Raw genomic sequence first — 72,089 nt, 5'->3', positions numbered from 1 at the left:
TACAGTTGTATAAACTATTATTTTGTCTTTCCTTGCCTAAGCATTGTTAATCTTTCTCTTCAGCTCCAGTTAAACACTCAGGTGCAGTCTCTGTTCTTCCCTAGAAACCCAAGACTCAAGCCCAACCTTGTGAGTGGTACTGCTTATTTAGAAATTAATCTCCCTTCTTTTATAACTAGGCTTTGTCTCAACTACTTCACATAATATTCTTGGAGGAATCCATGGTGGTTCTATATTGTTCCTCAATTTAAAAAGTTAAACATACAACTTGTGCTCTAATTCCTTCTGGTTATTTAGAGATTTGTGATAGCACTGCCCTCTAGTCTTTCCATTTATACAGGTCTTCTCAAATAGGTTATAAGTTCTCTGAGGGTAAGAACCATGTCTTCTGCCTTCTGTATCTACAGTGCCAGGAATAATAAAGCAAACGGTAAGTGACTAATAAGCACTTGTCAAATTTAGTTGACAATTTGGAAGTTTTCTATTGACATTCCTTTGTATATACATTCTTGGAAAAAGTTCAGAGAGAGGGAAAATAAAGCTTTTTTATTTGACTTTTTATAGTTTGAAGTAGCTAATTAAAAAGAAAATTCCCTACTTAAGAAACTGGCAAACTAGGGAGAATGTGTTTGTCAAGAAAAGAAAAAAATGTTTTAACCTTGTAAAAGGCCATTTTCCTTTCTCCGCCTATAGTTCTCAACCACTTGCTTGATCCTCTCTTTTCTCCCCCATTCCTTCATCTAACCAAACCCTTCAGTGGGGTTCCTTCCCATCTTCCAAGCTCATGCCTGCCATTCTCCCTTTTCTTACAACCAAGCTATGTTGCCTGCTTTCTATTCCTTAAACACACCTGGTTCTTTCCAGAAACTTTAGGACTTCTGCATTTATAGTTCTGTTGGCTTAGAATGCTCTTCTTCTGACTCTTCTATCTACTTCTCCCTCACATTCTTCTAGTAAAACTCAAGGGTACCTTTTCAGGAGTCACCTCTGTGACCACCACGTTCAAGAGAAGGTGTTATTCTTTTCCCACCATCCTCTGTCATATGACCCTGTTTATTTCCACTCCAGCCCTGGCCACAACTTGGGCTGATCATGTCTACTTTCTCCTTGCTGCTGTCTTCTTACACTGGTGTGTATGCTCCACAGTGGGTGGGACCTTAGTCTCCATGTTTATTACAATGTTTCTTGTACTTTATAAGAGCACCTGATATACAGTGGGCACTCACATGATAATTTAATGAACAATAAACTTATAATAATATGTTTAAGCTGCAAAAATACATATATTATCTATTGAGGTATAAAATAAATATTCTTAAAAGGGCTGTAGTGAGGCATGGGGATACAAAACACTGAATGCTTACATATTTGCCCACAGAGAGGAAAGGGGTCTGGAGTGAAGCTAGTATCATGTAATAAGCCAATTAATTTGATAAAGCAAGGTTTCATTTCTCCCCAGCTGTGAAAGGACTAATGGATCTTGGGTATATGTGTTTTTCTCCCATGTGTTTCCTGTCTATTGTGTAACAGATGAAATGAAGAGAATTATTTTAATAGCTGCTAATGTTTCCAAGCAAAAGTAAAACATGTCTTGCCCTCAGAGCTTGCCAGGGTTTCTGACTAACTCTGCCAGTTAGTGTAGAGAGGAAATAAAATTTACCTCTGCAATTTCTGCACACTCTCATAGATGTGGAAACAAAACAATGTCTTAGCTTACGGTGTAAGAATTTACGGCATGACATTTAATATATAAATTATGTACTCTTACTAATCTAGGGAGACTTATATACTTACTTTTTTGCCCTCCTAGCTATCCTTGTTTATCTCCTGCTGTCAGCTCTCCGTTTCTCCCAATATACAGTTCTCAATCTCCAATAGAAGTCTGTTGTTTATTCTTTCCTCCAAGTCTTGGCTGACATCACTTCCCTGGCCTACATTCACCAACTTTATTTCAAGGTCCAGTCCAAGTCCTCTGTCTTCTCTGAATTGTTCTTTTCTAATCTTATCTTTTGAATTTTTTTGCTTGTGCCCTAAATCATTTGATGTTAATGTTTCCCACTTAAAAAAAAGAAAGTCTTTATGTATTCCTTCTCTAATAAAGATTTAAAGATTCTCTAGGGAAGAAACTATTCCATATATATCTTTTTCAACCCCTATAACTCCTAGCACTGTCTACATTCATCACATGTTGGTGCTCATTAAATATATGCAGAATTGAATTGGCTTGTAAGACACCATGGAGATGATGAAAAATAGAAGTCCGCATTGTATAATTGAGCTCAGTTAGGCCTGTGTTTTAAATCTTCTTGCCTACTAAATATTTGCAGAGAGTTTCAATGAAGTTATAAAACTTTTTTTTCTTCTTATAAAATCAAAGTGTCAATAAAAATGACCAGGGGCTTCCCTGGTGGCTCAGTAGTAAAGAATCTGCCTGCCAATGCAGGAGACATGGATTTGATCCATGATCTGGGAAGATACCACATGCTGTATAGCAGCTAAGTCTGTGGAGCACAAATGTTGAGCCAGCACTCCAGAGCCTGGGAGCCACAACTGCTGAGGCCCAGGTGCCCTAGAGCCCATGCTCAGCAACAAGAGAAGCCACCACAGTGTGAAGCCTCTGCTCTGCAGCTAGAGAGTAGCACCCGCTTGCTGCAACTAGAGAAAAGTAGCCAAAAATAAATTTATACAGAGTGAAGTAAGCCAGAAAGAAAAACACCAATACAGTATACTAACACATATATATGGAATTTAGAAAGATGGCAATGACGACCCTGTATGCAAGACAGCAAAAAAGACACAGATGTGTATAACGGACTTTTGGACTCAGAGGGAGAGGGAGAGGGTGGGATGATTTGGGAGAATGGCACTGTAACATGTATACTATCATGTAAGAATCGAATCGCCAGTCTATGTCTGACACAGGATACAGCATGCTTGGGGCTGGTGCACGGTGATGACCCAGAGAGATGTTATGGGGAGGGAGGTGGGAGGGGGGTTCATGTTTGGGAATGCATGTACACCCATGGTGGATTCATGTCAATGTATGGCAAAACCAATACAGTACTGTAAAGTAAAATAAAGTTAAAAAAAAAATCTAGCTGGAATCTTTAGCTTAAAAAACAAACAAACAAAAAACAATGACCAAAGGACAACAGTCTGTAATTGAAGAAGGGAAAATTTTAGCTATTAGATCAGTGAGATTGTTCTTATTAGTTTGAATCTCTACTTGTCTTAAAATTTGCTTTCTGTAGAGAAATATATACACAGTTTAGGAGGCCCAGAAGTAGCTAAAGAGAGATTTATTTCGCAGTAGCTCATATTAAAGAAATGTGGTCATACGGATTAAAGCAAAGACCATATGGTGTCTGTTTTAGTTGTTATATATTTTCAAAAGACCCACACTGTTATGTTTCTCTCTGCCCCATTCAAAGGAAAAACCTTGTGTTTATCCAGAGAATGAATTACTCCACTACTGGTTTCTTTCAGCTCTCCTGTATAGGAAAGTATAGTCTTTGGTCAGATGAGCATTCTAAATTTTGATGATGAGAATTCTACTTTTCTTTCCTTTCTCTTGGTAAATAGGAAGGGTCAGACTGCCATAGCACTCTTCATGAGCATAGATTTTATGGCATAATATTTTTATTTCTCCACTTCTCTTATGCCCAAGTCAGTATTTCTGGTGAGTTTTTTAAAACATAGTTTTAATTTCATTATTTCTCTAATTTTAAATTTCACAAAAGTAGGTGGAGCAAACAGTTTTTGAAGATCCTGACTTATCATTACAAGCGAATTACAAGTGGAGCAAACAGTTTTTGAAGATCCTGACTTACCATTACCATTACTATCCTAAATAAAAGTGCAATGGAAGGTTCTTCTTCTTTTTTTTTCTCTTCAAACTGACATATTTTCCCTATGGCAAAAGGAGAAGGGGGTGGCAGAGTATGAGATGCTTAGATGGCAATACTGAGTCAATGGATATGAATTTGAGCAAACTCCAGGAGATAGTGGAGAACAGAGGAGCCTGGTGTGTTATAGTCCATAAGGTCGCAAAGAGTCAGATAATTTAGTGTGTCTGAAAACATCACTTCTCCCAACTTGCTTGCTCTAGGCTGCACTAAATGTTGCTGTCCCTGAAAATATGTCTTCACATAGGAGTCTCTTACTCTGGCCTTCAGCAGGAGATGTAGGATGTAACCTCTTATTTCTGTGTAGCACCATAAAAACAAACTTCATCAAGTTAGTGATTCCAGCTAATGGCGAACAAAAAATATTAATACAGTGTCAATAAGGGAGATGCATTTTTCTTTCAGAGATGAGATATTATTTATGAACTATCTGAATCCAGAGACACCACTGGGCAGGAGAGCAGGATACCTATTTTAGTTCTCTTGACATGCAACTTTGAAGAAGGGGCTCAGAGAAGAGAAGACAGGGGAAGACTGGTAAAATCCTCTCTATTTGTGAGTATTTATAACCCACATTCTGCAGTGTTGAATTAATCCAAGAGAAACATAAACTTCACCTCTGGAACAGAAACATTAGAATATCTTCATCTAACACTATGTTTGCACCATTCAGAATTCCTTTTGCCTGATCCAAAGCGGCCAAATATAGATGAATCTATTTCAGAAGAAGAAATATCATATTGTCTCTTTAGAGATGGAAAAATCTATGTTGGAATAAACATTATAATAAGTGTTATTATGTTGATATAGCAGTAATTTATATGCTCTAATGGAATACAATGATTTCAGGCCAGTAAATTTTCTTGATAACCCAAATTATTCTTATTTATTGTGGCTTTATATTTTAATCATTTGGGGTGGAAGTTATGATTTGCTTCTCTAAACAGAGCATAATGATCATTATATGCTCATTTTAGTAATGATCAAGAGTCATCTGAATGAAGAATAATTATTATTTGGTGCTATAGCATAGAAATATTATTTACAATCTGAAGTGAGCAGAACCTTCTCAGTGGCTCAGTGATAGAGTACAGTGAGAACCTCGGTATTCTCATAGCATGAAGAAAGAGAATACCATTCCATAAGGAAGAAGTTGAAAGGTTAAATGATTAAAGTCTGGAGTTAATATTGAGGTACAAACAACTTATAGAAATACTGGCCTCATGACACCAAAACTCAATATTACTTCATTGATTCAAAGATAGATTGAGGTATCTTGAGGTAGCTTATTCTCACACTTCCTCTTAAAATGAAAGTGAATGGTTTGAAATGGGCATAACTGCTACACAAACCGCATTACTCTCCCCCGCCCCCCACCAAGAAAAAAGATGGCTCTAGTTTTCTTATTGTTTTCCACTTTGATTATGTCTAAATGCATCTTTCAGTGAAAATATTCTACCCTTCTTAGAGTTGTAGTTATTTTTCAGTTATTCCTGAAAGGTCCCTGTATTGCTTATGAGGATCATTAAAGTTGTTTTGGTTAAATGTTAGTTGTGGGAATACTCTCTATTGTTATTAGCTCCAGTGTAGTTTGGGTGATAAACAGACAGTTTCATATTGGGTCATAAACAAATGTCTCCTTTGAAGGAAAGGACATTGCTTTGCTGTACTAATCCCCCTTCTCCCAGTAGAACTGAAAAATTTAAATAGTGGTATACACTAATGAAACTTGTTATGATGCTTTCCCAAGAGATTTGCTGCAGAATCCAAGCTATATCTAATTTTAATTTTTCAGAAAGCTTTTCTGACCCAGTCTATTTACCCAGTGGTTAATAACATAGCATTCAGATCTCACACGCCCTTTCACTGAAGGAAAAACTTTACATCTTTTCCAGACTGTAGTCCTCTTTCCTGCTTTATACCTCTGATCTGATTAACAATGTTAAGACATTTCAGGAGAGCAAAACTGCTCTTTCTTTGTACTTAATGGCAGATAATCTTAGGGAAACAAACAAGTAACAATTTGATCAGAGACAACTATAATCCCTGAAATAACAGCTCCTAGCTCTTTATCACACTCCAACTTGGTTTTTGCTAAATAGCTGGAATCTGTACATTTCTTTCTAAAAAAGGCTTACCTTTCTAATGGCATTGAAAAGTGGCCTTGTGGAGGAATGTTCTGTAGCACTAACTAGTAATAGCTTTTTCTCTGAACTCCAAGCCCTCTCAACTGAGAGACAGACAAAACCCTATCATCTACTTCATTTTCTCTAATTCTTTTTTCCCCCTTGCCTCTAGGGGAAAAAAAAAAAAAAAAGGAAAATAGTTGGCAGCACATTAAGGACACAAAACAGAGAAAAATGTAGGTTCCTGAAATGTTTGGGAACTGCCTCATGGAATTTAGCTGTGGATTAGTTATCCAAATTACCTCTTGCTTTTATCACACAGACAATATACAGCTGAATTGTTAAATGATGTGCACTTTTTTTTTTTTTTCCTGAGAGCAAGATTGGGTACTTAATCAGGTCAATAATTATTCACACATTAGCACAGTCTTCTTCTTAAAGTGTAATGGTGACTCATTGGGTATATAGTCATTATTACTGATTAGAAGGAAATTATTTTTGTGGATCAGTGGTTCATGTGAAAACAGCTAAATTTATTATGCTGAGCTATTTAACAGTTGGACCATGTGAAAATTCTGGTGTTACTATTGTGATTAAGTCTTTATGTATATATCAGGAGATGACTATGAAAAAGACCATACTGCATTTACTGTTAAATTTGAATTTGGCTACTAATAGACCCAAATTTCTGAAGTTTGGTACTAAACTTGGACATCCATAATGCACTTCCACAATGAAATTTCTTTATAGGTAAATTTATTTCACAAAGAAATAGGGAGCAAGAAGGTAAATAATATAGAAAAAAGAAGATGAAATATGAATATAGAGAATAAGTATAAAAAAGAGAGAAAAGAAGTGAATAAGGAAGAGTAAAGAATGAAAGAAATACAATTTCACTTGGTTTGAATTGTTAGTTGGATTTCATATTTGATGAAATATCTGCAATTCTACTTGGTTTGTGCAATTAATTTTTAATATTATAAGTGAAGGACAAATCCTACATTTCATTTCAATTATTTTACATAGAAAATATTCCAAGAATATTATAAATGTATTCCAAGAATATGCTGTAAATATAGCAGCATATATTGCTAAAAGGTAAGGATTCCCTTTTAAACATACCTACAGTATTATCTTATCTTAAAAATGCATTAGAAATAACCCATTAATATTATCTGATAACATGTCCATGTTCAAATTTTGCTAGTTATATGATAGTTTATTTACAATGAGTTTGTTTACATCAGTATTCAAATAAAGTCAAAACATTGTATTTATTTTTATGTATCTCTTTAGTATCTTTAAATCTTATATTACTTTTCCTATTAATTTTTATTCTTGCAATGTATCTGTTTAAAACTAGATTATTTGTATGGCTTGATCTGATTGAAGCTTGTTACTTTTGGCAAAAACAATTTATATGTGTTGTTGTATCTTTTATCAGCTGGCACATAATATATGGTTGTCTGTTTTGAGGCTGTCAAGTATTTTGTTAAACATTTGTTTTATATGGGAGAAACATGTTAGATACTTGATTATTTCCCTTTATTTACCACTTTCTAAATAGTGAGTTAGTTAAATATTATCTTCTAAAATGATTGGTATATTTTCAATATAGTTTGAATTTGTAGATTTTAACATATTTGCTTGTCATCAATCCTGTACAGTTATTTTTTTATACACAAATCTATAATGCTAAAATAAATAGCATTTCCCTTTATTGAATTGTTTCCTCATGATAAATTGTCATGATTGGAATTACTGAGTCAAAAGATATAAAAATCTCCATAGTTTTTGCTATACTGTGACTTACAGGTTTTCAAATAATGCAACTTTAATGCTACTAGAAGTAAGTACTGAATTCTTTGTAGCTATGGATTTTTAATTTACAGATTAAGTGTGCCTTATGTAAAAATAAATCTTGGAAATGATATAAAAATAAAAATGTAATATATAAAATGTAAACTGTAGTCTCCTGTCCATCCTTTCCAGCAACAGTTCTGTACTCCCTGGTGGATGCCAATTTTAAATTTTTAGTCATTTTTTTTTCATTTGGCTAGGTTCTAAAATAACTCATTTTGAATATCTCCCAAATTTCAGATATTGTGTATTGCCTTCCTACTATAGAAACTGAAATTATAGCTCTGTTAAACTGCTGTCACGTCCTGATGTTCCTCTTACAGATATGTGTATCTCCTCTTCCTAGCTAACGAACCCAGGTTTTAGCATTCAAGTTGAATCTTTCTTCAGAGTTTCTAGTTATTATGGTTATGTGTATATTGTTTAATTCAGAGCCAAACTGAGCGCGCACACACACACAGTATCAAAACTTTTTTCTTGCACAACTTGTATTCATCTGTGGAATTAATTTCTCATTATTATTATATTGTTATTTAGTGTTTCTTACAATCTGTGACTAACTTTTCCATATTGTTTAACACTTCTCAGTTCCATTTTCCACTAAGTCAAAATTGTCAAATAATCTCTTTTTTGAAATAATTTTAATTTAATTTTGGGAAATCTCTCCCAGAACTTTAATTCTTAAGTCTTCCATTCCAGTCTGTCTGGTTGTTCTCTAAGTTCAGTGAATAACCATCATCCTCATATTCCATGTTGTTCTCTAGGAAAATTCCTTTCACCTCTCTCTAGTGCTAGGGCCACTATTTTATGGATATTATAGAAAAAGGTAAAAATACAACAAAACAAACACTTGTCTGTTTTGTATGCCCAGCATCTGAAGCCTGTTATGTAATTAGGAAAGTTCTCTCTCTGATGGACATTGTAGGAAAGTAAAGAATGTCTTACTGTATAGTAGCTGAAAATGCTGGGCTTCCCAGGTGGCTCAGTGGTAAAGAATCCACCTACTGAGCAGGAGACATTCTATCCTTGGGTTGGGAATATTCCCTGGGTTGGGAATTTCCCTGGCATAGGAAATGGTAACCCATTCCAATATTCTTGCCTGGAGAATCCCATGGAGAGAGGAGTTTTGTGGGCTACAGTCCACGGGGTCACGAAGGAGTTGGACATGACTTAGTGATGAAGTACCAACAGAGCTGAAAGTGTTAGATTCTCATTTCTCTAATACCCTTTCACTCGGGATGCAGATGTATGAGCTAGGATGTCTCAGTCAAATGTGTCCATGGCCAACTTTAACTTGGCTTAGGATGGATAAAGGAAGGGGCAGGGAGTGCTCTTCTCCATTGGTTTCAGAAATAACACTGTAAGAAACAGTTCTTTTTATAGGTAGGGGCAACTCAAGGCCCCCAATCAATTCTTGAAAGGAATTCTAGTAGTTAACTGCCCTCTCTGATTCCTGTTCTCACTGCTTCTTTCGAGCTGCTACAGAACTTTGACCATCTGGATTGTAATCATGTGATACACCGAAATCATTGTTTTTTTTTTCCTTACCTCTCCTACCAAGTGGCTGGAGCCAGTATGTATGTAGGTTGTCATCTCCAAGGTGTCCACTGATCTCCAGTGATTTTGTTTACAAAATAAAACAAGAAGCTTCAGTGATTTTTTCTTTTTATTTTGTTTCATTTTCTTTATTACTTACATTCAAACTCATTAATAACAAGGCAGGATATTGGGTTAGTATTTGGAGCTGCATCTGTCTGGTTGGACTTTGGCACACTGGAACGTCTGGTCCCACAAGGGTTTGGTGTGGCCATGTGCCGGGGTCCAGCCCCGGTGGATCCAGGGAATTCGAAGGGTGGACGGCGTTGGCGTGGAAAAACTCGTTTATTTATTAATATAAGATTAGATTAAGAAACTATAGTGTAGTAGGAAGATTAAGTGGAGGAAGAAGGCTGAATAGCTTGGTTTACGCGGAAGACCAATAAAATTCCAGACAAGGAATTTGCACCATCTACGTTGGGCCACCGGTGCCCGCTTGAATATCTAAGGGTGCCTCGCCTTAAGCTCCCTTTCGCGCGGATCTTAATAACCAGGGCAAATAAGTAGACCTGGAGAGCCTCCGCGCCCCAGATGGAAATTCAGCCTGAAATTAAAGTAAAGAGCAGAGGGAAGAAAAGGGAGAGAAAATGAGAGAGAGAGACACGGGGGGAGCCAGATTCCCCAGAAACCAGGCCGAGAGACTAGTTCAAGAAACTGGTCCGAGAAGCTGGTCCGAGAAACTGGTCCCCCCCTTTATTGTTCACAAGGCCTTTTATACTTTTGATAAAACATGGAGATCAATGGGTAACACAAAATTATGTAGCGTTCGCAGCCCAGACTCTTTCTATACATCATTTTGTAAACAAAAGGTCTCAGGTGATTTACATTATCTTCTGGCCAAGAGGCTTGTTAACACTTTTTGGCTCTCTTCCTTAATGAATGTTAATTTTGTTTCTCCTGAAGTGTTTTTCTTTAATCTGCATCTCCTTAAAAGCGCTAAAGTTACATCTCTATAGAACAAAGGCACAGTGGGTTATAACAAAGAAGGTACTTAACTCAAAGATCTAATGTTGCTAATACCAGGTCTACTACTTGTTTTTTTATATACCAACTATATCTAAAAACAAAGGATATGAAAATTTGGCAGCAAGCATTGACTCAACAAATGAAACTTTTAATCAGTCCTATTCTAAAGATTTTGACTCTTCGGAAGCCCCTACATTCCTAGGATGTTCTAAGCTTCCTGTGCCTCCTGCGGTCAGGAGGCCTCAAACAATCACATGCGCAGCTGTACGAGTCCTGCGGCAGGTTAGAAAGCCATCAGAGGGGTATTTTGGATTGAAACACTCTTTCAAATGCAGAAGACTAAAGCCCTGAATTGACCTTTTCCAGAAAATGTCAGAAGAGTGGAAAAGCAGAGCACAAAATCCAGCAGATTTTTGTTGGGGTACATGCTTAGGAATTTCCAGAGGGGTCCCTGAAGTCTGAGCACGCCTTGCGTATGTCAGCTTCCTTCCTCATGACCTTGTCACGGGCGGGATTCCTCACACTGGCTCCCGGCAGCCATGCTGTTCCCCGGGCCTTGAGGAAATGCCTGTATACCTCCCTGCTTTCGTGAGGGCCGGAGAGCAGGATGGTGCTGCAGCCCTTGGGGGAGTCCAGGGCCAGCTGGCTGAAGGTGAGGATCTTACCCCTGGCCTTTAGGATGTGGTTCCACACATATCCGCTCATGCACAGCCCACAAATTCAGTTTGGGCATTTCCTGGATATGCACGTTGTTCTCCACTATAGTCCCGGCAGCCACAGCTGTTTTGTCTTCTGGGGCCAGGATGCTTCATCTTCTGGATCATCAGGGAAAGGGACATAGCACCACCAGTTGGTGTGACTCTTGAAAAGTCTCTTCATTACCACTTGATTGAAGGCAGAATTGAGCCTCTGACCAAAACTCTGTACAATTTAACGAACAGACTTTGTTAGATGTACATGATCTTGGGTTCTTTGAACTGAACCTTTCATTCTACCACTCTCACCCCACTCCTATCTCCACCACTCCTTGAGAGATGAAAAATGTCACATTTCTTTGGGGTCAGTGCAGTGGTATGGCTTGTTTTTCTAGCACATCCAATGAGTCTACAATGACCCATATCTTTCAGATAATATTATTCATCTAGGTAATCATCTAGAATTCTCTTTGGTTTTTTGAAACTAGGAACTCTAATAGAAAGTTGGAAGATATATCATACTTTCCTTTCTTATTTGTTCAGTCACTAAGCTGTTTCTGACTCCTTTGTCTCCTTTGTGACCCCATGGACTGCAGCCCACCAGGCTCCTTTATCCATGGGATTCTTCAGGCAAGAATACTGGAGTGGGTTGCCATTTCCTCCTCCAGGGAATCGTCTGAACCCAGGAATAGAACCTAGGTCTCCTGCTTTAGCAGGGGAAATTCTTTACCACTGAGCCACCAGGGAAGCCCTCCTCTCTTGTTTCTTCCCTTGTTTTGCTTTAGAACATTCTCGAGCAGCTGCTGGTGATTATATAGAGGGAGAAATTATTTGAGAGCATGTATATTGAAAAATACTTTTCTATTCTCACTGATCAGTTCAGTTCAGTTCAGTCACTCAGTCGTGTCTGACTCTTTGCGACCCCATGAATCGCAGCACACCAGGCCTCCCTGTCCATCACCAAATCCTGGAGTTCCCTCAGACTCTTGTCCATCGAGTCAGTGATGCCATCCAGCCATCTCATCCTCTGTCATCCCCTTCTCGTCCTGCCCCCAATCCCTCCCAGCATCAGAGTCTTTTCCAATGAGTCAACTCTTCACATTAGGTGGCCAAAGTACTGGAGTTTCAGCTTCAGCATCATTCCCTCCAAAGTAATCCCAGGGCTGATCTCCTTCAAAATGGACTGGTTAGATCTCCTTGTAGTTCAAGGGACTCTCAAGAGTCTTCTCCAACACCACAGTTCAAAAGCATCAATTCTTCAGCACCCAGCTTTCTTCACAGTCCAACTCTCACATCCGTACATGACCACAGGAAAAACCATAGCCTTGACTAGATGGACCTTAGTTGGCAAAGTAATGTCTCTGCTTTTGAATATGCTATCTAGGTTGGTCATAACTTCCCTTCCAAGGAGTAAGAGTCTTTTAATTTCATGGCTGCAATGACCATCTGCAGTGATTTTGGAGCCCCCAAAATAAAGTCTGACACTGTTTCCACTATTTCCCCATCTATTTGCCATGAAGTGTTGGGACCGGATGCCATGATCTTCATTTTCTGAATGTTGAGCTTTAAGCCAACTTTTTCACTCTCCTCTTTCACTTTCATCAAGAGGCTTTTTAGCTCCTCTTCACTTTGAGCCATAAGGGTGGTGTCATCTGCATATCTGAGGTGATTGACATTTCTCCCGGCAATCTTGACTCCAGCTTGTGCTTCTTCCAGCCCAGCGTTTCTCATGATGTACTCTGCATATAAGTTAAATTAGCAGGGTGACAATATACAGCCTTGACGTACTCCTTTTTCTATTTGGAATCAGTCTGTTGGTCCTAGTTTAGACCTAAATTTTTAAGTAGCAAATCATGCTTGGAAATTTAAAAGCATGTTTACCTTGTTGTTAATCTTCCTTCTTCTCACACAGAAGAATCTCCCTGTCAGCTCTCCTAAATCTCTAACAACTGCCCATTTGGCTTCCAGTATTCTAAAATTTAGTTAACATCACTACATTGTTCTAATTTTCTTTGGTTTTGTGGGTCTATCCTTTTTTTATAAGACTGATTCACTGCCTACTCTGCTAAGGAGGCAGATGAGTCTGTTCCTTTTTAATTGCTTGCATGCATGTGTGTGTGTGTGTGTGTGTGTGTGTGTGTTAGACAGAATAGAAATAAATGCATGTATTAAATTCACAATGCCTAACAGAAAATTTTAAGTATATTTCTTTCATAAGCAAATATCAGGTGCTAAAGAATCCTTCCATGGACAGATTGAATAATAATGGGAACTCTGAATTCTATTAACTCTTCCTGGGCTTTCTCATATATCTGCTCTTCATTGATTGGCACAGATTGGAATTGGTTTATTCTAGAATTGTATATTTTCTACTTTCCCTCTTTTACTGTGTTCAGTATTAAAAATGTGTTGATATTATTTTGTCTTATATGCCTCATCTTTGTCTCTCTTTCTTTCCATGGATAAGATCAATATTATCAAAAGGTTATAAATTTTGTTCCTTACATCCCAAATTCTAGTCCTGTATTCTGTAACTTGACTGAGTCCACTTATTGAATCTGTGCTCCTGAAGCTACTCTACCACAATAACTATGTTCAAAAATACCTCTTTGTCTTTGCTCTTTGGAATTTCATTTCCTGTCTGCGTGCATGTGCGCTAAGTCTCTTCAGACGTGTTTGACTCTTGGTGACCCTGTGGACTGTATAGCCTGCCAGGCTCCTCTGTCCATGGGATTCTCCAGGCAACAATACTGGAGAGGGTTGTCCTGTCCTCCTCCAGGGGATCTTCCCCGCCCAAGGACTGAACGTGCATCTTTTGCCTCCAGGCAGGTTCTTTATCACTAGCACCACCTGGGAAGCTCCTTATTTCCTTTCTAATATAACTTATTTTAAGATTATAAACATGCATTAAATAATATTTATGTAACTATTATGTTTTATTAATTATACATATAAAGCATTCCATCCTCTTATTTTTCTTTCTATCTAAAAATATTGTAAGTACCTAGCAACTGTTAGGCTTCTCTGGTAGCTCAGCTGGTAAACAATGTGCCTGCGTTGCAGGAAACCCTGATTCGATTCCTGGGTAGGGCAGTTCCCCTGGAGAAGGGATAGGCCACCCACTCAGTATTCTTGGGTTTCCCTGGTGGCTCAGATGGTAAAGAATCTGCCCACAATACGGGAGACCTGGGTTCAACCCCAGGGTTGGGAAGATTCCCTGGAGGAGGGGATGGCAACCCACCCCAATATTCTTGCCTGGAAAATTCCCATGGACAGAGAAACCTGGCAGGCTACATTCCATGGGGCTGCAAAGAGTCGGACATGACTAAGCGCCTGCATCAAGTGTTAAACATTGCAGATTGAAGGAAAACAAGAATGTAGAAAGATTAGAGAATGTGAATTTATCAGACATAAAGATGCACAGAAAGAAAAACAGGGGCAAAATAACAAGGTAGTCATTATAGTTGTAATTATCCTCTTGATAATTTCTGGATATTTGTTTTTATTTTATTTAACTATAATTATATAGCATATAAAATCTGATTTTTTTTTCTTTCAAAATAAGCTATTGGGAAAATTATTGCTAAGTGTTATATGTTGCTACAATGTCACCAGTAGCAACTGTCCAGAACTTCATACCTAATAGAGTGCTTCTTTATGTAGTTAATCTAAATGGAACCAAGAGACAGAGTATATTGCACATTCTTTTTCTAATGTCCATGGAATACAAGTAAAGGACTTGTCAAATGAATAAATACCAAATAGGTTGCTTGAAATGAGGAATTCCTTTCTGTAGATGTTTATACAAATTTATTCTAACATCCCTCTCCTTGCCAAGCTCTCTGGAGGGAAGAGAGTTCACACAATCACCTATTGAAATCTCCTCAATGTATTTGTCATTTCAACTTTCCTTTCTCTGTTGTTCAAGATTACAAACAGAATACACTGTTGTAAAGAGACATGAATGAAGATAGCCTGGTTTGATAGAAATTTTGCAGCCATTGTGATGTGTTAAACTGTGAAAACTTTTGCAAGAGATAGCTACTTTTCTAGCATGTGAACTCAATTTCCCTAAAATATGAACTGAAAGAAATATGAGAAAATACAGAAAACAAATCCCCAGAAACCTCCTGTATATATATAATTTAAAATTTTCAATGGCTTGTTTTGTTATGAAAACCATTAGGTAAAATGCCTATCTATCCTACAAAAGCTTTGAAAGTGAAAGTCACTAAGTTGTGTCCGACTCTTGCGACCTCCTGTACTGTAGCCCTCCAGGCTCCTCTCTCGATGGAATTCTCCAGGCAGGAATACTAGAATGGGTTGCCTTTTCCTTCTCCAGGGGATCTTTGCAACCCAGGGATCGAAACTGGGCCTTCCACATCGGAGGCAGGTTCTTTACCATCTGAGCCATGAGGGACACCCTTAAAATAGCTTTAAAATAAGTCAAAATGACTCACACAGGTAGAAGAAAAAAAGAAGATATTCAGGGTATGAGTTTAAGTAAATAAAAGATGGCTAAATGCCTCCTGGCTCTGTTGCTAGTCCAGTATTACCATAAGCACTCTTATCTAGTTTGAGAATATCTGCTTGTTCTTGACTGAGATGACAGTAAAACCTTAAAGTATGTCATTTTTGTTCCCGTATTGAAAACTTCTATGAGTTCACCTTCCACCCCCTTTTGTTATTAGACAAACAAGTCTATTTGCTTTCCTACATTTTTGTTTGTTTAAGTCAGGAATTAAAACCCCAGATTTTTTAAGACAAAAGGTTCATAAATCAGTCAGGCTTGGGAAACAGATATTTTAAATTTCTGCTTCTTTTCTTATAATGCTTTTTACTCTAATCCTCGTGGCACATTTCCCGGATCACTGAATTGTTTGCTTCATGTTGATTCAACTTGATACCGTGTTTTCATTTTATACATATAGAAATTTCCAGGACAAATACTGAAAAGTGTTCACATTTTTTAAGAGTTTAATTCTCTGCTTTAAGAAAAAGATAACAGAATTGTCCTCCATTTTCTTTTGTTAAATATTCATACTTCTTTTACTGTTTATCATCACCAAATTCTATGAACAGTTTTCTTCCCTTCTAGGCTGTCTGGTCCGATATGAACAGGGTTTCTCTTTTAGCTCACTGTTTTATCGCAAGCATCTAACATCCTATCTTTCACATAGTAGACACTTAATAATTAATTCATTATAAAATGCCTGCATTCTGCCCTTTCATAAAAGGCAGAGTACTTGCTTTTCACTTTCCATATTCTGTAATATTGTTTTAATATTTTTAATTATGGGAATTGGATATGAAAAATGATTGCTGAATTGCCTTTTCAACCAGAGTGGTGTATGATGAGTGAATAACAATAGCAGTATTGTCTTATTTCGCAGATTTAACAAGAAACTTAACCATCTTCCTCCACCCACATGTTGCCATCTCTGATGTTGGAAAGGATCTACAATAATGGCATACTATGATTTAATTGTAGACTCTTCTTCCTTCCTCCCTCCACTCCTTCCTTTTCATGGATCATAACATAGTGATGATATATCTTAGGATCAGTGCAAACTTTTATTTGATTAAAGACCATAACTATAATTAGATGAACTCCTATTGTGTGTTAATGCACATGAAGTCTTATTTTTTTTTCCTATTTTACAAATCAGGAAATTTATGTCCAAAATTTAGCAACTCACTTGAGGTTATATATCTAGCAAATGGTGGCATCTGAGCTGATATTGTTCTAGTCCAAAATTGTGTCTTTTTACATAACTTAAAGATACACTATTCATCATATGTGAAGTATAACTGAAGTTATAAAAATAGAATCATATATGTTAGAGTTGGAAGAAAATTAAGAGAGCATCTATTCTAATTCCCTTATTTTACAGATCAGAAAAGAGCTCCAGATAGGTTAAGTGTTCTGGGTAATAAATCCAGAAATTTGTGAACAAAGGACTATGAGAAAAATCATGCATACTCATAGTAATAAATTGAAATACTACAGAAATGTATGATGAAAGAAACAATCTTACTGTACCCCAATTTGGACATGTTCTACCTTTCTGAGATATTATATATATATATATATATATATATATATATATATATATATATATATGCATGTGTACATGTATATTTTCTAGTTTTTAAATAGGACTCAAATATATGGTTTATGATACAAGATCTGTAAAACTCATTCTTAAAATTATTTTGGAAGTCAAAAGCTAAATATTGATACACATATAACTTCTAATATGTTTCTTGTAACCTTCATTTAAAGAAGAATTGATGCAGAAAACATATAGAACGAATTTCAAAATATCTACAATGGCACCCCACTCTAGTACTCTTGCCTGGAAAATCCCATGGACGGAGGAGCCTGGTAGGCTGCAGTCCATGGGGTCGCTAAGAGTCGGACACAACTGAGCGACTTCACTTTCACTTTTTACTTTCATGCATTGGAGAAGGAAATGGCAACCCACTCCAGTGTTCTTGCCTGGAGAATCTCAGGGACGGGGTTGCCGTCTGTGGGGTCGCACAGAGTCGGACACGACTGAAGCGACTTAGCAGCAGCAGCATTATGTACTTAGAATTCATCATACCTTAACTCATTTAAACTATATCACAAAATTTTGAGATGAAAACTAGCTATTTGTGAAGTAACAAGAGGTTAAAGAGGACAAGCAACTTACCAAAGGTGCAAGGATGAAATAATTGAGGACTCAGAATCTTTGGGTCATTTAAACCCTGGTTAATTAAAGTTTTGGCTGATGATGGAGGTAATAACTAATGGATAATGAGAGAAGAAAGCCAAAGATATTAGTAAAAGTCCCAGGATCAATCACAGAAATGAGGCCTATAGAAGCCTTGTATAATTTTATCTGACTCTTTTTTTATATGTGTGTGTGCACTTATTTGTATCCTACAATTTTCTTCATATCTCACCTTATTCTCTGTGTCATATGAATGCTATTGGCAGTTAAATTTATAATTTAGTGTTTAGGTAACAGAGTATTCAGTGGGAGTCTTACTGAATCTGAGGAGCAATCAACATAGCCAATGATGGATACAATGACTCTTTGGACTGTTTCTCATTTGGAGGAAGTAATATAATCTCTTTTAAGAAGCATAGCTCTACATTATTATGTAGTGATATGCAGTTGTTTTACTGTATGGGACCTAAAATGTGAGCAGCTGGGACCATGCAGAAGTTGAGAGTCAAAGAAGTAGACTGTTCTCCTTATCTATTGATTACCTATGTGCTCCAAATTCACACTTTTTATTTGCTCTGTGAAAAGGGATCTGGACCCTTTGACAATTGGCACAATGTTAAGCCTTATCAGAAGGATAGAGCATTAATGCAGAAGGAAGGGCTTTGTTTTCCGGTTTTGCAGTGCTTGACCAGCGGTCTCCAATAATGTGGCTGGCTTCTTCACTGCTTGGCTTCTGCGGCCCCTGAATTGTGTAACTTCTCAATTAGTCCCAGCTCCTGCAGTGCGTGGCAGCAAGCAGCATCTAGTAACCAGTAGCTTCCAGGTGGCTGATTTTGTAGTCACAGGCATGTCTCTGTGAACAGCTTTCACAAGCAGCACTTTAGACCACAGATATCCATCAAGTTCTGCCAGCTAGGCACCACAGAAAATTCTCTGCCATTCAGCCAGTCATGGCTGTGCCTTCCTCACCTTCAAGGTCTATTTCTTAGTCCTGGTAGGGGCGGGAATTCTTTAGGGTGTTCTCTCTCAGCTCTAAGAGTAGTGATTGCTTCTTATTTCTGCTATTCCTATATTTTTTAGAGTTCTCTTTATGTTTTACTACCCAACACCTCCTTATTCCAATCCTTCATTATAGTTAATAATTCATTATATTAAACTTTCCTTTTTCAAATTATTGTGTGGCTTCTCTTGATTAGATGTAAGACTGTCTGACATCTATTTCTGGGCTTTTAGACCATTATCACTGTTTCTTACCATTAACAGGGATAAATTAAAATGGATAATAATGCGGCTTTGCATAATTTTAAACATAAATAATTAATATTTCAGGTAGTAGAATGATAAAATTTGCAGGTGAGAAGGAACATTAGAAATGATTTAATGTAGTCTTCTTTTTTGAGATATGGAAACTGAGGCCAAAATAACTTTAAAAATGGGGAGATCCATGTTCTATCTGTTTTTTATATCACCATTGTCTATCATAGAGTCAGTGTTCAGTGACTGTGAACTGAATTGAATTGAAATAAGGGAATTAACTTTGAAAATATTTATTGAGCACTGTGATTTAGACATAGTTCTTTCTCTCAAGAGATTTTCAGGCAAGTAGCTAATTTGGAATCAGAATTATAACTTTGGTTAAACCTATGCCCTCATTAGTTTGGTTATTACCACTAATTTAATTGTGGATTGAAATCAGAAGTTAGTTTTCTTTGTGTACTCTTTGTACATATGTCTAAATTTTCACTGGAAATAGGATGATATGGGCATATTTAAACCTAAGTTACTCTTACTCTGATATGGTTATTATAACCATCCATCTTCCAGGACAAGTGTTGTATGCTGCTGCTGCTGCTACTGCTAAGTCACTTCAGTCGTGTCCGACTCTGTGCGACCCCATAGACAGCAGCCCACCAGGTTCCCCCGTCCCTGGGATTCTGCAGGCAAACTTAATTTCCAAAACACACATGTATGGTTTTACTTTTTCATTTATAGGAATATTATTTTTACACAAGAGTCTTAAACTCATTTTATTTTATTTTTTTTCATATTTTTATTTTTTATTTTTTTCTTTTCTTTTTTTTAAATTTTAAAATCTTTAATTCTTACATGTGTTCCCAAACATGAACCCCCCTCCCACCTCCCTCCCCATAACATCTCAGTGGGTCATCCCCATGCACCAACCCCAAGCATGCTGTATCCTGCATCAGACATAGACTGGCGATTCAATTCTTACATGATAGTATACATGATAGAATGCCATTCTCCCAAATCATCCCACCCTCTCCCTCTCCCTCTGAGTCCAAAAGTCCATTATACACAGCTGTGTCTTTTTTCCTGTCTTGCATACAGGGTCGTCATTGCCATCTTTCTAAATTCCATATATATGTGTTAGTATACTGTATTGGTGTTTTTCTTTCTGGCTTACTTCACTCTGTATGATCGGCTCCAGTTTCATCCATCTCATCAGAACTGATTCAAATGAATTCTTTTCAATGGCTGAGTAATACTCCATTGTGTATATGTACCACAGCTTTCTTATCCATTCATCTGCTGATGGACATCTAGGTTGTTTCCATATCCTGGCTATTATAAACAGTGCTGCGAGGAACATTGGGGTACATGTGTCTCTTTCAATTCTGGTTTCCTCGGTGTGTATGCCCAGCAGTGGGATTGCTGGGTCATAAGGTAGTTCTATTTACAATTTTTTAAGGAATCTCCACACTGTTCTCCATAGTGGCTGTACTAGTTTGCATTCCCACCAACAGTGTAGGAGGGTTCCCTTTTCTCCACACCCTCTCCAGCATTTATTGGTTGCAGATTTTTGGATCGCAGCCATTCTGACTGGTGTGAAGTGGTACCTCATTGTGGTTTTGATTTGCATTTCTCTGATAATGAGTGATGTTGAGCACACACATATAGACACCTTATCTTTGACAAAGGAGGCAAGAATATACAATGGAGTAAAGACAATCTCTTTAACAAGTGGTGCTGGGAAAACTGGTCAACCACTTGTAAAAGAATGAACCTAGATCACTTTCTAACACCGCACACAAAAATAAACTCAAAATGGATTAAAGATCTAAATGTAAGACCAGAAACTATAAAACTCCTCGAGGAGAACATAGGCAAAACACTCTCAGACATAAATCACAGCAGGATCCTCTATGATCCACCTCCCAGAATTCTGGAAATAAAAGCAAAAATAAACAAATGGGATCTAATTAAAATTAAAAGCTTCTGCACAACAAAGGAAAATATAAGCAAGGTGAAAAGACAGCCTTCTGAATGGGAGAAAATAATAGCAAAATGAAGCAACTGACAAACAACTAATCTCAAAAATATACAAGCAACTTATGCAGCTCAATTCCAGGAAAATAAATGACCCAATCAAAAAATGGGCCAAAGAACTAAATAGACATTTCTCCAAAGAAGACATACAGATGGTTAAGCTCATTTTAGATTTTAATTTGTCAGAAACCTTCTATTCCACTTCCTAGAATGATGGGTAACAGGAAATAAGGCCACAATCTTGTAGGGTCAGATTGTGAAATACCTTGTTTATTTAGCATATGTAATTTTAATAAACCTTGCCTGAATTGGTTTATGAATTCTTATAACCTTTATACATTTAATAGATGTCTATCTTTAGCATGTCTTTCTGGACATATTTCTTTGATAACAGTTTGTGATACTGTAGACCCTTTATTTTGTTAATGTTAATTTACCACTCTCCCCCATTTGCAAGAGAGGTTAGGACATATTTGAATCCATTAAGATTTTTTTCAGACAAATTCTGTTGCATTTTAATCAAATATGTATTTTAAAACTTCTGGGTATAAAGATAGGGACATTATAACTTTATAATCTTCATAAATGGTTGTGCTATCCTGTACTTCATGTAGATATCTTGCCTCAATTCACTGAATGGGGTTGGGGGGATTGAGTATCAGAATATCTCACAAAACTTGTAATAAATAGTTCAGTTCAGGTCAGCCGTTCAGTTGTGTCTGACTCTTTGCGACTCCATGAACAGCATCACGCCAGGCCTCTCTGTCCATCACCAACTGCTGGAGTCCACCCAAACTCATGTCCATTGAGTCGGTGCTGCCATCCAACTATCTCATCCTCTGTCGTCCCCTTCTCCTCCTGCTTTCAATCTTTCCCAGCATCAGGGTCTTTTCAAATGAGTCAGTTCTTTGCATCAGGTGGCCAAAGTATTGGAGTTTCAGCTTCAACATCAGTTCTTCCAATGAACACCCAGGACTGATCTCCTTTAGGATGGACTGGCTGGATCTCCCTGCAGTGCAAGGGACTCTCAAGAGTCTTCTCCAACATCACAGTTCAAAAGCATCAATTCTTTGGCACTCAGCTTTCTTTATAGTCCAAATTGCACATCCATACATGACTACTGGAAAAACCATAGCCTTGACTAGATGCTACTGGAGACTGGTGGAGAACTAACTGCAGAAAGAATGAAGGGATGGAGCCAAAGCAAAAACAACACCCAGCTGTGGATGGGACTGGTGATAGAAGTAAGGTCCAATGCTGTAAAGAGCAATATTGCATAGGAACCTGGAATGTTAGGTCCATGAATCAAGGCAAATTGGAAGTGGTCAAACAGGAGATGGCAAGAGTGAACATCAACATTCTAGGAATCAACGAACTAAGATGGACTGGAATGGGTGAATTTAACTCAGATGACAAGTATATCTACTATTGTGGGCAGGAATCCCTTAGAAGAAATGGAGTATCCATCATAGTCAACAAAAGAATCTGAAATTCAGTACTTGGATACAGTCTCAAAAACGACAGAGTGATCTCTGTTCATTTACAAAGTAAACCATTCAATATCACGGTAATCCAATTTTATGCCCCAACCAGTAATGCTGAAGAAGCTGAACGGTTCTATGAAGACCTACAAGACCTTTTGGAACTAACCCCCCAAAAGATGTCCTTCTCATAATAGGGGACTGGAATGCAAACGTAGGAATCTAGAAACACTTGGAGTAACAGGCAAATTTGGCCTTGGAGTACAGAATGAAGCAGGACAAAGACTAATAGAGTTCTGCCAAGAGAATGCACTGATCCTAGCAAACACCCTCTTCCAACAGCACAAGAGAAGACTCTACACATGGACATCACCAGATGGTCAACACTGAAATCAGATTGATTATATTATTTGCAGCCAAAGATGGAGAAGCTTTATACAGTCAGCAAAAACAAGACCGGTAGCTGACTGTTGCTCAGATTATGAACTCCTTATTGCCAAATTCAGACTTAAGTTGAAGAAAGTAGGGAAAACCACCAGACCATTCGGGTATGATCTAAATCAAATCCCTTATGACTATACAATGGAAGTGAGAAATAGATTTAAGGGACTAGATATGATAGACAGAGTGCCTGATGAACTATGGAATAAATAAATGAGGAATAAATCCTATCTTTAAAAAGTAGAATTTCTAATAATTAATATATTTTAGATAGAAGAATTATCTGGTATAAAGTTTATTTCTTATGTAAAATTCATTAGTGAATAGACAAACTGAAGATCAGTAAATGGCTCTTGTAACTCCATATCACTTTTTATTACAAATAATATTCAAATTATCACACAGTTACACTCATTTCACATGCTAGCAAAGTAATGCTCAAAATTCTCCAAGCTAGGCTTCAACAGTACGTGAACTGAAACCTCCAAATGTTCAAACTGGATTTAGAAAAGGCAGAGGAACCAGAGATTAAATTTCCAACCTACATTCAATCATCAAAAAAGCAAGAGCATCCAGAAAAAACATCTGCTTCTGCTTCATTGACTATGCTAAAGCCTTTTACTGTATAGATCACAACAAACTGTGGAAAATCCTTCAAGAGATGGGAACATCAGACCACCTATCCTTCTTCCTGAGAAACCTGTATGCAGGTTAATAAGCAACAGTTAGAACCAAACAGGGAACAATAGACTGGTTCTAAATAGGGAAAGGAGTACATCAAGGCTGTATATTGTCACCCTGCTTGTTTAACATATATGCACAGTACATCATGGGAAATGCCAGGCTGGATGAAGCACAAACTGGAATCAAGTGTGTCGGAAGAACTATCAGTAACCTCAGATGTGGAGGAGGCAATGGCACCCCACTCCAGTATTTTTGCCTGGAAAATCCCATGGATGGAGGAGCCTGGTAGGCTGCAGTCCATGGGGTCGCTAAGAGTCAGGCATGACTGACAGACTTCACTTTCATTTTCACTTTCATGTATTAGAGAAGGAAATAGCAACCCACTCCAGTGTTCTTGCCTGGAGAATCCCAGGGACAGAGGAGTCTAGTGGGCTGCCGTCTATGGGGTTGCACAGAGTTGGACACGACTGAAGTGACTTAGCAGCAGCAGCAGCAGCAGCATGCAGATGATACAATCCTTATGGCAGAAAGCAAAGAGGAACTAAAGACCTTCTTGAGAAATGTGAAAGAGGAGAGTGAAAAAGTTGACTTGAAACTCAACATTCAAAAAACTAAGATCATGGCATCTGGTCCCATTGCTTCATGGCAAAGAGATGGAGAGTCAATGGAAACAGTGACAGACTTTATTTTCTTGGGCTCCAAAATCACTGCAGATGGTAACTGCAGCCATGAAATTAAAAGCCATTTGCTCCTTGGATGAAAAGCTATGATAGACCTAGACAGCATGTTATAAAGCAGAGACGTTACTTTGTCAACAAGTGTCTGTCTAGTCAAATTATGGTTTTTCCAGTAGTCATGTATGAATGTGAGAATTGGACCATAGAGAAGGTTGAGTACTGAAGAATTGATGGTTTTGAACTGTGGTGTTGGAGAAGACTCTGGAGAGTACCTTGGACTGCAAGATCAAACCAGTCAATTGTAAATTAAATCAGTCCTGCATATTCATTGGAAGGACTGATGCTGAAGCTGAAGCTGCAATACTTTGGCCACCTGATGTGAAGAGCCAACTTATTGGAAAAGACCCTGATGCTGGGAAAGATAGAGAGTAAGAGGAGAAAGGGATGACAGAGGATGAGATGGTTGGATGGCATCACTGAATCAATGGACATGAGTTTGAGCAAGCTCCAGGAAATGGTAAAGAGCAGGGAAGCTTTGTGTGCTGCAAGTCTATGGGGTCACAAAGAGTTGGAGGCTACTGAGGGACTGAACAACAAAAGCAATTTTATATAATTTGCAATGCCAAGAAAAGTGACCAAACAATATCTCTATCAAATAGTGGTTTTAATATCCCTTGTTTCAAATAATAGCTTGTTGTGAAATCATAATTTAAATCACTCACTTTGTGTTCAGTGTCATCTTTTTATTTGCATTAATACTTAAATTGGTGATATAAATGTAATATCCAAGATGTCATGAATATTTTGGAAGGTATCTCCTTTTTTGCTTTACTGTCTCCTTGTGCTTCATATTTCCATGTCTATCTTGATTATTCTCATTTCTTAAATTCAATTCCCCTCACACTTATTCCCCTCATACTTATTCCTTGCCTGTTTTGATCTCCTGCTGACCTCCAAAAGTCATGGCAGACAAATTTGGTATGAATATGAGAGTAAGGATTTGGTCCTTTACTTCTACTGGTTCCTCCAGAGGTCATTTGTTTTATGATAGCACTTTAGAAATGCTCCATATTTTTTAAATGATCTAAAAATACAGTAGGCAAAATAATAAAACATAAAAATCTACTATAATTTATAAAATGAGAAAACATAGGTACAATCTTCATGAATTTTCTCTAATTTCTCTCTGTGCATTTTGGAGATATAATTGATTAAACTTTATAAAAATTAGGACCATGTAGCTTTTATTTTGAGGCTTCCCAGGTGGCTTAGTGGTAAAGAATCTGCCTCAGTGCAGGAGACGCAGGTTTGATCTTTAGATTGGGAAGATCCCCTGGAGAGGGAAATGACAACTCACTCCAGAATTTTTGCCTGGAGAGTCCCAGGGACAGAGGAGCATTGTAGACCACAGTCCAGGGTGTCACAAAGAATTGGACACTACTGAGCACACATGCAACTTTTCTTTTATATTTTGGAAATTTTCCTATTAGTAAGTAGTCTTCTAAGACCTGATTTCTAGTAGCTTTATGACATTTCATCATATAGACTAGTGGCTTTTAGATGCAAAGGTGAGAGTGTTTCCAAGGAATCATACAGTGAAAGACATGGGCTTTCCTGAAATGAAGCATGGAAACATTTAATATGTCGCACCTAATCTGAGGGAGGTGGCAGACACAGCCCCAGCCCACGACATTCTTTACCAACAAGAACATGTCCCTCTTGTATGAATGGCCTGGAGGAATCACGAAGGAAAAGAGACAAACCTGCCTTACAAAATTGTTCCCTTCAGTGAAGAATGAAACAAAAGGGTGACACTTGTCTTCCTCTCTAGCATGATAATTGCTGTACATGGAATCCATAAAAGGAACAATGAAAATCTAAGGTGATTATATAAATAATTTATAGAATAGTAATCATTCAAATTAAATCAATATTATATTTTGATCTTAATGCAGTAAGAATGATGCAATCTTTGGTTACATTATTTTCATCAATTAACCCCCCCATCCTAATTTTTACAATGGGGTAGTAACCATTAAAGTGACCCTAAAGTTGCCAGTGTGTCTGGCTTACTGTAAATGGTCATTGGGGATGAAAATTAAGTGTAACATCTCTCAAAAATGTTTAAGTTTCCATACAATCCAAACTCTTTCTTAGAGTAAAATTGTTCATATCAGCAAATCTAATGCTAAGTAGAAAGGGGTTTTTCTAGAATGGAGAGTTTTTTTTTTTCTCCCCTAATAATAATAGTAGGCTGAATTCTCTAGCCAAGTTTATTGCTTCCAGTGGTATATTCATGTTGGTCATGATCAGTCAACAGGCATCAACATGATACAAATAAATGGAGGTTGGTGACTATTTTGAAGTCATCTATTTTGCATAGTTTAGTCTCATGTATCTGTAACTAATATTTAGATTTGAAAAACCTTTTTATATGAAAAGATTATTTTCTGTCCTTAGAGTGCACAAATAGATAAGCTACTTTGAAAATAAAAGCTAAATGAAATGTTCACGTATCTATTTAGATGCTAGAACAATTTGATGGTTTTCATAAAATACATTTGAAATTATTGTTTTGAGATAATGCTGTCTATTTACATAATGGTGATATTACATCCTTAATAAATATTTGAGTTATTTGACTCCTGGTGAGCATCTTTAATTGAAGTTTACCCAGATGTCTAAATTTAGCAATTGGAGGTTGTTTTCTTTTTGCTGAGATTGGAGTTGCAATCAAACCTTGACTGTAATTTCAGTTCAACCTTTTTGCATAATTATTTTGAAGTTGACGTAATGGAGGAAAACAAAGAGCACATGTATATGGGAGAGAGACAGGCTGAGAGAGAAGAAAAGCAAGGCCATATTTTAAAATAGCATTTGATGGCTTACTAGGAAAAAGAAATAAACTTACCCATTAATGTTAACAAAGAGTAAACAATTCATGTAGGATTTTTAAAATTATTATACATTTGTTCTTTATCATTTGTATAGTGTGCAATAACTTTAACAGATTATGTATTTGTTTGCTTCCCTTTGGGACCAGTGATTTCACTGCAGCAAAATGCCATGATTCTGTTTTTTAGGTATGTGGTCAGAGTAAGATATTTTTAAAGATTTGTTTTTTATCTAATTAAAAATCTGTAATTAAAAAAAATAAAAAGCAAAGGAAACAAATTTTTGCCCACTGGACTTCTATGTGAACTGTAAACTTTAGAGCTTGAATGAATTTAGACCTCATCAAGTCCAATAGTCTTCCTTTTAAAGATGAGGCTTCTTATGTCCAGGAGGTGGTCTAGTTTTCATAAAAGCTCCTTGGAGACATGGTTGGGAGTGAGTGTAGGGTGTTCGTAGTCTTGGGCAGTTCCTTGGCTAACACCCTGTGAAGATGAATTTGTTCTTATTCTTTTGTTTAAGACCTTGTGTATTTATAGGTCCCAGGCAAGCACGTGCTTTATCATAGCAATTTCACTCATTATCTATTTATGATAATATGCATGACTGACAGTCATATATATTTTTATTTAAAAACATATTTTTTTCTAAAACTGTGTCTTACGTATCAATGTGAAGAAATGGGAGATTTTGTCATCCAAGAGCAGGCAGCATTATAGTGGGGTTATTATAGGGGATATAACAAATACCCCACTTATTTGTGATTATAACAAATAAGCAACTAGGAATGCTGATCAGATCCTCTTCTAAACAACATTAGAGAATTTTTAAATGACTTGGGTAAGTCCTTTAAGCTATTAACACTTGTATTTCTTTATTGCAAAAAGGTGATAATAGCTGTCCTCTGGCTGTTTACCTTTAACCAATATGTTGTACACACATTGATTCCTCTTTTATAGAAATATTAAGTTTCTTGATGTGTCTTTATTCATGACTAGCATGAATATTTTTAATGTTCTCCCAGCAGGGCTATTAAAAGAAGACTGAAAAATAGGTGAAAGTTGATTCTCAAATTGGAATTTTGATTATTGCTGTGAACTTTCCCTAAGAATCATTTGATCAAATGCAGCTGAGAACAAAGTTTACCCTAAAGTGGAATACCAGGATTATCTAAGTCAGTGGTTTTCAAATGGTGATCCCTTGACCTGAGGTGCCATCACTTAGAAACTTATTAGAAAACAAATGCTTGGGTCCTACCACAGTTGTACAGTCAAAAACTTGGGTTGAGACCCAGCCATCTGTGTCTTAATGTGGTCTACACATAATTGTGGTGTATGCTAAAATTTGAGAACCAGAGGTCTAAACTAAAAGAAAACTAAAAAAGATAAACTCAAGGAAATCAAACCATCTCAGACTTGGCAACAGAACTTACAAGGTATTGGATAGGTTTTTTTTGATGTTCCCTCAGGGGACAAGAGACTTTGTGTTAAGCTCACTTGGACATCTTATTCTAGCTTCAGTTTATCACTGAAAATGTTGGAAGAAGTCAGGAAAATTTTAAAGTTTTGATAGTACAACATTTGGTCATTAAGGAAAATATCATTGCTGCTGGAACATTGGTATCAGAAATCTAATAATTTGTTCTGTATACAAATAAAAGCTAAGAAAGGAGGCACTCTGAAAGATTTAGCACATGTTAAAATGCTTTGATCATCTGAGTGCTACTCACTTAGCACTTGTTTTTATAAATAAAAGCTTGATTTGGTATTATAATAATGATGGTCTTCAGATTTTGGGGCTTCCCTGGTTGCTCACTTGGTAAAGAATCTGCTTGTAATGCAGGAGATTCTGGTTCGATTCCTGGGTCAGGAAGATCCCCTGGAGAAGGGATAGGTTCTACACTCCAGTGTTCTTGCCTGGAGAATCCCATGGGCAGAGGAGCCTAGCAGACTATATTCTATGAGGTTGCAAAGAGTCGGACACGACTGAGCGAGTAACGCTAACACTTCAGGTTTAATTTAGCTCTTTGAGATTAAGGAAATTGAAGAAACTAGAAAGATTTGCTTCATTACAAAGGTATTAAAATTTTATATTCTTTATAGAAGGAGTATTTTTTATAGTGGAAATAAGTTTTTTTTTTTCTGAGAAGAATAATTATAAAACTAATTCAGTGCTGAACAGTTATGATAGTTTGAGCTTTTTTTCTAATATTATCATGAAAGAAGAATGATGCTGGCAAATGTCCAAGGCTAGGTTTGAGCAAGGTGGCCGAATATCAGTGGTTCTCAAAGCAGTTGTTTTGGTGTGACCAAAGGTAAAGTGGTGAGTTTGTCAAATTACCTGGGTGTCTTCTATTAAGTTATTTATGTTCCTCAACATCTCACATTCTCCCAACATCCATTTACAGGGCATCCATAAGAAACATAATTCATAGATTATGCTAAATCTAATATGAATTTGTACTTAAGAATAAGTCTTACTTATTGTGTTTTTATTTCATTTATAATATTCATGTATCTATCTAATGTAGGTGGAACATATTACATATCAGGTAAACTTTAACATAAAGTGTTTCTGTGAAAATAGAGGAAGAAAGAAAGCTTAATCATTTCAAATTGATATCTTTTTATATCTTTTGTAAGCTATCAGGATTTTTCTACCTAGGATGGATAATTTGTTTTTCCTCCAAATACTTCTCCTTTTCTGTTATTCTAAATAAAGTCATAAAATATATTAAAAGTGAGATTTTTAGTATTGGGGAGGTTGGAATAAAAGTGAGATTTTGAGTGTTGAGGAGGTTGGAATGTCTGTCTTGGCTGATCAATAGATCTTTGTGAGGAGGATGCCTATAAATATTAATTGTTTAAAACCCTACTATTGTCCCTAATCTTTTTGGTTCATTATCATTAATGGAATGATGTAAATTTGTTAATACGCAGTTTTTTGAGGATGCTGATTTTGTGAAAAGAAATGAAAGTCATCACTTTAGACTTTTGCATATGGAAAGCTGGTTCAGTGAGAGCTGTAGATCCTTCTCCATCTGATCTTAGGTGAACTGCTGTCATTGTTCTTCCGTCTTGAGTAACTGCTTCCTGGCTGTCAGCTCCATGGACAGTTCTACCCAGTCTTCTCTGCTTCAACCCCAGTTAGCGCTCTGGCCAGGCCCCTGGGTCAGCCTCGTTCTTACATGGCTTCCTTCTTCTCTCCAGACATTCTTTTCCGTCCACAGTCTCTCTCATCAGTATCATCAGCTGTTCTGTCAGGTCAAGGCGGATCATGGCGTTCTTTTAAAGCTCCAGCTCCCTTCTGGAAAACATACTAAAGGCAGAAATAATGCTGAGACAAGGTATAATCAATGTCGATGCAATAGACATATACCCTGAACTTCAGGAACACAAGATACTTTCAGAAATAAGGTATATACCACACAGAGGCAGAAGACAAGATCCCTCTGAAGACTTCAAGTCGTCTGTTATGTGCTGTTCTCTTAACAGTCTTCTTAATAACTCAGTTTCTTGTATACATTGCTGTGAGTACCTGATTAATATCTCAAAAGTATAGTTTATAAGGGCATGGTCTGTAGCTGTTTGCTGTGCTGTATGTGGACTCTGATCTTAGTGCTAACTCAAGTGTTTAAGAATATATATATATAGGTCGGAGCATAAAGATGGCGGAGGAATAGGACGGGAAGACCACTTTCTCCCTCACAAATTCTTCAAAAGAACATTTCAACGCCAAGCAAACTCCACAAAACAACTTCTGTAGGCTGGCAGAGGACATCAGGCAACCAGAAAAGCAGACCATTGTCTTCAAAAACAGGTAGGAAAAAATATAAAAGACGAAAAAGGAGACAAAGGAGGTGGGGAGGGAGCTCCGTCCCGGGAATGGAAGCCCGTCCCGGGAAGGGAATTTTAAGAAGAGAGGTTTCCAAACACCAGGAAACACTCTCCCTGCCGAGTCTGTGGAGAGCCTTGGAAACACAGAGGGCAACATAACAGGAAGGAAAAATAAAGAAATAATTAAAACCAAGAGATTACAAGCCCAACAGTAACTCCCCCAGTGGAAAAGCAGCACAGACGCCTGCATCCGCCATTGGGAAGTGGGGGCAGGGCAGGGACGCGCGGGAGGCGCGGGCTGCAGTGCTTTGTAAGAATCGGGCAGGAACACCCCACGCGCAACCAGAACGATCTAACTTGGGCTAGCAAACCAGACTGTGGGATAGCTACCACGCGAAAAGCTCGAACATAAGACACCACCAGGACCGAGCACAGAACAAAGGACAGAACAGAAAAAGCCGGCTGCAGACCATCCCCCGCCGGGGACAGGCAGCCAGAGCCGTAAGGGCTGGAAAGGGGCAATTGCAGACCCGGAGAGACTTTACTTACCTAACTGCAAGCAGGCTTCTTTGCTAAGACTTCTGGGGGTGCTGGACAGTCACAATCTGCCCCACGGGGGACGCCAGCGGTCCACCCAGAAAGCTGAGCAGCAGCGGCAGAAAAGGTGACAAGCCGCGGCGATCACGCTCGCCAAACTCCTGAGCTACTCGGACCTGGGAAGGGCACAAAGCACAGTCCCAGCCGAATCTGTGCCTCTGAGGGCTGCCTGAGCGCCGAACCTGAGCGGCTTGGACCGGGGAAGTGCACGCAGCCTAGGGCCGGCCCCAAACGGTTCCCGGCTGAGCATCGTAGAGCTGGAGCGGTTTGTGCGCCGCGAGAAGGGACAGGTCAAGTGGGGCGGAGACACTGTGTGCACACGACAGTGCTATTTGTTTGCAGCATCCCCCCTCCCCCCTCCCCACAGCGCGACTGAACTAGTGAGCCTAAATAACCAGCAAACGGAAGAAGTTAAACAGAGGGAACCACCTTGGAAGTGATCCCACACGGCCCAAAACATCAGAGAAGGGCCAGATATATTTTTACTATTTTTAAAATCATTCCTTTTTTTTTTTTTCTTTTTTCTTTTTTTTTTCTAACTTTTTTAAATTGTTAAGTCATTTCTCCTCTAATTTTTATTACTATAACCTACTATTACTATTTAAAAAAAAAAGTGTTTTTTTTTTTTTTTTTTTTAAGGCAAACACAATATATAGCCTTTGGATGGTTGTTGGTTTTTTTTTTTGTTTGTTTTGTTTTTTAATAATTCTTGTTTTTTTTTTTTTTTCTTTCTTTCCTCCTTTTTCTTTCTGCTTCTTTTCTTTAATATTGTATTTTTGAAAATCCAACCTCTACTCTAGATTTTTAATCTTTGCTCTTAGGGTTTTTGTTGTCAAATTTGTACTTTTAAAAACCCAAACTTCACTACCCAAGTTTACCTGAGAGCGAGATTACTGGCTTGACCACTCTCTTCTCCTTTGGACTCTCCTTTTTCTCCACCAGGTGGCCTCTGTCTCTTTTCTCCCCCATCTCTTCTCTATCCAACTCTGTGAATCTCTGTGTGTTCCAGACGGTGGAGAACACCTAAGGAACTGGTTACTGGCAGGATTTGTCTCTCTCCTTCTCATTCCTCTCTCTTATCCTCCTGGTCACCTCTGTCTACTTCCTCCCTCTCCTCTTCCCCGTATAACTCCGTAAATACCTCTGAGCGGTCCAGACTATAGAGCGCACATTAGGAACTGACTACTGGCTAGCTTGCTCTCTCCTCTTTTGATCTCACCGCATCTCATTCCAGTTACCTCTAACTACCCCCTCCCTCTTCTCTTCTCCTTGTAACTCAGTGAACCTCATTGAGTGTCCCTCAATGCGGAGAAACTTTTCATCTTTAACCTAGATGTTTTATCATCAGTGCTGTATAGATGGAGAAGTCTAGAGGCTACTGTAAAAATAAAACTGAAGACCAGAAGCAGGAGGCTTAAATCCAAAGCCTGAAAACATTAGAGAACTCTTGAATTAAGGGAACATTAAGCAATAGGAGCTCATCAAATGCCTTCATACCTACACTGAAACCAAGCTCCACCCAAGGGCCAACAAGTTCCAAAACAAGACATACCACTCAAATTCTCCAGCAACACAGGAACACTCCCCTGAGCTTCAATATACAGGCAGCTCAAAATTATTCCAAAACCTTTGATGTCTCATAACCCATTACTGGTCACTCCACTGCACTCCAGAGAGAAGAAACCCTGCTCCACCCACCAGAACTCCAACACAAGCCTCCCTAACCAGGAAACCTTGACACGCCACTGATAGAACCCCACCCACAGTGAGGAAGCTCCATAATAAAGGGAACTCCACAAATTACCAGAATATAAAAAGGCCACCCCAAACGCAGCAATATAACCAAGATGAAGAGACAGAGGAATACTCAGCAGGTAAAGGAACAGGAGAGTTGCCCACCAAACCAAACAAAAGAGGAAGAAGTAGGGAATCTACCTGAGAAGGAATTCCGAATATTGATAGTCAAAATGATCCAAAATCTTGAAATCAAAATGGAATCACAGATAAATAGCCTAGAGACAAGGATTGAGAAGATGCAAGAAAGGTTTAAAAATGACATAGAAGAAATAAAAAAGAGTCAAAATATAATGAATAATGCAATAAATGAGATCAGAAACACTCTGGAGGCAACAAATAGTAGAATAACGGAGGCAGAAGATAGAATTAGTGAAATAGAAGATAGAATGGTAGAAATAAATGAATCAGAGAGGAAACAAGAAAAACGAATTAAAAGAAATGAGGACAATCTCAGAGACCTCCAGGACAATATGAAACGCTCCAACATTCGAATTATAGGAGTCCCAGAAGAAGAAGACAGAAAGAAAGATCATGAGAAAATCCTTGAGGAGATAATAGTTGAAAACTTCCCTAAAATGGGGAAGAAAATAATCACCCAAGTCCAAGAAACACAGAGAGTTCCAAATAGGATAAACCCAAGGCGAAACACCCCAAGACACATATTAATCAAATTAACAAAGATCAAACACAAAGAACAAATATTAAAAGCAGCAAGGGAAAAACAACAAATAGCACACAAGGGGATTCCCATAAGGTTAACAGCTGATCTTTCAATAGAAACTCTTCAGGCCAGGAGGGAATGGCAAGACATACTTAAAGTGATGAAAGACAATAACCTACAGCCCAGATTACTGTACCCAGCAAGGATCTCATTCAAATACGAAGGAGAAATCAAAAGCTTTACAGACAAGCAAAAGCTGAGAAAATTCAGCACCACCAAACCAGCTCTCCAACAAATGCTAAAGGATATTCTCTAGACAGGAAACACCAAAAGGGTGTATAAACCTGAACCCAAAACAATAAAGTAAATGGTAACTGGATCATACTTATCAATAATTACCTTAAACGTAAATGGGTTGAACGCCCCAACCAAAAGGCAAAGACTGGCCGAATGGATACAAAAACAAGACCCCTCTATATGCTGCTTACAAGAGACCCACCTCAAAACAAGGGACACATACAGACTGAAAGTGAAGGGCTGGAAAAAGATATACCACGCAAATAGAGACCAAAAGAAAGCAGGAGTGGCAATACTCATATCCGATAAAATAGACTTTAAAACAAAGGCTGTGAAAAGAGACAAAGAAGGCCACTACATAATGATCAAAGGATCAATCCAAGAAGAAGATATAACAATTATAAATATATATGCACCCAATATAGGAGCACCACAATATGTAAGACAAATGCTAACAAGTATGAAAGGGGAAATCAACAATAACACAATAATAGTGGGAGACTTTAATACCCCACTCACACCTATGGACAGATCAACTAAACAGAAAATTAACAAAGAAACACAAACTTTAAATGATACATTAGATCAGTTAGACCTAATTGATATCTATAGGACATTTCACCCCAAAACAATGAATTTCACCTTTTTTTCAAGTGCTCATGGAACCTTCTCCAGGATAGATCACATCCTGGGCCATAAATCTAAACTTGATAAATTCAAAAAAATCGAAATCATTCCAAGCATCTTTTCTGACCATAATGCATTAAGATTAGATCTCAATTACAGGAGAAAAACTACTAAAAATTCCAACATATGGAGGTTGAACAACACACTTCTGAATAACCAACAAATCACAGAAGAAATCAAAAAAGAAATCAAAATATGCATAGAAACTAATGAAAATGAAAACACAACAACCCAAAACCTGTGGGACACTATAAAAGCAGTGCTAAGAGGAAAGTTCATAGCAATACAGGCATACCTCAAGAAACAAGAAAAAAGTCAAATAAATAACCTAACTCTACAACTAAAGCAACTAGAAAAGGAAGAATTGGAGAACCCCAGAGTTAGTAGAAGGAAAGAAATCTTAAAAATTAGGGCAGAAATAAATGCTAAAGAAACAAAAGAGACCATAGCAAAAATCAACAAAGCCAAAAGCTGGTTCTTTGAAAGGATAAATAAAATTGACAGACCACTAGCCAGACTCATCAAGAAGCAAAGAGAGAAAAATCAAATCAATAAAATTAGAAATGAAAATGGAGAGATCACAACAGACAACACAGAAATACAAAGGATCATAAGAGACTACTATCAGCAGTTGTATGCCAATAAAATGGACAACGTGGAGGAAATGGACAAATTCTTAGAAAAGTACAATTTTCCAAAACTGAACCAGGAAGAAATAGAAAATCTTAACAGACTCATCACAAGCACGGAAATTGAAACTGTAATCAGAAATCTTCCAGCAAACAAAAGCCCAGGTCCAGACGGCTTCACAGCTGAATTCTACCAAAAATTTCGAGAAGAGCTAACACCTATCCTCCTCAAACTCTTCCAGAAAATTGCAGAGGAAGGTAAACTTCCAAACTCATTCTATGAGGCCACCATCACCCTAATACCAAAACCTGACAAAGATGTCACAAAAAAAGAAAACTACAGGCCAATATCACTGATGAACATAGATGCAAAAATCCTCAACAAAATTCTAGCAATCAGAATCCAACAACACATTAAAAAGATCATACATCATGACCAAGTGGGCTTTATCCCAGGGATGCAAGGATTCTTCAATATCCACAAATCAATCAATGTAATTCACCACACTAACAAATTGAAAAATAAAAACCATATGATTATCTCAATAGATGCAGAGAAGGCCTTTGACAAAATTCAACATCCATTTATGATAAAAACTCTCCAGAAAGCAGGAATAGAAGGAACATACCTCAACATAATAAAAGCTATATATGACAAACCCACAGCAAACATTATCCTCAATGGTGAAAAATGGAAAGCATTTCCCCTAAAGTCAGGAAGAAGACAAGGGTGTCCACTTTCACCGCTACTATTCAACATAGTTCTGGAAGTTTTGGCCACAGCAATCAGAGCAGAAAAAGAAATAAAAGGAATCCAAATAGGAAAAGAAGAAGTAAAACTCTCACTGTTTGCAGACGACATGATCCTCTACATGGAAAACCCTAAAGACTCCACCAGAAAATTACTAGAGCTCATCAATGAATATAGTAAAGTTGCAGGATATAAAATCAACACACAGAAATCCCTTGCATTCCTATACACTAATAATGAGAAAGTAGAAAAAGAAATTAAGGAAACAATTCCATTCACCATTGCAACGAAAAGAATAAAATACTTAGGAATACATCTACCCAAAGAAACTAAAGACCTATATATAGAAAACTATAAAACACTGATGCAAGAAATCAAAGAGGACACTAATAGATGGAGAAATATACCATGTTCATGGATTGGAAGAATCAATATAGTGAAAATGAGTATACTACCCAAAGCAATCTACAAATTCAATGCAATCCCTATCAAGCTACCAGCCATATTTTTCACAGAACTAGAACAAATAATTTCAAGATTTGTATGAAAATACAAAAAACCTCAAATTGCCAAAGCAATCTTGAGAAAGAAGAATGGAACTGGAGGAATCAACTTGCCTGACTTCAGGCTCTACTACAAAGCCACAATCATCAAAACAGTATGGTACTGGCACAAAGACAGACATATAGATCAATGGAACAAAATAGAAAGCCCAGAGATAAATCCACACACATATGGACACCTTATCTTTGACAAAGGAGGCAAGAATATTCAATGGAGTAAAGACAATCTCTTTAACAAGTGGTGCTGGGAAAACTGGTCAATCACTTGTAAAAGAATGAAACTAGATCACTTTCTAACACCGCACACAAAAATAAACTCAAAATGGATTAAAGATCTAAATGTAAGACCAGAAACTATAAAACTCCTAGAGGAGAACATAGGCAAAACACTCTCAGACATAAATCACAGCAGGATCCTCTATGATCCACCTCCCAGAATTCTGGAAATAAAAGCAAAAATAAACAATTGGGATCTAATTAAAATTAAAAGCTTCTGCACAACAAAGGAAACTATAAGCAAGGTGAAAAGACAGCCTTCTGAATGGGAGAAAATAATAGCAAATGAAGCAACTGACAAACAACTAATCTCAAAAATATACAAGCAACTTATGCAGCTCAATTCCAGAAAAATAAATGACCCAATCAAAAAATGGGCCAAAGAACTAAATAGACATTTCTCCAAAGAAGACGTACAGATGGCTAACAAACACATGAAAAGATGCTCAACATCACTCATTATCAGAGAAATGCAAATCAAAACCACAATGAGGTACCACTTCACACCAGTCAGAATGGCTGCGATCCAAAAATCTGCAACCAATAAATGCTGGAGAGGGTGTGGAGAAAAGGGAACCCTCCTACACTGTTGGTGGGAATGCAAACTAGTACAGCCACTATGGAGAACAGTGTGGAGATTCCTTAAAAAATTGCAAATAGAACTACCTTATGACCCAGCAATCCCACTGCTGGGCATACACACCGAGGAAACCAGAATTGAAAGAGACACATGTACCCCAATGTTCCTCGCAGCACTGTTTATAATAGCCAGGACATGGAAACAACCTAGATGTCCATCAGCAGATGAATGGATAAGAAAGCAGTGGTACATATACACAATGGAGTATTACTCAGCCGTTAAAAAGAATTCATTTGAATCAGTTTTGATGAGATGGATGAAACTGGAGCCGATTATACAGAGTGAAGTAAGCCAGAAAGAAAAACACCAATACAGTATACTAACACATATATATGGAATTTAGAAAGATGGCAATGACGACCCTGTATGCAAGACAGGAAAAAAGACACAGCTGTGTATAACGGACTTTTGGACTCAGAGGGAGAGGGAGAGGGTGGGATGATTTTGGAGAATGGCATTCTATCATGTATACTATCATGTAAGAATTGAATCGCCAGTCCATGTCTGACGCAGGATACAGCTTGCTTGGAGTTGGTGCATGGGGATGACCCACTGAGATGTTATGGGGAGGGAGGGGATGGGGGTTCATGTTTGGGAACACATGTAAGAATTAAAGATTTTAAAATTTAAAAAAAAATTAAAAAATTAAAAAAAAATAAACTAAAAAAAAGGAATATATATATATATATATATATATATATATATATATATATATATATATAAACTGGAAGGGTTCTGAAGATGAAAACATCACTGAGAAATAGTGGAGCAAAGGAAACTTTATCATGTGACATGAGGTGAATCTGAATCCAGTGTAAAACTATTGATAATATTAATATATGGGCTGGCGGGTACAATCTAGATAGAGATGGTTGTCCTGTAATTCCAGTGAGGGAAGCATCATAGAAACAAGGAACAAAGCCAGCATGCAAAGGATGTTCTTATTTAGCTTGAGCAGAGACTTCCGTATGAAATGATAGAAGAGGAGGTTAAACATGTGAATTGGATGGTGATGGAACACTTAGCTTAATGTGGTTTAATCTGGTTCCTGGGAGCATATTTGGCTTATCTCTTCCCACCTTTGGAAAATCAGCCATAATGAAAGTACTTACATGGTAGAAATGGAAAAATGGTACAAATTAGGGCTCCTGTTCTTCCAATAAGCACCCATACAGAACCAGTTGCTAAACATTTGTAAGCAAATCACTACATTGTTTCTTAGGTTTCAAAGGTAGTGCTTGTTTCTAGGTTCAAGTAAGAGCAAGATGAAACTGAAATATTTGTAAGATTAAGAGCCACTATTTAGTACCATCATAGTGTGGAACTATTGCAATGAATAAACTCTAAAAATATTGAAGCTAGTAATTTCAGTTACAAAATTGATGGTTTAGGAAGGTTTGCTTGTTTTGGCAGTTTTGCAATAATCTGCTGTCTTGATTTTTTTCCTTAAGTTTCTTCATATCAGTGAGACTCTTCCTGTTCTCAGAAAATAATCCTGTTTTAGGATAACTTCAACCCCATAGAAAACCATGACACTGAGATTTTAAAAATTTATTTACTTTTATATTTACTCTAATTTTCCTTATGAAAAAGGAAATTAAACAATTTCTTATATAAATAAATCATTATAAAAATTAAGTAATGCATAAAAGTATAAAAGAGTAATCTTTTAGCATATAGATAGCCATTATTAAATTTTTTATTATTTTAAAATGAAACCAATAATTCCAATTTCCTTTTGTTTTTTCATTTTTATTTTTATTCTTACTATTGTCTAATCAAAAGTACTTAATTTTTTATTTTTTTCTCCTCTTCAAAAATATATCAGTTCAGTTCAGTTCAGTCAGTCAGTCATGTCTGACTCTTTGCGAGCCCATGGACCGCAGCACGCCAAGCCTCCCAGTCCATCACCAACTCCCGGAGTTTACCCAAACTCATGTCCATTGAGTCGGTGCTGCCATCCAACCATCTAATCCTCTGTCATCCCCTTCTCCTCCTGCTTTCAATCTTTCCCAGCATCAGGGTCTTTTCAAATGAGTCAGCTCTTCCCATCAGGTGGCTAAAGTATTGGAGTTTCAGCTTCAACATCAGTCCTTCCAATGAACACCCAGGACTGATCTCCTTTAGGAGGGACTGGCTGGATCTTCCTGCATTGCAAGAGACTCACAAGAATATACTCCAACATCACAGTTCAAAAGCATAAATTCTTCGGCACTCAGCTTTCTTTATAGTCCAAATTGCACATCCATACATGACTACTAGAAAAACCATAGCCTTGACTAGACAGACCTTTGTGGTAATGTCTGTCAAAGTAATGTCTCTGCTTTTTAATATGCTGTCTAAATTAGTCATAACTTTCCTTCCAAGGAGTAAGTGTCTTTTAATTTCATGGCTGCAGTTACCATCTTCAGTGATTCTGGAGCCCCCAAAATAAAGTCTTCACTGTTTCCTCATCTATTTGCCATGAAGTGATAGGACCGATGCCAAGATCTTAGTTTTCTGAATGTTGAGTTTTAAGACAACTTTTCCACTCTCCTCTTTCACTTTCATCAAGAGGTGCTTTAGTTCTTCTTCAATTTTTGCCATAAGGGTGGTGTCATCTGCGTATCTGAGGTTATTGATATTTCTCCCAGCAATCTTGATTTCAGCTTGTGTTTCATCTAGCCCAGCGTTTCTCATGATGTACTCTGCACATAAGTTAAATAAGAAGGGTGACAATATACAGCCTTGACATACTCCTTTCCCTATTTGGAACCAGTCTGTTGTTCCATATCCAGTTCTAACTGTTGCTTCCTGACTTCCATACACATTTCTCAAGAGGCACGTCATGTGGTCTGATATTCCCATCTCCTTCAGCATTTTCCACAGTTTATTGTGATCCACACAGTCAGAGGCTTTGGCATAGTCAATAAAGCAGAAATAGGTATTTTTCTGGAACTCTCTGCTCTTTTGATGATCCAGTGGATGTTGGCAATTTGATCTCTGGTTCCTCTGCCTTTTCTAAAACCAGCTTGAACATCTGGAAGTTCATGGTTCATGTATTGCTGAAGCTTGGCTTGGAGAATTTTGAGCAATATTTTACTAACATGTGAGGTGAAAGCAATTTTTCAGTAGTCTGAGCATTCTTTGGCATGTGATTTGAATGAAAATTGACCTTTTCCAGTCCCATGACCACTGTTGCATTTTTGAAATTTGCTGGCATATTGAGTGCAGCGCTTTCACAGCATCATCTTTGAGGATTTGAAATAGCTCAACTGGAATTCCATCACCTCCACTAGCTTTGTTTGTAGTGATGCTTTCTAAAGCCCATTTGATTTCACATTCCAAGATGTCTGGCTCTAGGTGAGTGATTGCACCATCGTGATTATCTGGGTAATGAAGACCTTTTTATTACAGGACTTCTGTGTATTCTTTCCACCTCTTCTTAATATCTTCTGCTTATGTTAAGTCCATACGATTTCTGTCTTTTATTGAGCCCACCTTTGTATGAAATGTTCCCTTGGTATCTCTAACTTGAAAAGATCTCTAGTCTTTCCCATTCTATCATTTTTATGTTTCTTTGCACTGATCACTGAGGAAGGGTTTCTTATCCCTCCTTGCTTTTCTTTGGAAAAGCATTCAAATGGGAATATCTTTCCTTTTCTCCTTTGATTTTTGCTTCTCTTCTTTTCACAGCCATTTGTAAGGCCTCCTCAGACAGCCATTTTGCATTTCTGCATTTCTTTTTCTTGGGGATGGTCTTGATCCCTGTCTCCTGTACAATGTCATGAACTTCTGTCCATATTTCATCAGACACTCTGTCTATTAGATCTAGCCCCTTAAATCTATTTCTCATTTCCACTGTATAATCATAAAGTTTTTTATTTTGGTCATACCTGAATGGTTTAGTGGTTTTCCTACTTTCTTCAATTTAAGTCTGAATTTGGCAATAAGGAGTTCATGATCTGAGCCACAGTCTACTCCTGGTCTTGTTTTTGCTGACTGTACAGAGCTTCTCCATCTTTGGCTGCAAAGAATATAATCAACCTGACTTTGGTGTTGACCATCTGGTGATGTCCATGTCTAAAATCTTCTCTTGTGTTCTTGGAAGAGGGTGTTTGCTATGATCAGTGCATTCTCTTGGCAAAACTCTATTAGCCTTTGCCTTGCTTCATTCTGTACTCCAGGGCCAAATTTGCCTGTTACTCCAGGTGTTTCTTGACTTCCTAGTTTTGCATTCCAGTCCCCTATAATGAAAAGGACATGTTTTTTGGGAGTTAGTTCCAAAAGGGGTTGTAGGTATTCTTAGAACCATTTAATTTCATCTTATTCAGCATTACTGCTCAGAGCATAGACTTGGATTACTGTAATATTGAATTGTTTGCCTTGGAAACGAACAGAGATCTTTCTGTCATTTTTGAGATTGCATCCAAGTACTGCATTTCAGACTCTTTTGTTGACTATGAGGGTTACTCCATTTCTTCTAAGGGATTCTTGGCCACAGTAGTAGATATAATGGCCATCTGAGTTAAATTCACCCATTCCCGTCCATTTTAGTTTGCTGATTCCTAAAATGTCGACGTTCACTTTTGCCATCTCCTGTTTGACCACGTCCAATTTGCCTTGATTCATGGACCTAATATTCCACGTTCCTATATGATATTTCTCTTTACAGCATCACACCTTGCTTCTATCACCAAGCACATCCATAACTGGGTGTTGTTTTTGATTTGGTTTTGTCTCTTCTTTCTTTCTGGAGTTATTTGATATGTAAAATATATGAAAACAATATAAATCCACCAATTTTTTCCTCCTAATTTCAAGATTATATTTTTAAAATTTTAAATCCATTTATGTACTAAATAAAATTTGAAATAAACTATGAGATTGGCTTCAATATTTCTTTTTAAATTTCTTCTTCAGTTGTCCTAAACCATTTAATCGCTGTTCCGTTTAAATACCACTGTAGCCATTCCTGAATTTTCCTATGTACTTCCTATATATGCCTATGAATTTTCCTATGTACTCTGTGTTTCTTGTTTTATATTAACTCCATTTAATCATTCATTGTGTCACTTATTCAACAAATACTTACTAGTTATTACTATGTACCAGGCACTGCACATGTTGAATGGTATTGGAACAATTAATTCCATCCCTGATTAACTCAGAGTTCTTTTTAAAGCTCTACATAGTTTAGTTTAGCTTAGTCTAATGACTAGTGAATTGGTTTCTTTTTAAGTTCTTGCCTGTGATTTGAAGATTTAAGAAGTGAAATAATGGACATGAGTGCGATAATGAAAGCCAAGGGGAAAGGGCAAGGGGAACATGGAGGAAAAGAATCTATATTAAAACTCTGAGTTAGAGATAGAATTCTCCTAAATAAAATATTTTAAAGAAATTATCTTTCACAATTCACCTTCGTTCACTTATTTGTGGAAAAAAATGGGGCACGTATAGAACAAATTTAGTGCAATAAATTTAAGAAATTAATAAGACAAATTCTTGTATTTATGGAGCTTACAAACTTTTCAGCTAAGAAGTCAGAAAAAACAGATATAGCACTGGGGATACCATAACAAAAAACATGCCAAAGACAATTTCATTAAAGCCCCAGAGGATGTGGATTGGCTTTCCAGAAGAAGACAAGTGAACTTGAGATGGATCTTCAGATTTGATTATGAGTACTTCAGAAACAGAAGTGGAGAATGTCATGCAAGTTCAAAGATTTCTCTAAATTAGAGATAGTGTGAATTTTACAGAAGAAAACTTTAGCAATAGTTCAGAAAAAAAAAAAAAGAAAAGAAAAATTACTTGTGCTTAAAGAAGGGCTAGTTGCCTGATGCCTCTAAATAGCCCTGTTGTATAAGTTGAGGAAGAGGTTGCTAAAGAATATTAGCTTGAGCCATTTCTTAGAAGACTGTGTTAAAGACTGTTGGCTATATACATAGTATTCATTGCAACCTGTTTTCCTTACAAATGACACCCTACGTTTTTTGCAGCAATGATGTGCCCAAGAAAATGTACATTCCTAAGGCTTCTGGGAATGACTAGATTACAATTTTCCTATGTGTTTAATTCATTTTAACAGGTATTTATTGTTATCTTCTCTAAGCCAGACACTTTTTAGACACTGGAAATACAGTAATTAGAACACACACACACACACAAATGAAACAGACAGTCTCTAATCTGGATGAGCTTAATTCTAGTAGCGGAAAGAGAGGCCATTCAACACAAGTCCCTTCAAAAAGTAAATATATAGTAAGCTGCACAAATACCATGGGGAAAAATAGGCAAGAAAATAGTTTTCTTTTTAAATAGGATGGTCATAGAGAGCTCTGTTGTTGGAACAAAAATTTAGAGGTAAGGAAGAATTCCTTATTGATTTCTGGGAAGAGAGATTTTCAAGGTAGGAGGAACAGAAAGTACTGATACCCCAAGTCAACGATGTGCCTAGTGTGTTCAAGGAAAATCAATAATAGTAGGAAAGACAGTCAGAGAGGAACTCAGAGGGTAGATGCTCGAGAATTCTGTGGACATTTTACTCAGTGTGAGATAGGTAGCCATTGAACATTTTGAGCAGAGAAATGACAATCTCTGATTTGACTTTTAATAGAATCTCTCTGGCTCCTGTGTTGATGGTAGATTTTAAGAGATCAAGGTTAATGGAGGAGAGGAACTTCATGAAGTTATTAGAGTCATCAATGAGACACGCTAGTGGCTCAGACCAGGATGGAAGTAGGGAAGATGAAAGGAAGTGGTCAGAGTCTGTGTACATTGTATTTTGAAGATAGGTAGTTTGCTGAGAGCATGTGGGTGTGAAAATAACATAGGAATTTGAGAAAATTATGAGCATCTGTCCTAAACTAATGGTAGATTGTTATGATTTTTGATTGAGAAACCCAGATGGGAAAGATTTGGGGGAAAAAGGGTTTTGTTGTTACTGTTCTGCTTTGGTTATTTATTTTTTTAAGGTGTAGACATCAAGGATTCAATTTGGGACTCGTAAAATCGAGAGGTCTATTAACACTTTTATAGAACTGTCATGGATTTAGGTAGGGGAGAAATCTTTAAGGGAAACATTTATTTGGATCCCTTCAGTATAAAGGCAGTGTTAAAATACTGATACAATGAAAGCTTGTCAGAGGACTGAATGTACATAGAGAGGCAAAGGGAAGAGCTGAGTCATGGGGCTTTCCCTGGTGAAGAATTTGAGTTGGGAGGGGCACTAGCAAAGGAGATTTAGAAGCAACCTGACAGGTAGGAAGTAAACCAAAAGAGTAAGGTGTTCTGTATGTCAAGGAAGTTTCAGAGAGGATAGAGAGATTAACTATTTCAAATGCACACTGTAGTACAAGTTAGGAGAGAACAGACAATACCCACTGAATTTAGCAACGTGGAGTTCATCAGTGAGCTTGGCAAGACAACTGAGTGGAGTGGTGAAGTTAAGATCTAGCTTAATTGAGGGCAAGAGAAAGTGGGAAGAGAAGTATTGGAAAGAATTGTGATACACAAGTCATTTCTTCAAGGAACTGTGCTATTAAAATCAAGGTCAAAGGAGCAGTTCTAAAAAATATGATACAAATGAACTTGTGTACAAAACAGAAACAGACTCATAGACTTAGAGAATTAATTTATGATTACTATGGGAGAAAGGTGGGAGGGAGGGATAGGTAGGGAGTCTGAGATTGACATGTACACACTTCTGTGTTTAACCAACAAGGATCTTCTGTATAACCAGGGAACTCTGCTCACTATTCTGCAACAGCATAATTGGGAAAAGGATTTGAGAGAATAGATACACATATATGTATAATTGAATCACTTTGTTGGATACCTGAAACTAGCACAACACTGTTAATCAACTGTACTCCCAATATAAAATAAGTTAACAACACCAAAAAGTTAAGGGGACTGCAAACTTGAGATTTTTCTTATAACTAAGGTTTAGAAATGACATGTCTATTTGCTGATGAGAAATAATAAGAGAAAGAGAACAGTATTCTCTGGTGGATGAAATAGACAAATATTATGCACAAGAGGAAGTTTTGGAAAAATATTCAGTCAAAGCTGACAGGTGAGAAGATGTGGAGATAGAAGTTTACAGAAAATTTCTATTACTTGTTTCAGGTTTTGTAGGCAAATATACAGCAAGTTCATAAGCTGAATGTGAAGATGTCCTATGGAGATATGGAGGCTTAAGTAGAGGAGAATGTGAGAACTAGGCTTTGTTGGACAGTGAGGAGATGAAAGAACTAGGAGAGGCTGCTGGGTACCAGGAAGCTGCCTTTCCACTCTTGCCTGCATGGATTAAGGATGCAGTGATGAAGGCACAGTAGCTATCTTGTAATTATGGCATAAGAATTGTGTGGCCAGCATTTCACATGAGTAAATGGAAAGAACCTTTCATTTGTTTGTAATTTTGGAGACATTCTTCCTTTCCTTCACTTACATCTAGATTTCCCAGTGTTTGAGAAAAATAAAATGTCTGGGTAATCTTTGATAGTTCTTTGATCTCCTGAACTCTATTCTAAAATATACTATAAGTTTGGCCTTATTTATTAGTTGAAGGAATTCACCAAAGTTTTTGAAAAAGAATATGACATGACATGCAAAATGCTGGGCTGGATGAATCACAAATTGGGATCAAGATTGCTGGGAGAAATACCGACTACATCAAATATGCAGAAGATACCACTCTAATGGCAGAAAGTGAACAGGAAGTAAAGAACCTTTTGGTGATGGTGAAAGAGGAGAGTGAAAAAAATGGCTTAAAACTCAACATTCAAAAAACAAATATCATGGCATATATTTTTATAACTTCATGGCAAATAGATGAAGGAAAAATGGAAACAGTGACAGACTTTATTTTCTTGGGCTCCAAAATCACTGCAGATGGTGACTACAGTTATGAAATTAAAAGACACTTGCTCCTTGGAAGATATCTATGACAAACTTAATGTGTGTTAGTCACTCAGTCATGTCTGACTCTCTGCAACCCCAGGAGACTGCAGCCTGCCAGTTTCCTCTGTCCATGGAATTCTCCAGGCAAGAATACTGGAAGGGGTAACCATTATCTTCTCCAGGGGCTCTTCTTGACCCAGGGATCAAACCCAGGTGTCCTGCATTGCAGGCAGATTCTTTGCTGTCTGAGCCACCAGGGAAGCCCCTAAGTGTGAAGGTGTTAGTCGCTCAATCATGTCCAACTCTTTGTGACCCCATGGACTGTAGCCTGCCTGGCTCCTCTGTCCATGGAATTCTCCAGCCAAGAATACTGGAGTAAGAAGCCTTTCAGTTCTCCAGAGGATCTTCCCAACCCGAGGATCTCTTGCACTGTAGGCAGATTCTTTACTGTTTAAGCCACCGGGGAAGCCCCCCAAACCTAGACAACATATTAAAATGCACAGACATCACTTAGCTGAAAAAGGTTTCTATAGTCAAAACTATGGTTTTTCCAGTAGTCAGGTATGCATGTGAGAGTTGGCTGATGCTTTCAAATTGTGGTACTGGAGAAGACTCAAGAGTTTCTTGGACTGTACGGAGATCGAACCAGTCAATCCTGAAGGAAACCATCCCTAAATATTCATTGGAAGAACTGATGCTAATGCTCCAATACTTTGGCCACCTGGTGTGAAGAGTCAAGTCCTTGGAAAAGACCCTGATGCTGGGAAATATTGAAGGGAAAGGACAAGGGGTGGCAGAGCATGAGATGTTTGGATGGCATCATTGACTCAATGGACATGAATCAGAGCAAACTACAGGAGAGAGTGAAGGACAAGAGAGCCTGGTGTGCTGCAGTCTATGGGGTCACAAAGAGTAAGATGCAACTTGTTGACTGAAAAACAACACATGACATGACTGCTATTGAGGTTTAGAAGATCACTCTGATATGACAGTTGGATTTTCCCAAAGTATGCATAACCTCCATTTCTTGATAACACTGGTTTGGCTTAGAGTCAAAAGCATTGTATAGAATTTACTGATGCTTGTGTCTGGAAGGAGTATTTTTCAGTCAAATCTCATTGAAATATGGTACTAACAGGTTGTTTTTTTTGATGCTCTAGTTAATTATTAGGTGAATACAATGGTGTTAAAGATGCCTGAGAATAAATTGTTGTAGGGTTTCAAATTTATAGCAGTAGACTTTAGGTTCCCATCACAGGTTTTAGAGATACCCTGCCAGTGTTCCCCTGTAAACAGTCAGAGTGAATCGTGTCCTCCAATATATCATAAGTTCTATTTCATCATTGAAGGTCCTGTGTTCATTTTGTGTTGGTCAATACATAAGTCCTTTAAATAATCATTTCTTATGAAATAACAGAGATAGGTTTTCAAAATTGAGCTCATTTTGGCATTCTGTAAAGTTTAGCAAGTAATAAGCTTTCATTAACTCTGTTAAAACTCTGTCAGATATTTTCCAACGCACCCGAGCTGCCTCTTGAGAAATCTGTATGCAGGTCAGGAAGCAATAGTTAGAACTGGACATGGAACTGGTTCCAAATTGAGACAGGAGTATATCAAGGCTGTATATTGTCACCCTGCTTATTTAACTTATATGCAGAGTGCATCATAAAAAAAGTTGGGCTGGGTGAAACACAAGCTGGAATCAAGATTGCCAGGAGAAATATCAATAACTTCAGATATGCAGATGACACCACCCTTATGGAAGAATGAAGAACTAAAGAGCCTCTTGATGAAAGTGAAAGAGGAGAGTGAAAAAGTTGGCTTAAAACTCAACATTCACAAAACTAAGATCATGGCATCTGGTCCCATCACTTCATGGCAAATAGATGGGGAAACAGTGGCAACAGTGGCTGACTTTATTTTTGGGGGCTCCAAAATCACTGCAGATGGTGACTGCAGCCATGAAATTAAAAGACACTTGCTCCTTGGAAGTAAAGTTATGACCAACCTAGACAGCATACTAAAAAGGAGAGACATTACTTTGTCAACAAATGTCATCTCGTCAAGGCTATAGTTTTTCCAGTAGTCATGTATGGATGTGAGAGTTGGACTGCAAAGAAAGCCAAGTGCCAAAGAATTGATGCTTTTGAACTGTGATGTTGAAGAAGACTCTTCAGAGTCCTTTGGACTGCAAGGAAATTCAACGAGTCCATCCTAAAGGAAATCAGCTCTGGTTGTTCATTGGAGGGACTGATGTTGAAGCTGAAACTCCAGTCCTTTGGCCACCTGATGCAAAGAATTGACTCATTTGAAAAGATCCTGATGCTGGAAAAGATTGAAGGAAGGAGGAGAAGGGGATGACAGAGGATGAAACGGTTGGATGGCAACACTGACTCAATGGACATGAGTTTGGGTAAACTCTGGGAGTTGGTGATGGACAGGGTGGCCTGGCAGTATTGCAGTTCATGGGGTCTCAGAGAGTCAGACACGACTGAGCGACTGAACTGATACTGATTCTCCAACTCATGGTAACATATGCACAGATATATGTGATGATATTCTGGACTCATTTGAAAAGACAATGCTGGGAAAGATTGAGGGCAGGAGGAGAAGGGGATGACAGAGGATGAGATGGTTGGATGGCATCACTGACTCGAAGGACATGAGCTTGAGCTAGCTCCAGGAGTTGGTGGACAGGGAAGCCTGGTGTGCTGCAGTCCATGGAGTTGCCAAGAGTCGGACACAACTGAGCAACTGAACTGAACTGATTGTGGGAATACTGAGACAGCCGACTTATTTTGTGGCAACAAGTTAAAAATACTTTTCTGCTCAAACTACAATTTATTGTGACAAAATGCTAATTCTCATGATTTTGAAGATTCATGTAAATGACTACATAATGGAACTTTCTAAGCTAAATTCAAATGACTATTATTTCATTGATTTTTTTTTACCTATACATTTCTTATTTTGTGCCAAGCATTGGGCTAGGTGAAGAGATAGAGCAGTGGACAAGAAAGACAGGCCTAGTCAACAGAAGGCAAATCTATTTTATGAAAGAAAGGAAGAGAACTAAATTTACTGAGCACATACTAAGTGCCAGTTACATAAAATATATGTCAAACCCTTGACATATATTTTGCATACTCACTACTCTGCCATCCCATCACTTAGTTCAGGGTCATACAACTGTAATGCCACCATAACTGAATGTCTTTCTAGTTAAAAGTAATTAGGGGGATTTAGAAATGAACATAAGGTGGGAGCTTCTTGTTGAAAAGTCAACAATATTTGAAATATATTCATGTAACCTGAATAATATAGCACCTAGAAGTTTTGATATAATGAAACTTTATTCTAGATTTTAATTAGCTACTGTGCAATGCACATTTTAGAAATTATTACCACTAAGATAACACTGGATGTAAGATTTAAATGTCAAGGATTCTTTAAACTGAAAAAAGTCATAGTAATTACTAGAGGATAAATAGTGCTTCTTTTTAAAAATATAGAGTTTGATTACTTGGTTTGTGGACTATCCTGGCTTCATCACTGTCATTTTCTTGAACTTCCCTTAGCTCAACTTAGAAAATTTTCTCTATTTCTTATGTCTTTTTCTTCAGAAGGTTCTTCAAAAGAAGAAGGCAATTGAAACTCATGATTAAATGAGGTATTTTTATATGGAAACTTGCTATAGTTGCATAGATTGTTGTTTTTCTGGTCTTTTACTTAATCTCCTAGCTTTCTTATTGTTTTTTCTGCTTTAGAAGGTGTAATAGGTTATGTTTATATTACAAAGAAAGTCTACTAACAAGGTGGTACAAACCTTCTCAGTATAGGAAGATGGATGGTTTTATTCTGCTACATTTCCTTTACAGCAATTTCAACTTTTTAACCAATTAAAATAATAGCAATTTAATTAACAAAAATTGTATGTTTAAATTTTTTAAATAAGTGTGGAAAGAATTAATGTATACCTCTTTATCCTTTGCTAAACCCATCTGGACAATAAGCATAAATTTTATGCAATATTTTACATTTGAAAAACAGTATCAAAATACTAGTTTAGTTATCATATCACTGAATTAACTACTGTTTTGATGCTCAGTAGCATTAACATTTATTGACTCACTAAAGGGATGTGAGAGTAATTTTTCTTTTTTGAAAGTTCATGACCTCAACTACAGAGGAAATGGCACTTCCTAAATTAGACATATGATTGCGAAGAAAATATTTCCTAACCAGTTATCAGGTAGAGTGACTTGGGGGAAAACACCCAAAACACCAACAAAAAGTAGGTGGTAGAGAATATCATTTGCACATAAATAAATCAGAATTTCCATCAAGCTTAGAAACTGAATGTTTTCCATGACACAAGAAGATCCTAAACAAGATCTTTATTTTCATTAAACAATCTATAGCTGACATTTTTACATGACCGACAGTTTGCTAAAGAGGTAAATGCTTATGAAGATTTTTGAATTTCTTGTTTTTCTTTACTTTTTTGCAAAACAATTTGAAAAATACATTAAACCTAGAGTTTTGTGCATTTATTTTTTAAAAGAAAATATCAGTAAATGCAGCAGTTAAAATTGTAGTGTGTCCTTGGTAAGGTACATATATGGTTGGTAAATTAATGCCATGGATTAGTAATTTAAATTAAACTTTGAATTGAGGTCATTGCTAATGTTGCTATGAATATATGGACTTCTCTACAGATTTTGTAGTCTGAATATAATATTGATTATCTATCTAGATAACTAGATGCATACATGTATGTACGTATTTTTTGTAATAGGTATACAGAGACCCTTTTCTGAGAAAAGAAGTCTTGAGAATTATTTTAGGGCAAAATTTCCCTTGTAAGAAACATGGAAAAAATTTACTATATAATGCCATTGACATTGGGAAAGATGGGCTATTTTTTTAAGTGAATAAGTGGTATACAATGTTCTGCACATTGATTTCTTGGTCTATAAAATGGAGCTTGACAAGGAGGAGGTCCGGAGAGGGAACTGAATAATATTCCTTGAGCCTATTGTCTATTTTTGCAGGATTATAAATTTCTGAGGATAGTGTAAACTGAGCATGAATTCATCTTTTTTTCATAGTTCTCTAGGTTTACAAATTGGTTATCTGACAGCTTCTTGCTCTCGTGAAATACACATTTTCCTTCCCAAATGGAAAGGCAGAAAGCTTTTTTTATTGACATAATTAAGAGTGTTACTGCTGGAAAATAAATTTTAAAGCATTGCCTATGTAGTGTTCCAATAGTTGATAAATTTATAAATAAATGAAATTTAGACAAGGAAGTTAATTGATAAATGCAATCTTTTTAACAGCCATTTTTACTGTACTGTTAAATAGGTAAAATGCTGCAAAAATGTTTTGTATTTTCTTTTTGTTAAATGACTTGATAAAATGTATTATATTCCTGGATTTGGTGGGGGGTATATTTATTGTTCAAAAGAAAACCTGTGTCAATAGAAGAAGCACTTAAAAATCTTCAAATGTTGTAAAAAAATTTTAAAAGCCAAAGTTCCTAGATCTACTTAGTAAATTACAACTTTAGTGTAATAAATGGATCATATATTCCAATGACTACTTAGGTTGGTTTTTCTAATAGTGCTTTTCTAATACTGTTCAGACAGAGTCCAAAGGTTCAGGGTGAACATGATCCTGGTGAGATAATGCTATGTGTTTCTTGTGTGTCTGTGCTAGAATAAAAGTAATGGGAAAGAATATAGAAAAGAGAACCAAAAAATGGGGGAGAATACTATGCATGAGTAAAGAAAGTGAAGTTGGAATATTATGGAAGAAGCAATACATAGGTACACATAGATATCATTAAATATTTCAAATTTAGTAAAATATTATTTTGAAGATATTTACCATTCAGGCATTTCCTGGTGGCTCAACAGTAAAGAATCTGCCTGCAAATGCAGGAGATGCACGTAAGAGACACACATTCCATTACTGGGTGGAGAGGATTCCCTGGAGTAGAAAATGGCAACCCACTCTAGTATTCTTGCCTGGAAAATTCCATGGACAGGGGAGCCTGGAGGGTTACAGTCCATGGGGTCACAACTGAGCAACTGAGCACAAACACTCATTTAACATTCAGAGAGGATGATTCAATTACCTAAATTTATAATAATGTTTAAAATATATTTTATTACATATTTACCAATGTGTTTTATAAAAGAAATTTTATAAAAACTGATACACTTTTCTTTATCTGAGAGGTCATGATTTGGGACTAACAATATGGCTAGGAAATGAATAATTATAGAATAAACACAGAGTATTGACAGGGAAATCAGTTATTAGAATTAAAAACTGTAGGCATTTTGTTGGTAAAAAATCAAATAGCATTTTGATTAAGAATGAGTCAGATTGCTTACATTTCAAATACAGGCCTTACTTACAAGCTGTGCTATATTGTACAACACTTCGTATCTCACTTCATCATCTGAAAAGTGAAGATGATGATGTGCTGTGCTGTGCTTAGTCTCTCAGTCATGTCTGACTCTTGTGACACCATGAACTGTAGCCTATTGGGCTCCTCTGTCCATTGTGATTCTGCAGGCAAGAATACTGGAGTGGGTTGCCATGCCCTCCTCCAAGGGATCTTCCCAACCCAGGAATCAAACCTGGGTCTCCTGCATTGCAGCCAGATTTTTACCAGCTGAGCTACCAGGGAAGCCCTGAAGATGATAATAATAGAACCCAATTCATAGTATTTTTAAGAGGATTAAATTGTATACATACGTGAATATGTTATTATATGATTGTATAATTGTGATGTGTGTAATTATGAATATGTTTATGTATAAGTACTTGTATATGTATATGTGATTGTGGACAGTATGTAATTGCATTTGTGAAGGTGTGCGTATGGCTATGTGTATGTGTATGTATATATATGCATATGTGATTTGACTATGTGAGTATGTGCAAAGTTCTTTGAGTCCTTTACACATATTTGTCCTCCATTGGCATGCATTATAGCTATAAATCATACTTGCATTGAAAGAGGGGAAGAAAAGGAGGAAGTACAAGGGACAGACTGAAAATATTTCTACTATGGACATTTCGAATGAGATTACCATTGTCTGCAGAAGGATGAAGACTAGTTAGGAAGATTAATGGTGAAGGATTAACATAGTAGCTACTGAAAAGAAGACAAAGGGGCAGAAGGTAATACCTCAGAGGAAAGTGAATGGTAGTCTCTTAAATGTAAGCAGTTTATAAACTAGTGAATGAGAAAATTCTCTCTCTCCATGATTTGATTCTTGGTTCTCTACTCTGACTTCTCTAAAGTAGAGAAGTAAAGGGTAGAAGTTTTCTCCATTCAGCTAATATGTTTCTGTGGGTACATATGCTCATGTCCCCCAAACAGTTATGTTATATATGCCTTTGAAATTTTTAAACAGTGCTTCAGAGGGTTGTTGCTGTTGTTATTGTTTCCTTTTGATATTACATTAAAATTTAGCTTATTTTAGGATTAAGATACTGTGATTTTATTCTGCTGGCTTGTGAGCTTTAGTGTTAACCTTCGGCAGTGTTTACTGAATGTTTGCACAAGATGAATTTATGTCACTAGGAGGATGGCAAATATACATGTTAAATATACTAAGGGTGACACATGGTAGACCACTATCTTTACTATGTTTACTGCTAACTTTGCATATTAAATATTATCTAGATTTTAGATGCAGAAGCATGTTCTGTCAACATGTAAAAATGTACTCCATTTTGCTTTTATTATACAAATTTCTCTTATTCTGTTCTAATGTGAACTACAGAACAATATCTTCCACAGAAAAGTTATGAAAGGGTACAAATGAATTCAGTAGGTCAGTTTACAAAGACAACCACTGAGGAAGAAGTTATAACAATGATAAACTTATATTTACTAATTTTAAAACTTCTGAAATATATTGAATCCCTTGATCAATTAGCTCACATGTTAGTATCTCATTGGTAGGTAGTATTATTCTCTAAATCTTAGTTAAAAGCAAAGGTTTGTGATGATTTAAACATCTATCTTTTGAAGAGCACAAAGTATTTCTGGAAGTTACCTGAGCTCCATATCATTTTTCATGAAAGCCAGCAAATGGGAAGCATTAATATTTTCATATTAAAGCTAGAGAGCAGGAATTAATTTGAGGTAGAGTGACTTGCTCAAGATTATACATTAATTGAATTGATGGGAGAATTGATGATTTGGGTTGGCAAGTTCAATGACGATCTGAGCTGAAAAGATGTTTTACTTGAGAAGGTCATTGAGAAAAAAGGGTTCATTCAGATATACTTAATGGGGCTTGTACCAAATTTTACTTTATATTCCTTCATAATATCCCCAAATATGGAAAAATATTGCCTAGAGATTTCAAAACTACATAACTATGTTTAACAGTATTTTCTCTGTATTAATCTCCATACAGCCAGGGAAATACATTCCTTAGCATTTTCCTGAGATACCAGAATAAGTCAAATTACAATTCATTAATTTCAAAGGAATCAACATATGGCCTCTGAATATTTAAAGAAGATATATTTGCCTCTTGTATTTTAGACAGAGTCAGCTTCTAACCATCCTTATAATGGAGATTTCTCTGAAAAAGTGTTCCTTATGTTGCTTTACTTAATCTGCCCAGAAGGTTGGAAGTTCAGGCTGATGTACATAAAATGAATCAAGGGTAATTTAATATACAAAGCATTTATAACCATTGTCTGTCATGGTAATTTCCTTAGAATCTCATCACTGATGTCAGGGAGTATTAATTGAACATTGAATTTAGACTCCAGAGGTGTCTAAAGAGCATGAGAGGCAGGGTTTCCCTGAGTGGGCTTATGATTCATTTAAAGAATAAGATATATTTGAATATATAGCTCACATAATGAGGTAGGATATGCTAAGTACTAGATCAGTGGTAAAGCCAGTGAAGGACACTGGAATTTAGTAGTAACAGATTAAAATAAATTAGAGTAATCAGAAGGAGGGGGGGGGGAGTTTCATTTAAAAAAAATATAAAAAATAAGCTAGTCCTCAAAGGAAAATTATGACCCAGAGCAAAACTGACAAATAGATTTCAATTTGAGTGAGAATTCCAATTAATAGGTAATGGCTTCCCAGATCAATGTTAAAGATTAGGTGACCAATCAATGTATCAACATATTACCTTTATTGATCAGAAATTCAGTTTGCAGAAATTTGGTTTGCAGAAATTCGGTATATCTCTTATTTGAGACCAAAATATAACTTCCTATGACTTTCAAAAATTAAGCCATGAGATTTGGCTGAGGAAGACTGTGAGTGGACAGAACAGATCTTTTGCTAACCAGTTGCTTGGAAAACCTCAGGATACTTCACAACCAGTTGAGATAGGATAAATAAATAATATATACACATTACTATATATAAAATAGGTAACCAACAAAGACCTATTGTATAGCACAGGGAACTATATTCAATATTTTGTAATAACCTATAAGTAGAAATAATCTAAAAAGATATATGTATATCTATATCTTGATTTATGTATAACTGAATCTCTGTGCTGTGCATTTGAAACTAACCTGATGTAAGTCAGCTATATTTCAATTAAAAAATTAATTAATTAAAAAAGAAAATAAAATGAGTAGGCAAAGAGCATGTTCAACTTTCAACTGGGCAGAGGTGAAGAATAGGAAAGGAGTATACTCTCTTTATAGACAGTTGAATTCTGGAGGTAGAGAACGAGTCAATATGCTTGCCCATACATGAGCAGTGCCCTTTACCTGTTTCACTATGTTATTCCTCCATTATGCGAAGGAGTAAACAAAAGAGCTGGAAAATATGACCACACTTTTCCTATTATTCTCAAGGTGGTATATATAAGGATGGAAAACTTCCAGCATTCTTATGCTATTGTATCAGCTCAGGTAAGAATGCAGAAAGAGAACTAAGTTCTATTGTATTTGCCATGGGTGTGGGGTGATGGATTGGTGGTATGTCTGATGTATATTTTCCATTCCTATAGTTGACCGTGAAGACGTTATAATCAATGATAATGGTGAGAGAGAAAGGCAGGGAGGCAGAGATAGGTGATTTGATCCAGATAAAATGGTAACTATCTTGCTTTGATTATGAGGCCAGTACTGGAGAATGTTGGAGGATACTTTCTGCTGCCTCTGCTGCTGCTGCGTTGCTTCAGTCGTGTCCGACTCTGTGCGACACCATAGACAGCAGCCCATCAGGCTCCCCAGTCCCTGGGATTCTCCAGGCAAGAACACTGGGGTGGGTTGCCATTTCCTTCTCCAATGTATGAAAGTGAAAAGTGAAAGGGAAGTCGCTCAGTCCTGTCGGACTCTTTGCGACCCCATGGGCTGCAGCCTACCAGGCTCCTCTGTCCATGGGGTTTTCCAGGCAAGAGTACTGAAGTGGGGTGCCATTGCCTTCTCTGGAGGATACTTAGATATCACTTAAATTTTTTTTTTTCTCCCTCACAAAGAACTCACAGCCATATTCTTTGTTCTCATCTCTTCCTTTTGTGGCTTTCCTGGTGGCTCAGATAGTAAAGAATTAGCCTTCAATGCGGGAGATCCAGGTTTGATCCCTGGGTTGGGATGATCCCCTGGAGAAGGGAATGGCAACCCACTCCAGTATTCTTGCCTGGAGAATCCCACAGACAGAGGAGCCTGGAGGGCTGCAGTCCACAGGGCCACAAAGGGTCGGACACAATTGGGCAAATAACACTTTTACTTCTTCCTTTATATCTTGGAGAACACTGGCAATGGGTCACTTCTAGTTTTGCCAGGAGGAAGACGCTGTTTCCACCAACCTCATTCCTTTGGCTGAGGAAGCTTGAATGTTCCAGACAATTTTTTCTGCATAGTAGCTTCTGTTTGTGAGCTGTTCAGTGTCCAATGGGTTTTCGAATGTAGAAATATAAATTTGAGAAGAGGGGTGAATAAGTCATGAAAGCTCATAGCAAAATTACTTTAATAATTTTTGTCTTTTTGTTTCCTGTGTACTCTTTTGTATTACCATTGTTTATTAAGCCATTAGTGTTTTGAGGGCATTACATAAAATTTCTGACTCAGATTCTTATTTATATATTTAGATATTCTCTTGGGGCAGGAAATCTGAGTCTGTTTATCCATGATTGTAAATCATGTAAATCTGGGTCAGTTTACCCCTAATACAATGTATATTTGCAATCCCAGACAGTTGTGGGATGATGGGCAGGGAGAGATAATAACTGTTATCCTGTTATGTTTTTACAAGTTGATGCTGATGCATTATTATGACCTGGATTCACATTCTGACTACAACACTGAAGAATCTGGAGACCTGAAGCAAATCATCTGATCTCCCTAAGCCTCAGTCTTCACAGCTGTGCATTAGGGATAACACTTTCTTGCCTACCTTACTAAACTTTATGAGGACAAAATATAACAACAGAAAGTTAGAAAGTTTTACAGACATACATAACTTTTTATAACATCAGTTCAGTTCAGTCGCTCAGTCGTGTCTGACTCTTTGTGACCCCATGAATCGCAGCACGCCAGACCTCCCTGTCCATCACCATCTCCCGGAGTTCACTCAGACTCACGTCTATCGAGTCAGTGATGCCATCCAGCCATCTCATCCTCTGTTGTCCCCTTCTCCTCCTGTCCCCAATCCCTCCCAGCATCAGAGTCTTTTCCAATGAGTCAACTGTTCGCATGAGGTGGCCAAAGTACTGGAGTTTCAGCATTAGCATCATTCCTTCCAAAGAAATCACAGGGTTGATCTCCTTCAGAATGGACTGGTTGGATCTCCTCGCAGTCCAAGGGACCCTCAAGGGTCTTCTCCAACACCACAGTTCAAAAGCATCAATTCTTCGGCGCTCAGCCTTCTTCACAGTCCAACTCTCACACCTATACATGACCACAGGAAAAACCATAGCCTTGACTAGATGGACCTTAGTCGGCAAAGTAATGTCTCTGCTTTTGAATATGCTGTCTAGGTTGGTCATAACTTTTCTTCCAAGGAGTAAGCATCTTTTAATTTCATGGCTGCAATCACCATCTGCAGTGATTTCCATCACAGATAATTAAAGTGGGCTGTAGGACCATACATTACCTAATCCTTAACTTAAACTGTTTCTTGTAGGAAATTTATTAAACTCCATTCTGTATTTACTTCACCATCGAAACACACAGCCAATGGGCCCTCTAGTGGCACTGGCTGATGATAATTTGGATACACCATTGTCTTTCATCATGGCAAAAATAGAATAGTAAAGAAAATTCTAAGCTTATTGAGTGCCCACTGTCCTTAACTGACTATTAATATATACAGAAGTGTTACAAAATTGGAGTTTGCTTTTAGTAGCTTACATTTTCTTTTTTTGAATACAGAAAAAATGTTTTGAGTTTTATGAGCATTAATCTTAGTGTGAATTGTTTACTGGTTGTTTATTATTATCTGTTAACTTGGAGGATAGAATTTTATACAAGAAGTTTGATGTTAGGGTAGAAATGGAAAATGTAGCTCATTTGTTTATTTCATAGGATGCCTGTCATTATCTGTATTGGTGACATTAAGTGTCAGTGTATCAATTCCAGGCTGCTTTCGACATGAGCTGTGTATTCTTTTAATGGCTAGCTTTATTCACACCTCTATTTTTAGTAGATATCATTTAATCTTGAAGTGTAAAAAACCATAACACAGTCATCATTCTTAAGTGCATCTTGAAAACACATTCTTCTGAAAATACTCACTCCCCACTAGAGTATACTTTGGACACTGAAACGTTGACTTGGGAACAGATTGATAATTGGCATTGTTTTGCCCTTACAAATGATTATTTTGAAACTAAATAAAAAATAATGTTGATTGTGTTGTATAAACACAGCAGGTTCCTAAAGTCTCAGTTTTATTTTGTATCAAAATATTTGTCAGTAATTTGACTAATAAATATTTTTAAGTGGTATAATAGTCGATCAGTATAATAATATGTCAAGCATATCTATTTTAGGTATGTACAAGCATACACATATGCACGTGCATATATGCTGGACACTTATCATAAAATGCTATGATATAAAAGTTAAAAAAAAAGAAAACTATAAAAGACTCAAATACTCTGTCCTTTGTGTCATTAAAGATTATGTTTTTGGAACTTGGGAAATGGACTGGTTCTTAGAGCACCTTCTTTATCTTTATCAGAAAATATAAAGAACATGGGTCTCTTTTAAAGTCTGTTTCCTGTTAATTCTAACTCCTTGCTTTCCAGTTCCCTTTGTAACCCAGTCAGTATTGTAAATAGTGGTGGCTAATCCTTGACTTTCCTTACTCCCTGAAGACCAGTGCATAGATGACTTTGACACCTTTCTTTGCTTGGTAGAGATTAGAGGAGCTAATGTACCACACCAATGAATAAGCGACAGGGGACTCTATTTAGTATAGCCCAGATGTTTTGCAGAAGCTGTACCACTGGTAAGAGCTGCTGGGGTCACCACTACAGAGAACTAACTCTTTGCTATGTCCTGCAGGCAAAATCTTCAGACTAAAATGATGCAGCATTGGCAAAGATAGTGAGATGCTGAGTAAAATCTTTGCATTCTTCAGGGGTCATAACAGCAAGCCATGGATCCAGTGCTGCCTTACATATTAGCAGCAGAGGATGAGATGGTTAGATAGCATTAGTGACTCAGTGACCATGAATTTGAGCAAACTCAGGTTGATAGTGGACAGGGAGCCTGCTGTGCTACAGTCCATGGGGTCACAGAGAGTTGGCATGACTTAGCGACTGAACAATGACAAGCATTCTTAAAGGGAATAAGTGTTCTCAAGTTGAAGCAGTTGGTAGGGTTTTACTATTATTCTGAACAAACTTATGAGAAACAAAAGCAAACCCATATTTTTTGAGTGAGAAAGAAACTAGTCAAAAATAAAGACCTAATTTTTAGTTGGATAGCAGATAGAATTTATCTGAAATATACACGAAACATATATTAAAACTATAAAAAACTGATTACTAAACATTTAATATTAATTCACTTAATAAATTGATTTCAGAGATAGATGACATTTTAATTCTGGGTGACACATTTCTAAGACTGCTTAGGCCAGATTTTATTTCAAAAGCTGCATAATTAAGTGGATCATCCACGTAGATCCACATGAATCCACAGTTTACTCAAAGGTCACTGGACTTTTAAGAATACAAAATAAGATACAACATCACCAACACAGGAATATCTGAGCCTTGGTAAGCCTCAGAAAAATTGAGAATGTTATTCACTCACTGTGATGTTAAAAGACTATGATGTCATTTTAGGACTATGTAGATAGTGGCTAGACAAAGAAAGAAAAAAAAAAAAAAGAGCTGATTCATGCTGGAGAAAGAAAATCCTAAATAATGAGGCAATGGCTCCAAAGCAGTGACCAGGAAATTACTTTCTGAGTAAGATGCTCCAGGGCAAAAGTCTTTCTTTAACAAATATTGTTTAAGGCAGTGAAATCTGTTTGCCATCACTTTTTCTCCTCCTAGGTGATTAAATGCAGAAGAAAAACAGTCATTTGATAGCCACAGAAGCTATTTACTGAAAGTATATTCAATCACCATAAACATTATTTTTACAGCAAGACTAGTGAAAGATACTATGGGGTATCCCATAAAACATTTTTTAAAAGAAAAAAATGATAGTACCATATATTTTTATGAGGGTTTCAGAGTGATCTGTATGCAGCTGTTTCCTCCTAGTACTGCCTGACATTGCAAGCTCTGCTTTTGGAGCCAGATGGCATAAAATTCAGTTCCCAAATGGGAGAGATTTCAGAAGCTAAAGAATAGGTTCAGGGCTTGTTTTATTTTGTGACTAAGGATGATTCCTAATTATCTTCTGTATATTTCTCATCTATAAAATGAGATAACCTATTGTAATACAGGGGATCTTCAGGGCCTGTTTTATTCTGTGACTAAGAATGACTCGTGATTATTTTCTGTATATTTCTCATCTATAAGATAAGATAACCTATTGTAATACAGGGGATCTTGCCAACCCAGGGATCTAACCCAGGTCTCCTGCCTTGTAGGCAGATTCTTTACCAGCTGAGCCACAAGGGAAGCCCATTGTAATACAAGCCCTAGATAATCATAAAGCATTTCATTGCCATACCTTTTAAAGACAGAAAGAAACAGAAAAGCCTGATATGTCTTCAAATTGAAATTTTCTTTTTTTTTTTTTTTCTGTCTCCTTTTGAAAACGTGCCATAAGTCATTCTGTAGGAAAAGACCATCACATTTATTCTCTCGGATTTCCAAGTAGAAGCTGCAGGCTTAGTTTGAAAGAGAAAGGAAAGACTCAAACTCTCAAGATGTAGAAAGGCTTTATCCAGGAAAAGTGTGGGGCGCTACAAAAGGGAAGTTACCAATGGATGTGAATGGGACAAAACAGCTAATATAAGCTCTGGTTTGAGTCAGGGGCTCACTTAGGTGGAGCTGGGACCTTTTATCTAGGCTGACTTAAATGATTACACAGTCCTCTGATGCTGGGACAATACTCCTTACATTGCCCTTTGACTGTGACATAGCTGCCTTGTCCTCTTTTTTCTTAACCCTTTCTTCCTGGAACTTTTTCATTTTTCCCATCCTTTCCTGGTCCAAAGGCAGGAGTTGCCTCTCTAAACCCTCAGACTGTTCCTTAATGATGTAGACTACTGAAGCACAAAGATAGAAAGAGACTCAAGATTTTTTTTTTTTTCCAGTTCTGCCCTATCACCCTCTTGAGATAATAATTATATGCACATGCTTAGTTGATTAGTCGTGTCTGACTCTTTGCCACTCCATAGACTGTAGCCCACCAGGCTCCTCTGTCCGTATGATTCTCCAGGCAAGAATACTAGAGTGGGTTGTTATTTTTTTCTCTAGGGAATCTTCCCAACCCAAGAATCAAACCCGGGTCTCCGGCACTGCAGGTGAATTCTTTACCTTCTGAGCCACCAGAAAGCCTGATAATAAGTATAAAATTACCCAAATTAGTTTTCTCAACATTGGCTGCGCAAAAGAATCATCTCTGGGAACTTTTGAAAAATACCAGTGTGTAAGCCCACCCCCAGAGATGTATTGCAGGCAAAAATATTTTTTTAAAAGCATGCTAGTGGGTCTGAGAACATCTGGTTAGGTATTTGAATAGGAAAAGACAAAGATGAGAAAGGAAATGAAGAAGCAATGATGAGGAGCTATTAATTAACAATTTTAAAATTATTTTGCATATAGTAGTTTTAAACTACAAACTGTGTTTAGAGTTGTCTCAAAATCAAGTATACCTTCATATGGAAGGCTTCACTGTTCAGAATATTCACAATGATATATTACAGGCTTGGGAGATATTTTCAGAGTATTTTGAATCATAGCAGTGTGACTGGAATGTATAGGATACCTATGAACATAATTATATTGAAGTGGAACTGTAGAGCTGGAATCCACATTTCTGACATACTAGAATAGCAATATTATAATCTTAGTAATTTTAGTTCTTATATAGTTACTAGGCATTGTCCAAAAAACTCAAACTACCATTGATATATAAAAATCTAAAATAGGATCAATGATAAACCTGTACTTTTTTAAAAATGGAAAAGTGACAATTTTGCTTAATTTTCCTCTTAAACTCATTACACTGTGACTTCTTGTGGAAGTCTGGACCCTGAAAATTTATCTGAAATGCCCCAATTTCATACATATTTTGACATATGCCTGACTCAGATGACGTTTCCCAAGGTTTATACATTGACCCAATGTTTTTCTTCTATATATGTCCTCCTTAGAGTTTTTCTTCCTTTTCCATAGTTTCAATTTCCCTGTTACTTGGATGATATTCAACTCTGTCACAGCTCCTTTATCTTCTTAAATTGTTTTACATTTTTCAACTAATTGTTGTATCATTCCAAGGAAATGTTTTCATGATGCCCTATGATGGCTGTTCTCTCTGATTCCTTTTCATATGGGAAGCTTAAGAAAGTATATATTGGATTTTAATGGCTCCTTTCCTTGTTTTCAATCTGGTTGTGCATAAGAACGATGTGAGATTACAATCTAGAAAAAAAATAATGAACAGGATGATATGTTATTTGTAATTAAAGGAGCCCTGGGATAGTCCTGTTATATTTTAAAATATTTATGACAGAACTGTATTATATTCTTTCAATATACTTAAAACTGTATATTCAATTATAAGAACTACAATTAAATAATAAAATTCATGCATTAAAAAATAAGCAATTATTTCCTTTAATAAATGTAACAAATATCCTATATAATTTTAATAGTATGTTTTTCTCTTGAGAATGTGCTGAACTACTGGAAAATGATAATGGAGATAATACTCTATTATCTGAATTTATTAAACAGAGACTTAAATTTAAGAAAAACACATTGAATGTGAGCTCTAAGATACAGAATTGTGAGTTTATCCAAAAATATTTAAATTATTTTTACATAGTATGTCACTCCCTTCTCTCTCTGCCCCCAATACCTAGCTACTGCTATATGGAGAAAAATATAGGTTAGTTTCAGGGATTTTAGTTATACCCAAATGCATGTAATTAAAAGAATTTAATATGGACTTTAAAATTATACTGAAGTGTGTGTATGTGTACAATTACATGCCTAGTGGATAATAAACCAAATAACTTTTAAATAATAAAAAAATACTAATGATAGTAATTATAAAGATAAAACTAACTCTCAGGAATTTTAGAACTTGATATTGCAGAGTTCTGAAATGTAAGCTATATTTTTTGAAGAGTAAGCCATTGCACAAAAGCATACTTGTATAAATGAAAAGTTAAGATGAGTTTATTTTTATAAATAAATGGGTTTTTCATGTTTTATTTGTTTTAAAACCACCACAACATATTTGCAGCACTATTATAACCAGAGGCTGTTTTCAAGTTATGCTGTGAACATTAGCCAGTGTGTCAAGGCTAGGTTGGTATGCCTGCTATTTACTTTTTGTATGAAGATTTTTTTTTTCAGATGACTGAACCATTTTTGATTTGATAATCACTGACCTGCACAATAAGGGTGTAGTTTTCCCTGCCCATCCTGGAATGTTTTTTTTTTTTTTTTAAAGAACTAGGGAAACAAGATAGCTAATTATAAAATTTCCAATGAGTGTTTGATTTTGTTTTCATCACAGAAGTGTACATTCTGAGGAGCTGGCAATAATCTGAAATGACTTCAACAACTTGAACCAGTTTTTCTTCTCTGTTTGCCCAGATGGATATGTGCTCCTCTGGGTTGTCCATGAACATTCTCTTTACCTTTGATTTTGCTGGAGTATTTCTCTGATCATGTGGTCAGAGTCATTGACTTATATTTCAGTTCTGCTGCAAGGAGAAATTTGTGTGATATTTGGAGGCATGTGTAGAGCTAAATGAAAATGTCCCAAAGATTGTTTTCAAATAAATAATAATTGTAAAATAGGAAAAAAAAAAAAAAACTTTTTAGAGCTAAGGACTGTAGAAATTCATCTGTGTTAAACTTGTGGAAGATTAACCATAGCCAGCCTGCTAGAGAGCCTTTGTTCAGCTGTAGGTGCAGATCTGGGCTTCCTTTAACCAGCTGTAGCTGGAACCATGTGAGTGGATGAACATTCTGTCTAAAAGAATTAAAGAAAGCCCCAGATGGAGTCCAGAACAAACCCCAGAAAGGCATCCTAAGGAAAACTAAAGAAGAAAAAACATAAAGATTAAGTTTGTCATCTGTGTCAAAACAAATGAATTGTGTATAGGAGCCAAAAGTTACTAGGTAATCAGAAGTGGTTTCAGCTTCAATTATGTGTTTAATTCATGCAGGATCAAGCATTTATACTAAAAACATGTTTTTGAAATAATTCCCGTAATCATTCTGGGGGGTGATCTAATATAATTTTTTATGTACATACGAGGAAACATAAAACCATAGTGAGCAGTTACATGATTTATTTATTTATTTATTTTTAACTAGAGATGTCATTGCTTAAGCTTCTTGTTCTGAAAGATGGGCTTAGTCCATTTCAGAAAGCCACTTCCTCAATAATCACAGGTATTTTTCATGTATACTTAAAAGAAATTGTATTCCCTATTTTCTTTTGAAAAATTATATTAAATGCAAAGTATTTGATAATTGAATATCCATTAAGTAAGCCAACTTACATACACTGAACTCTCATTTTGCTAGGGGAACAGTTTCACAAGAGTTTCTGTTCCCGCTTGCTTTACTTTCTTTTTTCTAGGTTTCTCCAAGAATGAACATTTTAGTAGTGCTCGTCACATGATATGCCCCTGAAAAAGACATATGCTGTGACCATTGTTCAACTGAAAAGCAGTGAAACAAAATATGTTCATAAGGTTTTAATCTTTGCTTTTTGTTTCTTATAACCTGAAATTAGTCTTTCTGAAAATGATTGTATTAGTTTCTTGGGGGGCAGTAACAAAGTACCCAAAGCTAGGTGGCTTAATGAACAGAAATGTACTTTCACAGTTCAGGAGGCTAGAAGTCTGAAATCAAGATGTAGGTGTAGTTAGCTCCTTCTGAAGGCTGTGTGGAGATTTTGTTCTATGTCTCCTAACTTCTGGTAACATAAAGGGTTCTTTGGTTTGAAGATGACATTCTCCTTAGGTGTTCACACCAGCTTCCCCACCAGTTTGTCTCTTTGCCTAAAGTTCCCCTTTTTAAAAGGATACATTCATATTGAATTCAGTTCAGTTCAGTTCAGTCACTCAGTCGTGTCTGACTCTTTCTGACCCCAAGAATTGCAGCACACCAGGCCTCCCTGTCTATCACCAACTCCCGGAGGTCACTCAAACTCACATCCATCGAGTTGGTGATGCCATCCAGCCATCTCATCCTCTGTCGTCCCCTTCTCCTCCTGCCCCCAGTCCCTCCCAGCATCAGAGCCTTTTCCAATGAATCAACTCTTTGCATGAGGTGGCCAGAGTATTGGAGTTTCAGCTTTAGCATCAGTCCTTCCAATGAACACCCAGGACTGATCTTCTTTAGAATGGACTGGTTGGATCTCCTCGCCATCCAAGGGACTCTCAAGAGTCTTCTCCAACACCACGGTTCAAAAGCATCAATTCTTAGGCACTCAGCTTTCTTCACAGTCCAACTCTTACATCCATACATGACCACTGGAAAAACCATGTCCTTAACTAGACAGACCTTTGTTGGCAAAGTAATGTCTCTGCTTTTGAATATGCTATCTAGGTTGGTCATAACTTTCCTTCCAAGGAGTAAGCGTCTTTTAATTTCATGGCTGCAATCACCATCTGCAGTGATTTTGGAGCTCCCAAAAATAAAGTCTAACACTGTTTCCACTGTTTCCCTATCTATTTCCCCTGAAGTGATGGGACCAGATGCCATGATCTTCATTTTCTGAATGTTGAACTTTAAGCCAACTTTTTCACTCTCCTCTATCATTTGCATCAAGAAGCTTTTTAGTTCCTCTTTCTGCCATAAGGGTAGTGTCATCTGCATATCTGAGGTTATTGATATTTCTCCCGGCAATCTTGATTCCAGCTTGTGTTTCTTCCAGTTCAGCGTTTCTCATGATGTACTCTGCATATAAGTTAAATAAGCAGGGTGACAATATACAGCCTTGACATACTCCTTTTCCTATTTGGAACCAGTCTGTTGTTCCATGTCCAGTTCTAACTGTTGCTTCCTGACCTGCATACAGGTTTCTCAAGAGGCAGGTCAGGTGGTCTGGTATTCCCATCTCTTTCAGAATTTTCCACAGTTTATGTGATTCATACAGTCAAAGGATTTGGCCTAGTCAATAAAGCAGAAATAGATGTTTTTCAGGAACTCTCTTGCTTTTTCCATAATCCAGAGGATGTTGGCAATTTGATCTCTGGTTCCTTTGCCTTTTCTACAACCAGCTTGAACATCTGGAAGTTCACAGTTCACATACTGCTGAAGCCTGGCTTGGAGAATTTTGAGCGTTACCTTACTAGTGTGTGAGATGAGCACAATTTTGCTGTAGTTTGAGCGTTCTTTGGCATTGCCTTTCTTTGGGATTGAATTAGGTCCACCCTAATAACCTCATTGTAACTTGATCATCTGTAATAACCTTATGTCCGAATAAGGTCACATTCAGAAATCCTGATGGCTAGAACTTCTATATATTTGGGGGGAGGACACAATTAAACTCATAATAATGCCCTAAACAGGATTAATGTAAATTTAATGGTATTTTATATTCTCATGTTTGTAGAGCATTTCATTTGTTAATTTCTGTATTTAAACATACTCAAGACGACCTATTTAAAAAATTCTATCATTTTAATATATCACTTCCAAGCATTATTTTTAAATTTTCTCTTTTTATATTCGAACCTCTTTAAAAAAAGTATTCTGTGTTTGTGATCTTTGTTTCCATACCCCACACTCACCCCACAATATGTTTTTACATTATACCACCCTGATGAAAAGGCTTCCCATGTGGCGCTAGTGGTAAAGAACTAACCTGCCAATGCAGGAGATGTAAGACACATGGTTCAATTCCTGGGTCAGGAAGATCCTTGGAAGTGGGCATGGCAACCCACTCCAGTAGTCTTGCCTGGAGAATCCCATGGATAGAGAAGCCTGGCGGACTGTGGTCCACAGGGTCTGAAGGAGTTGGACGCGACTGAAGCGACTTAGCACGCATGCTCAGTAATGAAATAGCTCCTAATTAGGTTGAAGATTACCTCTATTTTGCTGTATCCATTTCAGACTTTTTTTCTACCCTGAATTTGTTTGTCATTTCAGGATCATTCTTGAAAGATACAATCTCCAACAGGCCTTAGGCATCCCTGTGTGTTCTTCCTGGCTGTGCTAAGCAATCAGGTTCCTGACTATTCTTTGTTGTTGTGTTGTTCATGGTTGTTCAAAAGTCACTAAGCTGTATCCGACTTTTTGTGAGCTCATGGACTGGAGCATGCCAGGCTCCTCTATCCTGCACTATCTCCCAGAGTTTTCTCAGATTCATGTCCATTGAGTCAGTGATACTATCTAACCATGGCACCCTCTGCCACCCCATTCTCCTTTGCCTTCAATCTTTCCCAGTATCAGGGTCTTTTCCAATGAGTCAGATATTTGCATCAAGTGGCCAAAGTATTGGAGCATCAACTTCAGCATCAGTCCTTCCAATGAATATTCAGTGTTGATTTCCATTAGGATTGACTGGTTTGATTTTTTTTGCAGTCCAAGAGAATCTCAAGAATCTTTTCCAGCACCATAATTTGAAAAAATTAATTGTTTGTTTCTCAGCCTTCTTTATGGTCCACCTCACACACCCATACATGACTACTGGAAAAACCATAGCTTTAACTATAGGGACCTTTGTTGGTAAAGTGATGTCTCTGCTCCATTATAGCTTTCCTTCCAAGGAACAAATGTCTTTTAAATTCATGGCTGCAGTCACTGTCTGCAGCGACTTTAGATCCCACGCAAATTAAATCTGCCACTGTTTCCACTTTTCCCCATCTATTTGCCATTAAGTGATGGGACTACATGCCATGGTATTAGTTTTTTGAATGTTGAGTGCCAAGTTAGCTTTTTCACTCTCCTCTTTTACCCTCATCAAGAGGCTCTTTTGTTGCTGTTCACTTTCTGCCTTTAGAGTGATATTATCTGCCTGTCTGAGGTTGTTGATATTTCTCCCAGCAATCTTGATTCTGCTTGTTCTTCATCCAGCCCGGCATTTCTCATGATGTACTCTATATAGAAGTTAAATAAGCAGAGTGATGATATACAGCCTTGTCGTACTCCTTTCCCAATTTTGAACCAGTCCATTGTTTCATGTCCAGTTCTTACTTGGGGCCATTTTTTAGGGTTGTGTTTCCAGCAAGCAACCCTGAGGGGTAGGTGACATTTTATTCCAGATAAAGAGCATGCTTGTCTCCACCTTACTATAAAAGTGGTTAATCTTCCATGCTCAGTGTTTCTTTCCTATAATGCAACCCACTAAATGTGCAGGTATCCATATTGGGCACTTCACATCACTCCCTGGGATTTAGGACACATAGGGAACCAGCAAGAGCATCATGTGACTATTTTTGCCATGAATCAAAAAGTCCTTTGTCTCTAGCCCAGGAATCTCATGTCTTCTGCGTTCATAAAGTAGAAACAGATATTTATGCAGAGAAAACTCCTTGGCTCTCCGCAGTTCTTCTTAATCATTTGACATTTTGGACATTCTTGAAGTGTTGCCTCTCTGGCCATGCCTTTCAAATTTTCTTTGCAAGCAGTTCCTTGTCTACTGGGTCATCAAACTCTGGAGTTTCTTAAAGATCAGAAACAAGCCTTTTAAATAGTCCCTTACCAGGAAATTTCAACACATTCATAGTTCTAGTTACCATGCAGGTGCCAAATTTATTTCTCTAGCCCAGAGCTCTTCTCTGGTATATCAGTATATCCAACTATTGACTTGACATATCACTTGGATAGTTGGAAGATATCACAAATTTATATGTACATGACCAGATTCACGATCTTTTTCTTCAAATCTGGTCATCTTTCACTATTCCTTCTCACAGTAAATGGCATCATCATTCATTCACTAGTTCTGGCCAATCCTCTCTGTTTCCCTCAATCCTCTTGTCTAATCTGTCTTGAAGACCAATTGCCTTTATCACCTCAATATCTATGAAATCTGTTTTCTCTTCATTGTTACCTTTACTCTGCTCTTAGCTTTGGTTATCTCTTAAGAGATCCTGCTTAACATGTCCCGCTATGTTCATTCTGTTCTCTCTTCAATCTGTTCTTCAACTGAAGCTAGAGTGAATGATCACTTTAAAACTCACATCGAATTGCATCATCCTGTTTAAAACTTTTGTTGTACTTAAGGTAAAAATCAATTTATTCCTACTCATTCTTTTGATTGCAGATACTGGAAACTTTTCTATGACTTCCCAGTTAGATTTGGATTCTTTGATACATGCTCTGTTATAAACCCATTCCCTTTCTTCAGAGGACTTTTGCAGATAGTATTTATATATCCTTAGTGTGATTATTTAATTCATATCTATGTCTCTTCTCAGACAGTAAGATTCATGAGAATGAGGCCCCATGTTAGCTCACTTGTATCTCCAGCAAGAAGTACAGTGTTTGTCCCCAAATTGACACTCACATTTTGAAAATGTACAAAAGAGAATAATCTATATAGAGAAGCGACAGTACATTTTTCCTTATCCTAAAATGTTTATTGTATGTAAGCTAACAATTCACACAGAGGTCAATGGGATGTTTTAAAGTGATAATTTGAATTATATTAGCTTTCAAATTATATTAGCCTTCAAAACCCTTCATGACTTCCATCACAATCAAGATGAATCCAAATTTTTCATCTTGTCTCAAAAATCCTATGTGATTTACCCTCTGTACAACTCTTTCTCTCATCCACTATCATAAACTAAATTGGTTATTTCTTCCTCATTCCCACTCAAAAGCCCGTGTACTACTTGTTCTTAATCTTTGCTTAATTGGTTCCTTTTGTCATTTAGATTTTGGGTTAAATATTACCCAAGTTTTTTTTGTCTATCATATCTAAACTGGTGACTTAGTCATTCTCTCATCACTTATCATAAATTACTGTTTTTCCTATTTGCTTTTTATCATACATGTTCTATAACTCCTATACATACATATGCACACATGCCTCACCCCACTAGAAATTTCCTTGCATGTAGATTTTCTTCTTTATTGCTATATATCTAGGACTTAAGACTTCCAGGTACATGGTAGTCACAGATAAGTTTTGAATAAATCAACACACTTTAAAATTTAGGGGTCAGATAATTTCTAACAATGCTGTTTGGTTTAATAAAGTAAAACTGCTTCAGGTTACCAAATATGAGACTGATTATGATTTCTAAAATGACCCAAAATAATTTTTTATAATTTGAAGTTTTTCTCTAAATTAGTAGGGGATGAGTCTAGGGAATCAGTAAGTCTATGATTTTTTCTGTTTTCTTCTTTGCTGATTTACATTGAGAACAAGTTGTCTATACCTTTTAGTAAAGTAAATTGAGTGAAGATTTAAATTAAAGTGACAGAATGTGCTGATATTTAATTTGAGGTTAGTGTAAACACAGAGGAGCCAAAGGATCCTTTAACAGTCCTCTGATT

Source organism: Capricornis sumatraensis, chromosome 1, assembly GCF_032405125.1.
Source record: "Capricornis sumatraensis isolate serow.1 chromosome 1, serow.2, whole genome shotgun sequence".
NCBI classification, from domain to species: domain Eukaryota; kingdom Metazoa; phylum Chordata; class Mammalia; order Artiodactyla; family Bovidae; genus Capricornis; species Capricornis sumatraensis.
The sequence above is the reverse complement of the archived record's forward strand: the minus strand, read 5'-3'. Positions refer to the sequence as shown.